Source organism: Haliotis rubra, unplaced genomic scaffold (assembly GCF_003918875.1).
Source record: "Haliotis rubra isolate DU_JTF1 unplaced genomic scaffold, ASM391887v1 Scf571, whole genome shotgun sequence".
NCBI lineage: Eukaryota > Metazoa > Mollusca > Gastropoda > Lepetellida > Haliotidae > Haliotis > Haliotis rubra.
In genome coordinates, this window is record NW_025767270.1 from 1 (window position 1) to 71,886 (window position 71,886).

The window sequence follows — 71,886 nt, forward strand, 5'->3', positions numbered from 1 at the left end:
CATAACTATCTATATGAAAGGTGCAGGCTCAATTTGATACGTTTCACTTGATTATTCATTTCGAAATTTCTCTTGTGACCAAATGAAGAATAACAAGGATGAAAAGCATTGCAATCTTACTTCAGATAAATATTAGGAAGATACCACTTACCTTTAGCAAAATTATTAAAGGAAACGTCAGTTATGTACAACATGTATTATGTGCTTTGCCTTTCACTTTCAGTGACATGTGTCAGAATTCGATTGACTATCAGCAAGGACCATGCATGTGAAGTAAACGTAAACGTTGCTGTGCTGTGCACCTCCTTGGCCAAATGGTAAGGCGTCGGTCTGGTAAACTGGAGATCCCAGAAAGTTAACAGACGCATACCCATCACACCCCATATGCAGTCGACTCATTTAAAGATACTGACACGTATCAAAGAAACTGAATGCTGCAGCTATGATATTGTTTCGTTTAACCGGTCAAGAATTTGTGTTGCAGGAAAACTAATTATTATAGGGCTAACGATAATGATGCAATACACTGAAAAATGTATGCTGAACGTATTTTACAAGTGTGCAAATTGTGTATAGATCCTGTCTCTAAGAGCTTAATTTCAGAGCAATTTGAACTGAGTTTGACATTAGAGTATACGTCATATATTTGGCGTACATTTCAGGGACGCTCATAACACTTAGTACATATTTGAATCACATGACCTTCGGGTATCATTTGTCACTTATCTATGGCTCAAATAGCGCGTTCTTCAAATGATTGTGTTTGCTCAGCCTTTGTCAGCCTCGGTGGCCAAGTGGTAAGGCGTCGGTCTCGTAAACCGAAGATCCTGGGTTCAAATCCCAGTCGGGGCTTTTTCTTTTGTAGAAATATTATCAATTAATTGGTATGGTGCATATTTGAATACAGCAGATGTTGTACTCTGATATCGATTGCAGTAATCCTTCATTTTGAAAGATGACAATTTATTCTCCAGAAATTATTGACAAGATACATACAGGAAGTTCTATGATTTATTGAAGAAGACGAACTAGAATTCATACTTAAATTGGAATATGCAATAGCTTGACCATTTAAATATAGACACGTGTACTTTATGCAAACACTAACTGACATACATTTGAAGAAACTATGAATGATAGTAGCTGTAACCAGTTTAGTCTAAGTCCTGATTTCTACTAGAGTTCTTTCATACTTGCAGTACTTTGACCACTCAGTATTCACAGTCGTATTTCACCTGGTTTGCACTGCTTAGTTGCACTAAGAAATGGACGAACATCTATTGGCATTTAGCAATGAACATGTAAGTCTTACAAGCTAACCATAGCCAATCCATCAGCCTCGGTGGCCAAGTGGTAAGGCGTCGGTCTCGTAAACCGAAGATCCTGGGTTCAATCCCCAGTCGGGGCTCATTCTTTTGGCTATCAACGAAACATACACGAGAGGTCGGATCCCACAGTATTGTACTAACAAGATAAATTCTCCCTTATCATCATGCAGATAGGCGTATGCGGTACATCCCTGGAAAAAAGGATGAGTGTGAACAAACGCATGTGGAAGGCATTTCACATATCACATATGTAAACTTCACAACAACAATTGAGAAAATTATACTGACGAATGGAGACGAATCCATAACTATCTATATGAAAGGTGCAGGCTCAATTTGATACGTTTCACTTGATTATTCATTTCGAAATTTCTCTTGTGACCAAATGAAGAATAACAAGGATGAAAAGCATTGCAATCTTACTTCAGATAAATATTAGGAAGATACCACTTACCTTTAGCAAAATTATTAAAGGAAACGTCAGTTATGTACAACATGTATTATGTGCTTTGCCTTTCACTTTCAGTGACATGTGTCAGAATTCGATTGACTATCAGCAAGGACCATGCATGTGAAGTAAACGTAAACGTTGCTGTGCTGTGCACCTCCTTGGCCAAATGGTAAGGCGTCGGTCTGGTAAACTGGAGATCCCAGAAAGTTAACAGACGCATACCCATCACACCCAATATGCAGTCGACTCATTTAAAGATACTGACACGTATCAAAGAAACTGAATGCTGCAGCTATGATATTGTTTCGTTTAACCGGTCAAGAATTTGTGTTGCAGGAAAACTAATTATTATAGGGCTAACGATAATGATGCAATACACTGAAAAATGTATGCTGAACGTATTTTACAAGTGTGCAAATTGTGTATAGATCCTGTCTCTAAGAGCTTAATTTCAGAGCAATTTGAACTGAGTTTGACATTAGAGTATACGTCATATATTTGGCGTACATTTCAGGGACGCTCATAACACTTAGTACATATTTGAATCACATGACCTTCGGGTATCATTTGTCACTTATCTATGGCTCAAATAGCGCGTTCTTCAAATGATTGTGTTTGCTCAGCCTTTGTCAGCCTCGGTGGCCAAGTGGTAAGGCGTCGGTCTCGTAAACCGAAGATCCTGGGTTCAAATCCCAGTCGGGGCTTTTCTTTTGTAGAAATATTATCAATTAATTGGTATGGTGCATATTTGAATACAGCAGATGTTGTACTCTGATATCGATTGCAGTAATCCTTCATTTTGAAAGATGACAATTTATTCTCCAGAAATTATTGACAAGATACATACAGGAAGTTCTATGATTTATTGAAGAAGACGAACTAGAATTCATACTTAAATTGGAATATGCAATAGCTTGACCATTTAAATATAGACACGTGTACTTTATGCAAACACTAACTGACATACATTTGAAGAAACTATGAATGATAGTAGCTGTAACCAGTTTAGTCTAAGTCCTGATTTCTACTAGAGTTCTTTCATACTTGCAGTACTTTGACCACTCAGTATTCACAGTCGTATTTCACCTGGTTTGCACTGCTTAGTTGCACTAAGAAATGGACGAACATCTATTGGCATTTAGCAATGAACATGTAAGTCTTACAAGCTAACCATAGCCAATCCATCAGCCTCGGTGGCCAAGTGGTAAGGCGTCGGTCTCGTAAACCGAAGATCCTGGGTTCAATCCCCAGTCGGGGCTCATTCTTTTGGCTATCAACGAAACATACACGAGAGGTCGGATCCCACAGTATTGTACTAACAAGATAAATTCTCCCTTATCATCATGCAGATAGGCGTATGCGGTACATCCCTGGAAAAAAGGATGAGTGTGAACAAACGCATGTGGAAGGCATTTCACATATCACATATGTAAACTTCACAACAACAATTGAGAAAATTATACTGACGAATGGAGACGAATCCATAACTATCTATATGAAAGGTGCAGGCTCAATTTGATACGTTTCACTTGATTATTCATTTCGAAATTTCTCTTGTGACCAAATGAAGAATAACAAGGATGAAAAGCATTGCAATCTTACTTCAGATAAATATTAGGAAGATACCACTTACCTTTAGCAAAATTATTAAAGGAAACGTCAGTTATGTACAACATGTATTATGTGCTTTGCCTTTCACTTTCAGTGACATGTGTCAGAATTCGATTGACTATCAGCAAGGACCATGCATGTGAAGTAAACGTAAACGTTGCTGTGCTGTGCACCTCCTTGGCCAAATGGTAAGGCGTCGGTCTGGTAAACTGGAGATCCCAGAAAGTTAACAGACGCATACCCATCACACCCCATATGCAGTCGACTCATTTAAAGATACTGACACGTATCAAAGAAACTGAATGCTGCAGCTATGATATTGTTTCGTTTAACCGGTCAAGAATTTGTGTTGCAGGAAAACTTATTATTATTATAGGGCTAACGATAATGATGCAATACACTGAAAAATGTATGCTGAACGTATTTTACAAGTGTGCAAATTGTGTATAGATCCTGTCTCTAAGAGCTTAATTTCAGAGCAATTTGAACTGAGTTTGACATTAGAGTATACGTCATATATTTGGCGTACATTTCAGGGACGCTCATAACACTTAGTACATATTTGAATCACATGACCTTCGGGTATCATTTGTCACTTATCTATGGCTCAAATGGCGCGTTCTTCAAATGATTGTGTTTGCTCAGCCTTTGTCAGCCTCGGTGGCCAAGTGGTAAGGCGTCGGTCTCGTAAACCGAAGATCCTGGGTTCAAATCCCAGTCGGGGCTTTTTCTTTTGTAGAAATATTATCAATTAATTGGTATGGTGCATATTTGAATACAGCAGATGTTGTACTCTGATATCGATTGCAGTAATCCTTCATTTTGAAAGATGACAATTTATTCTCCAGAAATTATTGACAAGATACATACAGGAAGTTCTATGATTTATTGAAGAAGACGAACTAGAATTCATACTTAAATTGGAATATGCAATAGCTTGACCATTTAAATATAGACACGTGTACTTTATGCAAACACTAACTGACATACATTTGAAGAAACTATGAATGATAGTAGCTGTAACCAGTTTAGTCTAAGTCCTGATTTCTACTAGAGTTCTTTCATACTTGCAGTACTTTGACCACTCAGTATTCACAGTCGTATTTCACCTGGTTTGCACTGCTTAGTTGCACTAAGAAATGGACGAACATCTATTGGCATTTAGCAATGAACATGTAAGTCTTACAAGCTAACCATAGCCAATCCATCAGCCTCGGTGGCCAAGTGGTAAGGCGTCGGTCTCGTAAACCGAAGATCCTGGGTTCAATCCCCAGTCGGGGCTCATTCTTTTGGCTATCAACGAAACATACACGAGAGGTCGGATCCCACAGTATTGTACTAACAAGATAAATTCTCCCTTATCATCATGCAGATAGGCGTATGCGGTACATCCCTGGAAAAAAGGATGAGTGTGAACAAACGCATGTGGAAGGCATTTCACATATCACATATGTAAACTTCACAACAACAATTGAGAAAATTATACTGACGAATGGAGACGAATCCATAACTATCTATATGAAAGGTGCAGGCTCAATTTGATACGTTTCACTTGATTATTCATTTCGAAATTTCTCTTGTGACCAAATGAAGAATAACAAGGATGAAAAGCATTGCAATCTTACTTCAGATAAATATTAGGAAGATACCACTTACCTTTAGCAAAATTATTAAAGGAAACGTCAGTTATGTACAACATGTATTATGTGCTTTGCCTTTCACTTTCAGTGACATGTGTCAGAATTCGATTGACTATCAGCAAGGACCATGCATGTGAAGTAAACGTAAACGTTGCTGTGCTGTGCACCTCCTTGGCCAAATGGTAAGGCGTCGGTCTGGTAAACTGGAGATCCCAGAAAGTTAACAGACGCATACCCATCACACCCAATATGCAGTCGACTCATTTAAAGATACTGACACGTATCAAAGAAACTGAATGCTGCAGCTATGATATTGTTTCGTTTAACCGGTCAAGAATTTGTGTTGCAGGAAAACTTATTATTATTATAGGGCTAACGATAATGATGCAATACACTGAAAAATGTATGCTGAACGTATTTTACAAGTGTGCAAATTGTGTATAGATCCTGTCTCTAAGAGCTTAATTTCAGAGCAATTTGAACTGAGTTTGACATTAGAGTATACGTCATATATTTGGCGTACATTTCAGGGACGCTCATAACACTTAGTACATATTTGAATCACATGACCTTCGGGTATCATTTGTCACTTATCTATGGCTCAAATAGCGCGTTCTTCAAATGATTGTGTTTGCTCAGCCTTTGTCAGCCTCGGTGGCCAAGTGGTAAGGCGTCGGTCTCGTAAACCGAAGATCCTGGGTTCAAATCCCAGTCGGGGCTTTTTCTTTTGTAGAAATATTATCAATTAATTGGTATGGTGCATATTTGAATACAGCAGATGTTGTACTCTGATATCGATTGCAGTAATCCTTCATTTTGAAAGATGACAATTTATTCTCCAGAAATTATTGACAAGATACATACAGGAAGTTCTATGATTTATTGAAGAAGACGAACTAGAATTCATACTTAAATTGGAATATGCAATAGCTTGACCATTTAAATATAGACACGTGTACTTTATGCAAACACTAACTGACATACATTTGAAGAAACTATGAATGATAGTAGCTGTAACCAGTTTAGTCTAAGTCCTGATTTCTACTAGAGTTCTTTCATACTTGCAGTACTTTGACCACTCAGTATTCACAGTCGTATTTCACCTGGTTTGCACTGCTTAGTTGCACTAAGAAATGGACGAACATCTATTGGCATTTAGCAATGAACATGTAAGTCTTACAAGCTAACCATAGCCAATCCATCAGCCTCGGTGGCCAAGTGGTAAGGCGTCGGTCTCGTAAACCGAAGATCCTGGGTTCAATCCCCAGTCGGGGCTCATTCTTTTGGCTATCAACGAAACATACACGAGAGGTCGGATCCCACAGTATTGTACTAACAAGATAAATTCTCCCTTATCATCATGCAGATAGGCGTATGCGGTACATCCCTGGAAAAAAGGATGAGTGTGAACAAACGCATGTGGAAGGCATTTCACATATCACATATGTAAACTTCACAACAACAATTGAGAAAATTATACTGACGAATGGAGACGAATCCATAACTATCTATATGAAAGGTGCAGGCTCAATTTGATACGTTTCACTTGATTATTCATTTCGAAATTTCTCTTGTGACCAAATGAAGAATAACAAGGATGAAAAGCATTGCAATCTTACTTCAGATAAATATTAGGAAGATACCACTTACCTTTAGCAAAATTATTAAAGGAAACGTCAGTTATGTACAACATGTATTATGTGCTTTGCCTTTCACTTTCAGTGACATGTGTCAGAATTCGATTGACTATCAGCAAGGACCATGCATGTGAAGTAAACGTAAACGTTGCTGTGCTGTGCACCTCCTTGGCCAAATGGTAAGGCGTCGGTCTGGTAAACTGGAGATCCCAGAAAGTTAACAGACGCATACCCATCACACCCAATATGCAGTCGACTCATTTAAAGATACTGACACGTATCAAAGAAACTGAATGCTGCAGCTATGATATTGTTTCGTTTAACCGGTCAAGAATTTGTGTTGCAGGAAAACTTATTATTATTATAGGGCTAACGATAATGATGCAATACACTGAAAAATGTATGCTGAACGTATTTTACAAGTGTGCAAATTGTGTATAGATCCTGTCTCTAAGAGCTTAATTTCAGAGCAATTTGAACTGAGTTTGACATTAGAGTATACGTCATATATTTGGCGTACATTTCAGGGACGCTCATAACACTTAGTACATATTTGAATCACATGACCTTCGGGTATCATTTGTCACTTATCTATGGCTCAAATAGCGCGTTCTTCAAATGATTGTGTTTGCTCAGCCTTTGTCAGCCTCGGTGGCCAAGTGGTAAGGCGTCGGTCTCGTAAACCGAAGATCCTGGGTTCAAATCCCAGTCGGGGCTTTTTCTTTGTAGAAATATTATCAATTAATTGGTATGGTGCATATTTGAATACAGCAGATGTTGTACTCTGATATCGATTGCAGTAATCCTTCATTTTGAAAGATGACAATTTATTCTCCAGAAATTATTGACAAGATACATACAGGAAGTTCTATGATTTATTGAAGAAGACGAACTAGAATTCATACTTAAATTGGAATATGCAATAGCTTGACCATTTAAATATAGACACGTGTACTTTATGCAAACACTAACTGACATACATTTGAAGAAACTATGAATGATAGTAGCTGTAACCAGTTTAGTCTAAGTCCTGATTTCTACTAGAGTTCTTTCATACTTGCAGTACTTTGACCACTCAGTATTCACAGTCGTATTTCACCTGGTTTGCACTGCTTAGTTGCACTAAGAAATGGACGAACATCTATTGGCATTTAGCAATGAACATGTAAGTCTTACAAGCTAACCATAGCCAATCCATCAGCCTCGGTGGCCAAGTGGTAAGGCGTCGGTCTCGTAAACCGAAGATCCTGGGTTCAATCCCCAGTCGGGGCTCATTCTTTTGGCTATCAACGAAACATACACGAGAGGTCGGATCCCACAGTATTGTACTAACAAGATAAATTCTCCCTTATCATCATGCAGATAGGCGTATGCGGTACATCCCTGGAAAAAAGGATGAGTGTGAACAAACGCATGTGGAAGGCATTTCACATATCACATATGTAAACTTCACAACAACAATTGAGAAAATTATACTGACGAATGGAGACGAATCCATAACTATCTATATGAAAGGTGCAGGCTCAATTTGATACGTTTCACTTGATTATTCATTTCGAAATTTCTCTTGTGACCAAATGAAGAATAACAAGGATGAAAAGCATTGCAATCTTACTTCAGATAAATATTAGGAAGATACCACTTACCTTTAGCAAAATTATTAAAGGAAACGTCAGTTATGTACAACATGTATTACGTGCTTTGCCTTTCACTTTCAGTGACATGTGTCAGAATTCGATTGACTATCAGCAAGGACCATGCATGTGAAGTAAACGTAAACGTTGCTGTGCTGTGCACCTCCTTGGCCAAATGGTAAGGCGTCGGTCTGGTAAACTGGAGATCCCAGAAAGTTAACAGACGCATACCCATCACACCCCATATGCAGTCGACTCATTTAAAGATACTGACACGTATCAAAGAAACTGAATGCTGCAGCTATGATATTGTTTCGTTTAACCGGTCAAGAATTTGTGTTGCAGGAAAACTAATTATTATAGGGCTAACGATAATGATGCAATACACTGAAAAATGTATGCTGAACGTATTTTACAAGTGTGCAAATTGTGTATAGATCCTGTCTCTAAGAGCTTAATTTCAGAGCAATTTGAACTGAGTTTGACATTAGAGTATACGTCATATATTTGGCGTACATTTCAGGGACGCTCATAACACTTAGTACATATTTGAATCACATGACCTTCGGGTATCATTTGTCACTTATCTATGGCTCAAATAGCGCGTTCTTCAAATGATTGTGTTTGCTCAGCCTTTGTCAGCCTCGGTGGCCAAGTGGTAAGGCGTCGGTCTCGTAAACCGAAGATCCTGGGTTCAAATCCCAGTCGGGGCTTTTTCTTTGTAGAAATATTATCAATTAATTGGTATGGTGCATATTTGAATACAGCAGATGTTGTACTCTGATATCGATTGCAGTAATCCTTCATTTTGAAAGATGACAATTTATTCTCCAGAAATTATTGACAAGATACATACAGGAAGTTCTATGATTTATTGAAGAAGACGAACTAGAATTCATACTTAAATTGGAATATGCAATAGCTTGACCATTTAAATATAGACACGTGTACTTTATGCAAACACTAACTGACATACATTTGAAGAAACTATGAATGATAGTAGCTGTAACCAGTTTAGTCTAAGTCCTGATTTCTACTAGAGTTCTTTCATACTTGCAGTACTTTGACCACTCAGTATTCACAGTCGTATTTCACCTGGTTTGCACTACTTAGTTGCACTAAGAAATGGACGAACATCTATTGGCATTTAGCAATGAACATGTAAGTCTTACAAGCTAACCATAGCCAATCCATCAGCCTCGGTGGCCAAGTGGTAAGGCGTCGGTCTCGTAAACCGAAGATCCTGGGTTCAATCCCCAGTCGGGGCTCATTCTTTTGGCTATCAACGAAACATACACGAGAGGTCGGATCCCACAGTATTGTACTAACAAGATAAATTCTCCTTATCATCATGCAGATAGGCGTATGCGGTACATCCCTGGAAAAAGGATGAGTGTGAACAAACGCATGTGGAAGGCATTTCACATATCACATATGTAAACTTCACAACAACAATTGAGAAAATTATACTGACGAATGGAGACGAATCCATAACTATCTATATGAAAGGTGCAGGCTCAATTTGATACGTTTCACTTGATTATTCATTTCGAAATTTCTCTTGTGACCAAATGAAGAATAACAAGGATGAAAAGCATTGCAATCTTACTTCAGATAAATATTAGGAAGATACCACTTACCTTTAGCAAAATTATTAAAGGAAACGTCAGTTATGTACAACATGTATTACGTGCTTTGCCTTTCACTTTCAGTGACATGTGTCAGAATTCGATTGACTATCAGCAAGGACCATGCATGTGAAGTAAACGTAAACGTTGCTGTGCTGTGCACCTCCTTGGCCAAATGGTAAGGCGTCGGTCTGGTAAACTGGAGATCCCAGAAAGTTAACAGACGCATACCCATCACACCCATATGCAGTCGACTCATTTAAAGATACTGACACGTATCAAAGAAACTGAATGCTGCAGCTATGATATTGTTTCGTTTAACCGGTCAAGAATTTGTGTTGCAGGAAAACTAATTATTATAGGGCTAACGATAATGATGCAATACACTGAAAAATGTATGCTGAACGTATTTTACAAGTGTGCAAATTGTGTATAGATCCTGTCTCTAAGAGCTTAATTTCAGAGCAATTTGAACTGAGTTTGACATTAGAGTATACGTCATATATTTGGCGTACATTTCAGGGACGCTCATAACACTTAGTACATATTTGAATCACATGACCTTCGGGTATCATTTGTCACTTATCTATGGCTCAAATAGCGCGTTCTTCAAATGATTGTGTTTGCTCAGCCTTTGTCAGCCTCGGTGGCCAAGTGGTAAGGCGTCGGTCTCGTAAACCGAAGATCCTGGGTTCAAATCCCAGTCGGGGCTTTTTCTTTGTAGAAATATTATCAATTAATTGGTATGGTGCATATTTGAATACAGCAGATGTTGTACTCTGATATCGATTGCAGTAATCCTTCATTTTGAAAGATGACAATTTATTCTCCAGAAATTATTGACAAGATACATACAGGAAGTTCTATGATTTATTGAAGAAGACGAACTAGAATTCATACTTAAATTGGAATATGCAATAGCTTGACCATTTAAATATAGACACGTGTACTTTATGCAAACACTAACTGACATACATTTGAAGAAACTATGAATGATAGTAGCTGTAACCAGTTTAGTCTAAGTCCTGATTTCTACTAGAGTTCTTTCATACTTGCAGTACTTTGACCACTCAGTATTCACAGTCGTATTTCACCTGGTTTGCACTGCTTAGTTGCACTAAGAAATGGACGAACATCTATTGGCATTTAGCAATGAACATGTAAGTCTTACAAGCTAACCATAGCCAATCCATCAGCCTCGGTGGCCAAGTGGTAAGGCGTCGGTCTCGTAAACCGAAGATCCTGGGTTCAATCCCCAGTCGGGGCTCATTCTTTTGGCTATCAACGAAACATACACGAGAGGTCGGATCCCACAGTATTGTACTAACAAGATAAATTCTCCCTTATCATCATGCAGATAGGCGTATGCGGTACATCCCTGGAAAAAAGGATGAGTGTGAACAAACGCATGTGGAAGGCATTTCACATATCACATATGTAAACTTCACAACAACAATTGAGAAAATTATACTGACGAATGGAGACGAATCCATAACTATCTATATGAAAGGTGCAGGCTCAATTTGATACGTTTCACTTGATTATTCATTTCGAAATTTCTCTTGTGACCAAATGAAGAATAACAAGGATGAAAAGCATTGCAATCTTACTTCAGATAAATATTAGGAAGATACCACTTACCTTTAGCAAAATTATTAAAGGAAACGTCAGTTATGTACAACATGTATTACGTGCTTTGCCTTTCACTTTCAGTGACATGTGTCAGAATTCGATTGACTATCAGCAAGGACCATGCATGTGAAGTAAACGTAAACGTTGCTGTGCTGTGCACCTCCTTGGCCAAATGGTAAGGCGTCGGTCTGGTAAACTGGAGATCCCAGAAAGTTAACAGACGCATACCCATCACACCCCATATGCAGTCGACTCATTTAAAGATACTGACACGTATCAAAGAAACTGAATGCTGCAGCTATGATATTGTTTCGTTTAACCGGTCAAGAATTTGTGTTGCAGGAAAACTAATTATTATAGGGCTAACGATAATGATGCAATACACTGAAAATGTATGCTGAACGTATTTTCAAGTGTGCAAATTGTGTATAGATCCTGTCTCTAAGAGCTTAATTTCAGAGCAATTTGAACTGAGTTTGACATTAGAGTATACGTCATATATTTGGCGTACATTTCAGGGACGCTCATAACACTTAGTACATATTTGAATCACATGACCTTCGGGTATCATTTGTCACTTATCTATGGCTCAAATAGCGCGTTCTTCAAATGATTGTGTTTGCTCAGCCTTTGTCAGCCTCGGTGGCCAAGTGGTAAGGCGTCGGTCTCGTAAACCGAAGATCCTGGGTTCAAATCCCAGTCGGGGCTTTTCTTTTGTAGAAATATTATCAATTAATTGGTATGGTGCATATTTGAATACAGCAGATGTTGTACTCTGATATCGATTGCAGTAATCCTTCATTTTGAAAGATGACAATTTATTCTCCAGAAATTATTGACAAGATACATACAGGAAGTTCTATGATTTATTGAAGAAGACGAACTAGAATTCATACTTAAAATGGAATATGCAATAGCTTGACCATTTAAATATAGACACGTGTACTTTATGCAAACACTAACTGACATACATTTGAAGAAACTATGAATGATAGTAGCTGTAACCAGTTTAGTCTAAGTCCTGATTTCTACTAGAGTTCTTTCATACTTGCAGTACTTTGACCACTCAGTATTCACAGTCGTATTTCACCTGGTTTGCACTACTTAGTTGCACTAAGAAATGGACGAACATCTATTGGCATTTAGCAATGAACATGTAAGTCTTACAAGCTAACCATAGCCAATCCATCAGCCTCGGTGGCCAAGTGGTAAGGCGTCGGTCTCGTAAACCGAAGATCCTGGGTTCAATCCCCAGTCGGGGCTCATTCTTTTGGCTATCAACGAAACATACACGAGAGGTCGGATCCCACAGTATTGTACTAACAAGATAAATTCTCCCTTATCATCATGCAGATAGGCGTATGCGGTACATCCCTGGAAAAAAGGATGAGTGTGAACAAACGCATGTGGAAGGCATTTCACATATCACATATGTAAACTTCACAACAACAATTGAGAAAATTATACTGACGAATGGAGACGAATCCATAACTATCTATATGAAAGGTGCAGGCTCAATTTGATACGTTTCACTTGATTATTCATTTCGAAATTTCTCTTGTGACCAAATGAAGAATAACAAGGATGAAAAGCATTGCAATCTTACTTCAGATAAATATTAGGAAGATACCACTTACCTTTAGCAAAATTATTAAAGGAAACGTCAGTTATGTACAACATGTATTACGTGCTTTGCCTTTCACTTTCAGTGACATGTGTCAGAATTCGATTGACTATCAGCAAGGACCATGCATGTGAAGTAAACGTAAACGTTGCTGTGCTGTGCACCTCCTTGGCCAAATGGTAAGGCGTCGGTCTGGTAAACTGGAGATCCCAGAAAGTTAACAGACGCATACCCATCACACCCAATATGCAGTCGACTCATTTAAAGATACTGACACGTATCAAAGAAACTGAATGCTGCAGCTATGATATTGTTTCGTTTAACCGGTCAAGAATTTGTGTTGCAGGAAAACTAATTATTATAGGGCTAACGATAATGATGCAATACACTGAAAAATGTATGCTGAACGTATTTTTCAAGTGTGCAAATTGTGTATAGATGCTGTCTCTAAGAGCTTAATTTCAGAGCAATTTGAACTGAGTTTGACATTAGAGTATACGTCATATATTTGGCGTACATTTCAGGGACGCTCATAACACTTAGTACATATTTGAATCACATGACCTTCGGGTATCATTTGTCACTTATCTATGGCTCAAATAGCGCGTTCTTCAAATGATTGTGTTTGCTCAGCCTTTGTCAGCCTCGGTGGCCAAGTGGTAAGGCGTCGGTCTCGTAAACCGAAGATCCTGGGTTCAAATCCCAGTCGGGGCTTTTCTTTGTAGAAATATTATCAATTAATTGGTATGGTGCATATTTGAATACAGCAGATGTTGTACTCTGATATCGATTGCAGTAATCCTTCATTTTGAAAGATGACAATTTATTCTCCAGAAATTATTGACAAGATACATACAGGAAGTTCTATGATTTATTGAAGAAGACGAACTAGAATTCATACTTAAATTGGAATATGCAATAGCTTGACCATTTAAATATAGACACGTGTACTTTATGCAAACACTAACTGACATACATTTGAAGAAACTATGAATGATAGTAGCTGTAACCAGTTTAGTCTAAGTCCTGATTTCTACTAGAGTTCTTTCATACTTGCAGTACTTTGACCACTCAGTATTCACAGTCGTATTTCACGTGGTTTGCACTACTTAGTTGCACTAAGAAATGGACGAACATCTATTGGCATTTAGCAATGAACATGTAAGTCTTACAAGCTAACCATAGCCAATCCATCAGCCTCGGTGGCCAAGTGGTAAGGCGTCGGTCTCGTAAACCGAAGATCCTGGGTTCAATCCCCAGTCGGGGCTCATTCTTTGGCTATCAACGAAACATACACGAGAGGTCGGATCCCACAGTATTGTACTAACAAGATAAATTCTCCCTTATCATCATGCAGATAGGCGTATGCGGTACATCCCTGGAAAAACGGATGAGTGTGAACAAACGCATGTGGAAGGCATTTCACATATCACATATATAAACTTCACAACAACAATTGAGAAAATTATACTGACGAATGGAGAGGAATCCATAACTATCTCTATGAAAGGTGCAGGCTCAATTTGATACGTTTCACTTGATTATTCATTTCGAAATTTCTCTTGTGACCAAATGAAGAATAACAAGTATGAAAAGCATTGCAATCTTACTTCAGATAAATATTAGGAAGATACCACTTACCTTTAGCAAAAGTATTAAAGGAAACATCAGTCATGTACAACATGTATTACGTGCTTTGCCTTTCACTTTCAGTGACATGTGTCAGAATTCGATTGACTATCAGCAAGGACCATGCATGTGAAGTAAACGTAAACGTTGCTGTGCTGTGCACCTCCTTGGCCAAATGGTAAGGCGTCGGTCTGGTAAAGTGGAGATCCCAGAAAGTTAACAGGCGCATACCCATCACATCCCATATGCAGTCGACTCATTTGAAGATACTGACACGTATCAAAGAAACTGAATGTTGCAGCTATGATATTGTTTCGTGAAACTGGTCAAGAATTTGTGTTGCAGGAAAACTAATTATTATAGGGCTAACGATAATGATGCAATACACAGAAAAATGTATGCTGAACGTATTTTTCAAGTGTGCAAATTGTGTATAGATCCTGTCTCTAAGAGCTTAATTTCAGAGCAATTTGAACTGAGTTTGACATTAGAGTATACGTCATATATTTGGCGTACTTGTCAGGGACGCTCATAACACTTAGTACATAGTTGAATCACATGACCTTCGGGTATCATTTGTCACTTATCTATGGCTCAAATAGCGCGTTCTTCAAATGATTGTGTTTGCTCAGCCTTTGTCAGCCTCGGTGGCCAAGTGGTAAGGCGTCGGTCTCGTAAACCGAAGATCCTGGGTTCAAATCCCAGTCGGGGCTTTTTCTTTTGTAGAAATATTATCAATTTATTGGTATGGTGCATATTTGAATACAGCAGATGTTGTACTCTGATATCGATTGCAGTAATCCTTCATTTTGAAAGACGACAATTTATTCTCCAGAAATTATTGACAAGATACATACAGGAAGTTCTATGACTTATTGAAGAAGACGAACTAGAATTCATACTTAAAATGGAATATGCAATAGCTTGACCATTTAAATATAGACACGTGTACTTTATGCAAACACTAACTGACATACATTGTAACAAACTATGAATGATAGTAGCTGTAACCAGTTTAGTGTAAGTCCTGATTTCTACTAGAGTTCTTTCATACTTGCAGTACTTTGACCACTCAGTATTCACAGTCGTATTTCACGTGGTTTGCACTACTTAGTTGCACTAAGAAATGGACGAACATCTATTGGCATTTAGCAATGAACATGTAAGTCTTACAAGCTAACCATAGCCAATCCATCAGCCTCGGTGGCCAAGTGGTAAGGCGTCGGTCTCGTAAACCGAAGATCCTGGGTTCAATCCCCAGTCGGGGCTCATTCTTTGGCTATCAACGAAACATACACGAGAGGTCGGATCCCACAGTATTGTACTAACAAGATAAATTCTCCCTTATCATCATGCAGATAGGCGTATGCGGTACATCCCTGGAAAACGGATGAGTGTGAACAAACGCATGTGGAAGGCATTTCACATATCACATATATAAACTTCACAACAACAATTGAGAAAATTATACTGACGAATGGAGAGGAATCCATAACTATCTATATGAAAGGTGCAGGCTCAATTTGATACGTTTCACTTGATTATTCATTTCGAAATTTCTCTTGTGACCAAATGAAGAATAACAAGTATGAAAAGCATTGCAATCTTACTTCAGATAAATATTAGGAAGATACCACTTACCTTTAGCAAAAGTATTAAAGGAAACATCAGTCATGTACAACATGTATTACGTGCTTTGCCTTTCACTTTCAGTGACATGTGTCAGAATTCGATTGACTATCAGGAAGGACCATGCATGTGAAGTAAACGTAAACGTTGCTGTGCTGTGCACCTCCTTGGCCAAATGGTAAGGCGTCGGTCTGGTAAAGTGGAGATCCCAGAAAGTTAACAGGCGCATACCCATCACATCCCATATGCAGTCGACTCATTTGAAGATACTGACACGTATCAAAGAAACTGAATGTTGCAGCTATGATATTGTTTCGTGAAACTGGTCAAGAATTTGTGTTGCAGGAAAACTAATTATTATAGGGCTAACGATAATGATGCAATACACAGAAAAATGTATGCTGAACGTATTTTTCAAGTGTGCAAATTGTGTATAGATCCTGTCTCTAAGAGCTTAATTTCAGAGCAATTTGAACTGAGTTTGACATTAGAGTATACGTCATATATTTGGCGTACTTTTCAGGGACGCTCATAACACTTAGTACATAGTTGAATCACATGACCTTCGGGTATCATTTGTCACTTATCTATGGCTCAAATAGCGTTCTTCAAATGATTGTGTTTGCTCAGCCTTTGTCAGCCTCGGTGGCCAAGTGGTAAGGCGTCGGTCTCGTAAACCGAAGATCCTGGGTTCAAATCCCAGTCGGGGCTTTTTCTTTTGTAGAAATATTATCAATTTATTGGTATGGTGCATATTTGAATACAGCAGATGTTGTACTCTGATATCGATTGCAGTAATCCTTCATTTTGAAAGACGACAATTTATTCTCCAGAAATTATTGACAAGATACATACAGGAAGTTCTATGATTTATTGAAGAAGACGAACTAGAATTCATACTTAAAATGGAATATGCAATAGCTTGACCATTTAAATATAGACACGTGTACTTTATGCAAACACTAACTGACATACATTGTAACAAACTATGAATGATAGTAGCTGTAACCAGTTTAGTGTAAGTCCTGATTTCTACTAGAGTTCTTTCATACTTGCAGTACTTTGACCACTCAGTATTCACAGTCGTATTTCACGTGGTTTGCACTACTTAGTTGCACTAAGAAATGGACGAACATCTATTGGCATTTAGCAATGAACATGTAAGTCTTACAAGCTAACCATAGCCAATCCATCAGCCTCGGTGGCCAAGTGGTAAGGCGTCGGTCTCGTAAACCGAAGATCCTGGGTTCAATCCCCAGTCGGGGCTCATTCTTTTGGCTATCAACGAAACATACACGAGAGGTCGGATCCCACAGTATTGTACTAACAAGATAAATTCTCCCTTATCATCATGCAGATAGGCGTATGCGGTACATCCCTGGAAAAACGGATGAGTGTGAACAAACGCATGTGGAAGGCATTTCACATATCACATATATAAACTTCACAACAACAATTGAGAAAATTATACTGACGAATGGAGAGGAATCCATAACTATCTCTATGAAAGGTGCAGGCTCAATTTGATACGTTTCACTTGATTATTCATTTCGAAATTTCTCTTGTGACCAAATGAAGAATAACAAGTATGAAAAGCATTGCAATCTTACTTCAGATAAATATTAGGAAGATACCACTTACCTTTAGCAAAAGTATTAAAGGAAACATCAGTCATGTACAACATGTATTACGTGCTTTGCCTTTCACTTTCAGTGACATGTGTCAGAATTCGATTGACTATCAGGAAGGACCATGCATGTGAAGTAAACGTAAACGTTGCTGTGCTGTGCACCTCCTTGGCCAAATGGTAAGGCGTCGGTCTGGTAAAGTGGAGATCCCAGAAAGTTAACAGGCGCATACCCATCACATCCCATATGCAGTCGACTCATTTGAAGATACTGACACGTATCAAAGAAACTGAATGTTGCAGCTATGATATTGTTTCGTGAAACTGGTCAAGAATTTGTGTTGCAGGAAAACTAATTATTATAGGGCTAACGATAATGATGCAATACACAGAAAAATGTATGCTGAACGTATTTTTCAAGTGTGCGAATTGTGTATAGATCCTGTCTCTAAGAGCTTAATTTCAGAGCAATTTGAACTGAGTTTGACATTAGAGTATACGTCATATATTTGGCGTACTTGTCAGGGACGCTCATAACACTTAGTACATAGTTGAATCACATGACCTTCGGGTATCATTTGTCACTTATCTATGGCTCAAATAGCGCGTTCTTCAAATGATTGTGTTTGCTCAGCCTTTGTCAGCCTCGGTGGCCAAGTGGTAAGGCGTCGGTCTCGTAAACCGAAGATCCTGGGTTCAAATCCCAGTCGGGCTTTTTCTTTTGTAGAAATATTATCAATTTATTGGTATGGTGCATATTTGAATACAGCAGATGTTGTACTCTGATATCGATTGCAGTAATCCTTCATTTTGAAAGACGACAATTTATTCTCCAGAAATTATTGACAAGATACATACAGGAAGTTCTATGACTTATTGAAGAAGACGAACTAGAATTCATACTTAAAATGGAATATGCAATAGCTTGACCATTTAAATATAGACACGTGTACTTTATGCAAACACTAACTGACATACATTTGTAACAAACTATGAATGATAGTAGCTGTAACCAGTTTAGTGTAAGTCCTGATTTCTACTAGAGTTCTTTCATACTTGCAGTACTTTGACCACTCAGTATTCACAGTCGTATTTCACGTGGTTTGCACTACTTAGTTGCACTAAGAAATGGACGAACATCTATTGGCATTTAGCAATGAACATGTAAGTCTTACAAGCTAACCATAGCCAATCCATCAGCCTCGGTGGCCAAGTGGTAAGGCGTCGGTCTCGTAAACCGAAGATCCTGGGTTCAATCCCCAGTCGGGGCTCATTCTTTGGCTATCAACGAAACATACACGAGAGGTCGGATCCCACAGTATTGTACTAACAAGATAAATTCTCCCTTATCATCATGCAGATAGGCGTATGCGGTACATCCCTGGAAAAACGGATGAGTGTGAACAAACGCATGTGGAAGGCATTTCACATATCACATATATAAACTTCACAACAACAATTGAGAAAATTATACTGACGAATGGAGAGGAATCCATAACTATCTCTATGAAAGGTGCAGGCTCAATTTGATACGTTTCACTTGATTATTCATTTCGAAATTTCTCTTGTGACCAAATGAAGAATAACAAGTATGAAAAGCATTGCAATCTTACTTCAGATAAATATTAGGAAGATACCACTTACCTTTAGCAAAAGTATTAAAGGAAACATCAGTCATGTACAACATGTATTACGTGCTTTGCCTTTCACTTTCAGTGACATGTGTCAGAATTCGATTGACTATCAGCAAGGACCATGCATGTGAAGTAAACGTAAACGTTGCTGTGCTGTGCACCTCCTTGGCCAAATGGTAAGGCGTCGGTCTGGTAAAGTGGAGATCCCAGAAAGTTAACAGGCGCATACCCATCACATCCCATATGCAGTCGACTCATTTGAAGATACTGACACGTATCAAAGAAACTGAATGTTGCAGCTATGATATTGTTTCGTGAAACTGGTCAAGAATTTGTGTTGCAGGAAAACTAATTATTATAGGGCTAACGATAATGATGCAATACACAGAAAAATGTATGCTGAACGTATTTTTCAAGTGTGCGAATTGTGTATAGATCCTGTCTCTAAGAGCTTAATTTCAGAGCAATTTGAACTGAGTTTGACATTAGAGTATACGTCATATATTTGGCGTACTTGTCAGGGACGCTCATAACACTTAGTACATAGTTGAATCACATGACCTTCGGGTATCATTTGTCACTTATCTATGGCTCAAATAGCGCGTTCTTCAAATGATTGTGTTTGCTCAGCCTTTGTCAGCCTCGGTGGCCAAGTGGTAAGGCGTCGGTCTCGTAAACCGAAGATCCTGGGTTCAAATCCCAGTCGGGGCTTTTCTTTGTAGAAATATTATCAATTTATTGGTATGGTGCATATTTGAATACAGCAGATGTTGTACTCTGATATCGATTGCAGTAATCCTTCATTTTGAAAGACGACAATTTATTCTCCAGAAATTATTGACAAGATACATACAGGAAGTTCTATGACTTATTGAAGAAGACGAACTAGAATTCATACTTAAAATGGAATATGCAATAGCTTGACCATTTAAATATAGACACGTGTACTTTATGCAAACACTAACTGACATACATTTGTAAGAAACTATGAATGATAGTAGCTGTAACCAGTTTAGTGTAAGTCCTGATTTCTACTAGAGTTCTTTCATACTTGCAGTACTTTGACCACTCAGTATTCACAGTCGTATTTCACCTGGTTTGCACTACTTAGTTGCACTAAGAAATGGACGAACATCTATTGGCATTTAGCAATGAACATGTAAGTCTTACAAGCTAACCATAGCCAATCCATCAGCCTCGGTGGCCAAGTGGTAAGGCGTCGGTCTCGTAAACCGAAGATCCTGGGTTCAATCCCCAGTCGGGGCTCATTCTTTTGGCTATCAACGAAACATACACGAGAGGTCGGATCCCACAGTATTGTACTAACAAGATAAATTCTCCTTATCATCATGCAGATAGGCGTATGCGGTACATCCCTGGAAAAACGGATGAGTGTGAACAAACGCATGTGGAAGGCATTTCACATATCACATATATAAACTTCACAACAACAATTGAGAAAATTATACTGACGAATGGAGAGGAATCCATAACTATCTATATGAAAGGTGCAGGCTCAATTTGATACGTTTCACTTGATTATTCATTTCGAAATTTCTCTTGTGACCAAATGAAGAATAACAAGTATGAAAAGCATTGCAATCTTACTTCAGATAAATATTAGGAAGATACCACTTACCTTTAGCAAAATTATTAAAGGAAACATCAGTCATGTACAACATGTATTAGGTGCTTTGCCTTTCACTTTCAGTGACATGTGTCAGAATTCGATTGACTATCAGGAAGGACCATGCATGTGAAGTAAACGTAAACGTTGCTGTGCTGTGCACCTCCTTGGCCAAATGGTAAGGCGTCGGTCTGGTAAACTGGAGATCCCAGAAAGTTAACAGGCGCATACCCATCACATCCCATATGCAGTCGACTCATTTGAAGATACTGACACGTATCAAAGAAACTGAATGTTGCAGCTATGATATTGTTTCGTGAAACTGGTCAAGAATTTGTGTTGCAGGAAAACTAATTATTATAGGGCTAACGATAATGATGCAATACACTGAAAAATGTATGCTGAACGTATTTTCAAGTGTGCAAATTGTGTATAGATCCTGTCTCTAAGAGCTTAATTTCAGAGCAATTTGAACTGAGTTTGACATTAGAGTATACGTCATATATTTGGCGTACATTTCAGGGACGCTCATAAACACTTAGTACATATTTGAATCACATGACCTTCGGGTATCATTTGTCACTTATCTATGACTCAAATAGTGCGTTCTTCAAATGATTGTGTTTGCTCAGCATTTGTCAGCCTCGGTGGCCAAGTGGTAAGGCGTCGGTCTCGTAAACCGAAGATCCTGGGTTCAAATCCCAGTCGGGGCTTTTTCTTTGTAGAAATATTATCAATTAATTGGTATGGTGCATATTTGAATACAGCAGATGTTGTACTCTGATATCGATTGCAGTAATCCTTCATTTTGAAAGACGACAATTTATTCTCCAGAAATTATTGACAAGATACATACAGGAAGTTCTATGATTTATTGAAGAAGACGAACTAGAATTCATACTTAAAATGGAATATGCAATAGCTTGACCATTTAAATATAGACACGTGTACTTTATGCAAACACTAACTGACATACATTTGAAGAAACTATGAATGATAGTAGCTGTAACCAGTTTAGTCTAAGTCCTGATTTCTACTAGAGTTCTTTCATACTTGCAGTACTTTGACCACTCAGTATTCACAGTCGTATTTCACCTGGTTTGCACTACTTAGTTGCACTAAGAAATGGACGAACATCTATTGGCATTTAGCAATGAACATGTAAGTCTTACAAGCTAACCATAGCCAATCCATCAGCCTCGGTGGCCAAGTGGTAAGGCGTCGGTCTCGTAAACCGAAGATCCTGGGTTCAATCCCCAGTCGGGGCTCATTCTTTTGGCTATCAACGAAACATACACGAGAGGTCGGATCCCACAGTATTGTACTAACAAGATAAATTCTCCCTTATCATCATGCAGATAGGCGTATGCGGTACATCCCTGGAAAAACGGATGGGTGTGAACAAACGCATGTGGAAGGCATTTCACATATCACATATGTAAACTTCACAACAACAATTGAGAAAATTATACTGACGAATGGAGAGGAATCCATAACTACCTGGGTCGATCAAAAAGTACGTGAACTAACTGTATTCTCGATGTCCAATGTTTGAAAAGCTTCCATTTTATTTTGAAGGAATGTTTAGCAAAGTCATATCCGAAATTTCACATATGTGGGTAATGTGGTTAACGAGATATTAGTCATCACAACAGATTGGGGTATAATATTGCTAACAAAACTGCAGAAAATGAAAAACGATCTGTCATTTGGTACCTCTTTGATAATGGTATGCCCTCTGAGTATATCATATAAAATATGTTCAGTATAGTATTGGATGACTTCCCGTCATTATCAACAGTTGAAGATTTGGATTACTTAATTTATATTTAGTTGCGGGCTGTTTTTTAAGGACACCCCAATTTCAATCTTCCTAAAACATTGTCCAGATATTCAAGCTGGTACTGTTTACAATATATTGTGAGCTGACACTTGTGTGACCATTCAGTGTTTAGTTTGAACCCTTGGAATCATGTATGAATAAGTGAAAACATTAGAATAAGTTATGTCCTTATGATTACGTCATCTGAAAAGGGATGGGTAGTGTCTCAAAGCTCTTTCAGTCAACATGAAGGGAGGAGTCACTTTAACAAGCGATTGTAATTTCAAATTGCTTGTTTATGAACTTTAATATCTAAGTGGTCATTCTAGGGGACTTCTATGATCACACAAAATAGTTCTTGCATATTTTGTTTCCTGAAGTTTTTGATGCATGTATTGTAGTTCTTTGAGGGTACCAAGATAAAATGTCAATCAAAATGGGGATCGTGAGACTGGAACATAGCAAAGCCAAACTTATAGGACTACCGATAATGATGCAAAACACTGAAAAATGCATGCTGAACGTATTTTTTCAGGTCTACAAATGGTGTATAGATCCTGTTTCTAAGAGTTTACTTTTAGAGCAGTTTGAACTTGGTTGGACATTACAGTAATCGTCGTTCATTTGACATAGTTTTCTGGGATGTTAAATATAAGTCAACATAGTTCGTTCACGTTTGGATAATACTAGTCACTTATCTATGGTTCAAATGACTGTTGACCGCCTCCGTGGTGTAGTGGTTAGAGCGTTCGCCCGGAGAGCGGAAGGTCGCGGGTTCGATCCCCGACCGCGTCATACCAAAAGACGTTAAAATATGGTACTTGTTGGTCCCTGCCTGGCGCTCGGCATTAATGTGTACAACAAGGACTGGTCGGCTCGGAGTCAGTATAATGTGTCTGAGTGGGGTATTCATGCTTCACTGCGGCATGGTATCTCAGTGGGCTAGCACTATAAAACCAGCTTAAGTCTGGGCTAGTACAAGCAGCCGCACATACACATACACACGCATGCACGTCGTCATATGGGCGAAATATTCTCAAGCACGACGTTAAACCCAATTTCAGCTCAGCTCAAATGACTGTTTGTTCAACCTTCTTGACCCTTGTCTTAGTTGTAAATCGTCGGTCTCGTAAACCGAAGACCCTGCTTTGAAATTCCAGGCGTTATTGTGTAGGAATACATGTACATAGCTTTTTTGTATTGTGCATTTGTTGCACCCAATTTGTGCAACTATCCATTGGGTGCACTGGGCAATGCTTGCAATGAGTAAATAGTTATCTGCTCATTGTATGTGAATGATATGGGCAACCAGTTTGCTTATTTAACGCAATGGACAGGTTATTGCTGTGCCCAATGCATGCAATTGAAATTGTTTTATATGTTTTGCCTTTAATAATAATGGTTGGTCGCATTTTGGTCAAAGTCTACATTTGGTCAATCGTATTATTTTAATGCCGTATACTGTTTGTGTTTTACAGTAGCAGTATCTTTGAGAAATAACTAGGTGAATAGATCTTTGTAAAATAACCATGCCATATTGTTTTCTTGAAAAAGATTTAAAAAACTCATACACATTAATGTCCATTGAATGAATCATATACATAAATAAGATAGATGCGATGGTTTCATGAGCCATTGTGAGTGTTAAATAATGACAAAATATGAATGATATTGGCTGAAAACAATACAGTATTTTTGCTAATTTCATTAGTCAGAATAGTACCAACAACTGTAGAAATTCGACCTGATCATTATGCAGATGCGCTTTTGCGGCACATCCCTGGGAAGAAGAGAAAGGTGTGTACAAACCCATGAGAGTGAGTGAGTGAGTTTAGTTTTACGCCGCACTCGGAAATATTCCAACTACATGGCGGCGGTCTGTAAATAATCGAGTCTGGACAAGGCAATCCAGTGACCAGCAGCATGACCATTGATCTTTACGGGCAAAGTAACTGAACGATTTTAGCGTTGTAGTGTATGTTTTTTAATGTCACCGCTGAAAAACCTCTTACAATACAATACTGTAATTGGCATCTTTATATATTGAAAAGGGGCGGTGGGGTAGCCTAGTGGTTAAAGCGTTGGCTCGTCACGCCGAAGACCCGGGTTCGAATCCCCACATGGGTACAATGTGTGAAGCCCATTTCTGGTGTCCCCCGTCGTGATGTTGCTGGAATATTGCTAAAAGCGGCGTAAAACCAAACTCAGTCAGTCAGTATATTGAAAAGTACTGGTTTTGTTAAAGAAAATACTGGAAAATACTAACGTTTTACTCTATAGTCCGTTTTATTGATTCTCCCAGAATAAAATGCGTTATGCGTTCCCCTATATTAACAACAAATCCAAAATACCTGGAGAAAAGTGGCCGAAGGTGCGGAAAAGATTTTTAAGTGTTGGTCGTGAAATTGAAGATGCCAGGTTCAATGTCAGGACGTGCCGAATGCTATTGCATTGGATTGACAATACGACAGATTTGTGCGTTAAATCAATAACGGGTATTTGATCCATGATGCATGAGGCTACCGGAGATTACCGGCTAAGAAGACAGACGCCTTACCACGTGGCTAACAGGATGGTGGACGGGAGATTAAGGACTGTATCATATGTTTAATGAAACATTTTTTCTCGAGATACACGTGACATTTTTTTCCATTCATCCAACCCCTAACTGGGGTTCTTTAAATAATAATAAAATGTATAAAAAATATGAAATACCATCATATTTACAAGCCGTCCACGCATTTGCGAGACATTTTGACGACCCAAAAAAAACCTTTTCGCTGCGCCGTTGTTTTCATGCACACCGTACTGTCAACGATACTGTGAACTGGACAAAATGACCTAGGTATGTGTATTTTTCCGAAAGGAGCCCCGACTGGGAATTTTGATCTTGGATATTCTGTATACGAGACCGACGCCTCACCGCTGTTACATTATAAACGGCCCATCTGTCAATGTTAGTGAGAGCAAAGCTGAGTTTAAAAGTACCGGGGCAATCTTCTAACGACATGTTCATGAATACAAACTGAGACCCGACTGGGAATTGAATCAAGGTCAGTATGTACCACGGCGACGCCTAACAATGCAAATTATTCAAATTAATTAACCCTGTTTATTTATCACGTGATTTGAATCGAAATCAGCCATCTGCTATACTTGTAAATTGTATCGCTTATCAGTGGATGGCTGGAATACGAGAGATACCCTATTGGTTTAAACAAGAACTTATTCTGAATTGCTCCTATTGACATGGGTGTGTGAAAGCGAGTATGTGAGTTTGCTTTTACGATAATTTGAACTCAATTCCAGCGACATCAAGGTGTATGAGCCCTCCAAAAACCTCAATCACGTAACACAAAGCAGTTTACTACCTTTGTAAACAAATGTGTTAGCGTTAACGCAGCTTTGTTGTAGAGTAAGGTTCAGGCCCACGTTTATCGGATCCTTGTTTATAGTGAAGTTAGTTTTACGCCGCACTCAGCAATATTCCAGCTATATGGCGGCGGTCTGTAAATTATCGAGTCTGGACCAAACAATCCAGTGATCAATAACATGAGCATCGACCTGCACAATTGGGAACCGATGCGAGTGTCAACCAAGCCAGCGAGCCTGACCACCCGATCCCGTTAGCCGCCTCTTACGACAAGCATGGGTTACTGAAGACCAATTCTAACCGGATCTTCTATCGGATCCTGGCCCAACTAAGGTCGAAAGTAGACAGCGTATTCCGGCACCGTAAAATCCGGACAACCTGTGCTCCAATAACGTAATAACTCCACATTACGAAATAACGTAACAATTTTATAACAGTTTTACTCTTGTCCACTGGCACCGTTTCACAAAGCGTTAGGCTGTCGTAAGTCTCAATTAAAATGTCGGCAAAAAAAACTTGATCTATGTACGTGGTCCGTATCACACAAGGGACAGTGGCGTTTATACGACCGCAACTAACACTTCAACATTAAGTTAAGACCCGAGCCCTGAGCTCGCCTTGTTGAATGATGCCCAGGATTTTAACCATGAAGTTCACTCCCCGTGTTTACGGGTGTCTTGAAGACAGTTACGAACACACATCTATTCCGCTGACAGGTCCGTGGTTAAGGCGGGATCCTTCCTACCGTTTGAATCCCAATACGGCTGCTAATTCAAAGTGGCATTGTTGGAACAAGCGGAGTAAGGTTTACTAATGGGGGAGTAAGTAAGCTTGGTTTAACGCCGCTTTGAGCATGTTTTATTTATCCAGTTTTATTTGTCCCGAAGAGATGCATGCTTTAGACGCCTTCCTCTTTGATGAAATCCCATGATCACTGAAACCTGACATGCTTAGAAGGTCGCATCAGAATTGCACGTCCTTGATGATTGTCTCACCCGTGCAGCCACTACTAAACAAGTGGAAGGGTAATCGAAGTTGTCAGCCGTGTACATGTCTCTCCGGCGGAAGTGAGCGGTACTTTGTCACAGACCACGTAAAGCAAGCACAGTACATGGGTGTTTCCGTGCAAGACACTGAAGATACTTGTATAAAATACAGACTTAAGTAAATACAGAACAACAAAAATCAAACCTCGCAAATATTTTATGTGACAATTTACTCGTCGTTCACATGGTAATTTCGACTGAATCAAGCTGATAGAAAGCAGAAAATAAATTTTCGCAAGTCTTTATTGCCTGTATACTGTTTTTCTTATCTTTCTAGGGCGGTGCGGGGACCTAGTGGTTAAAGCATTCGCTTGTCGCGCCGTTCTTCTCCCCACATGTGTGAAACCCATTTCTGGTGTCGCCCGCCGTGATATTGCTGGAATAGTGCTAAAAGCGGCGTAAAACCATATTCACTCACTGCTGGAATATTGCTAAGGGCAGCATAACAGCACACTCACTCACACGTGTATTGCGGGAGCATATTCTCCGCTTACAGGATCTTGAAACCTTTATATAACCTGTTGTTTAGATAAATTAAAGTCTTCACCGTCATCAATTCAAAATCAAGCGTTTGACTTAGAAAATGTTCACACGACTGACCGGAGACAGCTACCAGAAAGTGAATAAGAAATGTGCAGTGCGCATGTCAAAAATCAATGTGCTCAGTAAAGGCCCATCAAAACATTTATTTGGGCCTTTACGGCTTTCAAGCACTTGCCCGTCAGAGTGGTTTGTGAGGGTCCATCAAAACATTTGTTTGGACTATCATATGCGTTCCATGCTTTCAAGAGTGAGTGAGTGAATATAGTTTTACGCCGCTTTTAGCAATATTCCAGCAATATCATGGAGGGGGACACCAGAAACGTACCCACGTGGGGTATCGAACACTTTAACCACCAGGCTACCCCATCGCCCCTATGCTTTCAGGAACTTGTAAGCACATACAGACTTTCACATTTTGCACTTACTCCTGTTTGTCAACTCTACCGGAGTAGGGTATGAGACAGATACATCCACACTTTCTTCTGTGAATCGGTCAATATCTATACAGCTGTGGTCATAAGGCGACACATCCGCACCTGACATATCGACCGATACACCCCGGAAAGCGTGGGTGTTTACCTTACATGTCAGCTTGTTGGAAGAAGGTCCGAAGAGATGCAGGTCTCTGATTTGTGTCAGTATGATGTTACTACTGTGTGTGTAGACATGAGTCTTTTTCAAACATTTGGTTCGATAAACTTTAAATTTTGAGGCCAGTAACAAATATAAAATGTTTTTTGCATTATGATCCAAATGGCATCATGTAAATGACGAAAGCGTTAAAGCTGTTCCGATACTTGCATACACGTCAGTAAACATAATATGGACACGTATTCAAATAAACACCACAGGAAGTTCTTTACGTCTTTGTGAAAAGGTATGTTCTAGTTTTAGGGTGATCGCATCTTTGAGTGAAAGTTTAGTTACACGCCGCACTCAGCAATATTTCAGCTATATGGTTTGTAAATAATTGAGTCTGGACCAGGAATTCCAGTGATCAAAAGCATGAGCATCGATAAGCGCATTTGGGATACGATGACATGTGTCAACCATATCAGGAAGCCTGACTATCACTCACTCACTCAATCATACATCGTTGGTGTAGTAACTTCAATTCCCAACATACTGGTTGTACATGTTTAATCATTCAAAACGAGTATTGGACTTGCGCTTTCGGTTAATGACGCCTTACCACTTGTTCACCCAAACGAATAGAATATAACTGGTATTTTCATATGACTTGCTCGTTCATTGCAATGGCGGAAGTGACGCCAACTGTGACTATTAATGATAAACCTGTGCAAACTGACTGGGCAAATAGAAACAGAAGAATCGTCTTCAATTTTTAATCCGGCATAAAACTAAAATGATTTTCATTGCTAACATTGCACTGTATTTGGTAAAATGCGATTAAATGACCTAAGATAAATATGGAAAAATAACGTTGAAGATCTTATAAATATATATGTAAATCCTTTTGCATCAATAGTGTCATGGAATTCTCGTCATTTAAACAATTTCTCTTGAGCTGAGGAAAACGGTATACAATGAACTAAAACCAGCCGTTTAACACTCCATATCATATTAATTCAATACATTTCTCCAAAATGAGCCCCGATTAGTTGTTTGCTGTAAATAGTATTGTTCATTACATGTATTGAAATATATTGAAATGATGAACGATGCTCGTGGAATACTTTTCCAATCCTACTGACCTTCAAAAACTTAAACTGAATCGTCCTTAAAGGTTTTCGAAGCATACGAAATCTTAACCCGTTTATGTTCTTGTCTGACATGTGTTAACAAAAGTAGCCCCGACTGGGATTTGAACCCAGGATCTTCGGTTTACGAGACCGACGCCTTACCACTTGGCCACCGAGGCTGACGAGTAGCGGAGGTCACACATGTAAAGTGTTAGACGGTATAATTATGTGGTGGCCACGTGACATCGGTTACAAGCATGTCACGTGATTTTCACCAGCATTAATAACACATCAATATAGAGCACTCCACGTTTGGTTGGGACTAGTTATTTCGCCATGACACACAAACCTATTTTCATGTATGTATGTATGTATGTATGTATGTATGTATGTATGTATGTATGTATGTATGTATGTATGTATGTATGTATGTATGTATGTATGTATGTATGTATGTATGTATGTATGTATGTATGTATGTATGTATGTATGTATGTATGTATGTATGTATGCATGCATGCATGCATGTATGTATGTATGTATGTATGCAGGTAGGTAGTTATACCCCCTGTTCTTGGGTGGGTCCCTACAAATGCAGATACAATATGACAGATTGAAATGGCCTTCCATTACTTGTCCTAAGAGGCAACTAACGGGTTTACTTCAGTATTCTGCCCACAAAAAGATCCAGCCAATTCATGCTTTGGGATCCATAGGTGTTTGCTGTAAATAGTATTGTTCATTACATGTATTGAAATATATTGAAAGTATGAATAATGCCCGTGGAATACTTTTCAAATCCTACTGAATCGTCCTTAAAGGTTTTCGAAGCATACGAAATCTTAACCCGTTTATGTTCTTGTCTGACATGTGTTAACAAAAGTAGCCCCGACTGGGATTTGAACCCAGGATCTTCGGTTTACGAGACCGACGCCTTACCACTTGGCCACCGAGGCAGACAGAAACATATCCACCGTATAATCATTTGATGGGTGCTATATTCAAACCATCGACAGGTGACAGCTGTTACATACAGGTCACGTGAACTGAATATGCACGAAGAGCTTTAAAATCGCAAGAAAACGAGCCGATTATAATAGGGATGTCCTAATGTCAAACGTAATTAAACTTTCTCTTTTAATTCATGTAAATGACGAAAGCGTTAAAGCTGTACCGATACTTGCATACACGTCAGTAAACATAATATGGACACGTATTCAAATAAAAACCACAGGAAGTTCTTTACGTCTTTGTGAAAAGGTATGTTCTAGTTTTAGGGTGATCGCATCTTTGAGTGAAAGTTTAGTTACACGCCGCACTCACTGTAGTCAGACAGATTACGCAGAGTTACCTCCCTTCCCCTTGTAGGGAATCTCTAGTCAACGAAGGTTGACTAGTTGTTCTTGTCTGGTGCTACGTCCGCCGACATGGCCGAAAAGGCTGATGAAGAAAATTGCAAGTTAAATGATATACTTGAAGCTTTGAAGGAGGTGAAAGTGCAGAATAGTGAAACTAGACATAGGTTAGATCGTTTAGACCATGCTATTTGTTCTCTTAGACGCTTGTCTAATATCTTTGAGGGCGTTGATAGTCAGTCGGGACCGCATGGTTCAGTGAACTTTGACCCTACCGCATGTGTGCGAGATAGACATAGCAACAGTGCTAGCCAAACTGATGATATATCAAGTGATAATTTAAATCCCGAGGGGATTCAGCACGATAGTGCCCAGGGTGCCGCTTTTATACGAAGTGCAGCTTTGGATGTTCAGGGAGAGTATCAAACGATACGTGACACTGTAACCAATGTAAAACTCCCCCTGCAGACTTGAAAGTGCCTGAATCTAAGCAAGGTATTAAACGTGAGGATCAACAACATGCGGCAGTTGTAGCAAGGTGTGCTCGTTATAGTGAAACAACATTGAAACTTTTGTTTCAAGTGGCTGATGCAAGAAACATTACACAGGACGCATTGATTAAACTATATCAAGTTCAACTCGCACAGATACGTTATCTGCAGGAGGAACAGTCATCTCTAATAGTTCAAGGCCAGTTTGACCGCAATACTGCAAGGATATACAGGACACTGCAGAGAAATACATGTTCATTTAATGAAGAATCCTTGAATACCCTACGTAACGCTACCACCATTGCAGCTGCATTCAGGCCGCCACGGAACAGCGGGTTCAACCGAGGGCGTGGTTATGTCCGAGGTTACCACGGTTCAGGGGGTAGATTCTCCTACGGTCGCCGGGACGGACCACTTTTTCACAATAACAATCCTCGAGTGGATCAGGAACAGTAATGGCTCTACTTACGTGTTACCAGAAATGGCAAAATATTGGATGTCCAGAGTTTATATTATCCTGGATTCAGAATGGTGTTAACTTACCTTTCCATTGCTCTCCTTCTGTAAGTGTTCAAGACAATCATCGCTTGACAAGTTCTCAGATTAACTTTGTTAATGAAGAGATTTCAAGACTGACAATTTCTGGAGCTATACAAAGAGTGTCTGATAAACCATATTGTGTGCATCCTCTAGGTGTTGTTCCTAAACGCAATCACAAGTTGCGCTTAATTGTTGATCTGCGATATGTGAACTCTTTTTGTTCAGTACCAAAATTTAGATATGAAGATGTCTCTATGTTGTCACACATTATTGAGCCAAATGACTATTTGGTTACACTGGATCTAAAGGATGGATTTCACCATGTACCAATCCACAGTGATGATAGAAAATACTTAGGGTTTTATTGGCATGGATGGTATTATCAGTGGAATGTGCTCCCTTTTGGGTTATCAGTAAGCCCTTACTTCTTTTGTAAGACTCTCAGACCAGTTGCTCGACATCTTCGCGGGTTAGGAATAAGACTCCTGGTGTACATGGACGATATTATCATTGCAGCTAAGAAGGAGCTTATTTCAGACCATGCTAACAAGGTAATTTGTGTGTTAGAGTCTCTTGGATGGGTGATAAATTATGACAAATCTTCCCTCACTCCTAGTACTAAAAAAGGAATTTCTTGGATTCTTGGTGGATTCTGTCGGACCTAAAGGTGTGCCTGTTCTAAAGGTTCCGAATCACAAGGTGAGAAAGTTGAAGAAGGACATACGGAGAGCGATATCTGTCCCTTACATTAGAGCTAGACATTTAGCGCGCCTTGCAGGCCAGTGTATCTCTGTCTGTAGAGCAATATTTCCAGGAAAACTTAAGCTTAGGTCAGTGTATAGGCTTCTTGCGAGCAAACACACATGGGAATCAACATTAGTTTGGACTGATGATAGCCTTTCAGATCTGAAATGGTGGATAAGCGCCTTGGATTCTTGGAACGGTACCACTATGCTTGTGAGGACCTTCGACGGACAGCTCGAAACGGATGCCTCGAACACCGGCTGGGGAGCAGTTTTCAAAGGCCTTTCAGCGCAGGGTGTATGGACAGTGGACACTTCATTTCAGTCAATAAACTTTCGAGAAATGCTTGCTGTGTTAATGGCTCTAAAGTCATTTTCGATTCACCTGACAGGCCGAAAAATTCAATTGCTATCGGACAATGTGACAACAGTGGCTTACCTCAATCACATGGGAGGTCCCATCAAAGGAGTTAACAGAGCTGGCAACAAGAATATGGGAGCTCTGCTTAGACAGAGACATTATGCTAGTGGCTCGCCATCTACCCGGGGTGGAGAATGTAGAGGCGGACATGCTATCCCGCCGATTCGACCGGTACGAGTGGCGGTTACACCCACGTGTCTTCAATATGCTGGATTACATGTGGGGACCACACACGGTAGACAGATTTGCGTCGTATCAAACCACACAGCTGCAAGTATACAACAGTCGAACATGCGATCCGTACACTCAAGGAGTCGACGGGCTGGCTCAAAACGATTGGCATATACACAACAATTTTGTCAACGCTCCGTTCAGATTGATACCAGACATTCTGCAAAAAGTTGTGTCCACAAAGTCCTTTGCCACAGTGATAGCACCATGGTGGCCAGCCCAGACGTGGTTTCCTCGTCTTCAGAAACTATCAATCTGCTCACCTCTAAAAGCTTCCTCGTCAAAGACGTTGTTGCCTTCCACTATTAGCAAAACCGGAACCACTGGCAAATCAAAATGGAGACTGTTCGCTTGGAGGATCTATGGAGGGAACGGTTAATTCGTTCTGAGTGGACGAATCGAGCTGCTGATCAGATATCACATGCTTTGGCGCCAAGTACTTTACATTTGTACAATTCCTTTGTTAACAAGTTTAGAGATTTTTTGTGTTGAAGAGAAATGTGTCTTTCCACCTACTAGTACATCTGTGTTAGCAACCTTTCTGTGTAAGGTTGCGGATTCATCGCCTAAACCTAGATCTCAGCTGAAAAGTGCATGTGCGGCTATATCTTGTCTGTATGAAACTATGAATCTTCAGAACATTGTGCACCTCCTGATGTATCTAGATTAGTACAGGCTCTGGTGAAGTCTGGTACAGAGGTTCCTATGCAGCGTTCCACAGTGATGCCAGTATCTGCATTGAATGATTTGTTTCAGAGATGGCCAGATAACAAAATATTGTCAATAAAACAGCTCCGCCAAAGGCAGTGACTCTATTAGCTCTGGTGGCTATGTTGCGCCCATCAGATATCGCCCCGAAATCGGTACATTATGATGCCCAGACCCGCTTGACTAAGAGCAGCGAGTTTACCACAAATCAATTGTCTTTTCATGCAGATGGTTCTCTGACTATAAACTTCTTTGGCATAAAAATGACACTTCACGTACTGGTTTTGAGGTTTTGGTTCAGCCTGCAGATTGCAGCAAGTTGGACCCTGTAAGAGACCTTGAAGGATTACATAGAGCGGACAGACTCTCTCCGCACGGACACTAGTAGTGTTTTCTTGTCTCTGTATGCACCCACAGAGGCGTGCAAGCATCTACTGTTTCAGACATTCTAGAACAATCCATAAAGATGCCGGACTCTCTTCCAAGGGGTTTTCTGCAAAATCGTTCCGTCCAACAGGAGCAACACTGGCGATTCAGAATTGTCAGGATCCTAAGATTGTCATGAAGGTCGGGAGATGGAAAACAGAGTCTGTTTTCTACGGACATTATGTACACAGCAGAACACCAAAGACTTTTCAGAGTCGGTACTCAATGGTTGATATCAGTGTTTCTACCATAATTACATAATTTCAGCATTCTCTTGTTACCATGAGTAAGCCTAATATTTTCTTTAAGATTTTAAAGATACTGATGTACTATTGTGGTTTTGAGAGTTTAAAAATGTTTGACATGTTAATATGGCAGATTGCTTTATCATTTCTCTTACTCACTATAGAGGCATTTAGTTAAAACAATAAAGACATTGTTGTTTTAATTTTCAATTGTAATCTGTCAATGACGTAAGTTTACCAAAACTGTAGTCAGACAGATTACGCAGAAGTTACCTCCCTCCCTTGTAGGGAATCTCTAGTCAACGAAGGTTGACTAGTTGTTCTTGTCTGGTGCTAAATTTTAATGAGTTGAATTACATCTGGTTATCTCAGTTATTACTGTATGCAAATGGGCCTAATTATGTATGTTTATGTATGGCGGTACGTAGCATTGGATTGTGAACATATAGGCATTTAGTTAAAACAATAAAGACATTGTTGTTTTAATTTTCAATTGTAATCTGTCAATGACGTAAGTTTACCAAAAGCAATATTTCAGCTATATGGCGGCGGTTTGTAAATAATTGTGTCTGGACCAGACATTCCAGTGATCAAAAGCATGAGCATCGATAAGCGCATTTGGGATACGATGACATGTGTCAACCATATCAGGAAGCCTGACTATCACTCACTCACTCAATCATACATCGTTGGTGTAGTAACTTCAATTCCCAACATACTGGTTGTACATGTTTAATCATTCAAAACGAGTATTGGACTTGCGGCCTTCGGTTAATGACGCCTTACCACTTGTTCACCCAAACGAATAGAATATAACTGGTATTTTCATATGACTTGCTCGTTCATTGCAATGGCGGAAGTGACGCCAACTGTTACTATTAATGATGAACCTGTGCAAACTGACTGGGCAAATAGAAACAGAAGAATCGTCTTCAATTTTTAATCCGGCATAAAACTAAAATGATTTTCATTGCTAACTTTCTATACACTGTATTTGGTAAAATGCGATTGAGTGACCTGCCATTAATATGGAAATATAACGTTGGACATCTTAGAAATATTTATGTAAATCGTTTTGCATCAATAGTGTCATTGAATTCTCGTCATTTAAAAACATTCTCTTGAGCTAAGGAAAACGGTATACAATGAACTAAAACCAGCCGTTTAACACTCCATATCATATTAATTCAATACATTTCTACAAAATGAGCCCCGACTGGGGTTTCAACCCAGGATCTTCGGTTTACGAGAACGACGCCTTATCACTTGGCCACCGAGGCTGACGAGTAGCGGAGGTCACACATGTAAAGTGTTAGACGGTATAATTATGTGGTGGCCACGTGACATCGGTTACAGGCATGTCACGTGATTTTCACCAGCATTAATAACACATCAATATATAGCACTCCACGTTTGGTTGGGACTAGTTATTTCGCCATGACACACAAACCTATTTTCATGTATGTATGTATGTATGTGTGTGTGTGTGTGTGTGTGTGTGTGTGTGCGCGCGCGCGTGTGTGTGTGTGTGTGTGTGTGTGTGTGTGTGTGTGTGTGTGTGTGTGTGTGTGTGTGTGTGTGTCTGTCTGTCTGTCTGTCTGTCTGCATGCATGCATGCAGGTAGGTAGGTAGTTATTGCATTAAATACCCCCTGTTCTTGGGTGGGTCCCTACAAATGCACTTTTTGGCCCCTAAAGTTACTTTTACTTTGAATATATACGTACAATATGACAGATTGAAATGGCCTTCCATTACTTGTCCTAGGAGGCAACTAACGGGTTTCCTTCAGTATTCTGCCCACAAAAAGATCCAGCCAATTCATGCTTTGGGATCCATAGGTGTTTGCTGTAAATAGTATTGTTCATTACATGTATTGAAATATATTGAAAGGATGAACGATGCTTGTGGAATACTTTTCCAATCCTACTGACCTTCAAAAATTTAAACTGAATCGTCCTTAAAGGTTTTCGAAGCATACGAAATCTTAACCCGTTTATGTTCTTGTCTGACATGTGTTAACAAAAGTAGCCCCGACTGGGATTTGAACCCAGGATCTTCGGTTTACGAGACCGACGCCTTACCACTTGGCCACCGAGGCAGACAGAAACATATCCACCGTATAATCATTTGATGGGTGCTATATTCAAACCATCGACAGGTGACAGCTGTTACATACAGGTCACGTGAACTGAATATGCACGAAGAGCTTTAAAATCGCAAGAAAACGAGCCGATTATAATAGGGATGTTCTAATGTCAAACGTAATTAAACTTTCTCTTTTAATTCAGCTCTTAGAAACAACGTATTTATTGAATCATTATCGACGGTCTTATTGGTTTTCCTGTGACACCAAATCTGTATTCCTGTCATGGAACAATCTCAGCGCTGCAACTAGCACTTTCTTTGATAGGTGTAAATATCCATTAACACTATGGACATACCCTGTGAGGGGTACATTTGTAACGGACGGACGGACACACACACGCATGCACTTACAGACGCTCGCACGGACACTCGCGTTTAATCGGTATAGTAATTAGATAAATAATTAGTATAAATCTCGGATTGGTTGCAATGATTCACGTCGTTGTGTTTCCTCTTTTGGTTAAAAGTAAAAAGTTTTGAAAGAAAATTCAAGCTATAAGTAGCATAAAATCGTGCTTGTTTAAGTCACAGATAATGTTTCTTATTCTCATCCCTTCGCCTGTGTAACCAGGGAGAATAGAAGACGCTGTACATAGATTATTTTTGGTGCAACGGACGTATGTTATGAAGTATAAAATGAGACCTGTAAAACTACCAAAACTTCGGTTCGTACACAGCCTTTTGTCTTTTTCAGGGATGTACCTCAAGCGCTCATCTTAACTGTGGACAGCAAATTAATGATTTCGCTCATTAGACAAGCATGATATTTGCATAGTGTGTATCGAACTATGCCACCTGTCGCCTGAAGTCAAGTGCTTGTCATGCGATACACGAGGTTGAATATTGAGCGGGGATGGGGGTGTGAATGTGAATATTGAGCGGGGATGGGGTGTGAATGTGAATATTGAGCGGGGATGGGTGTGTGAATGTGAATATTGAGCGGGATGGGTGTGTGAATGTGAATACTGAGCAGGGATGGGGTGTGTGAATGTGCATATTGAGCGGGGATGTGGGTGTGAATGTGAATATTGAGCAGGGAAGTGGTGAATGTGAATATTAGGCAGGACAGGGGTGTGAATGTGAATATTGAGCAGGGATGGGGTGTGAATGTGAATACTGAGCGGGGATGGGGTGTGTGAATGTGCATATTGAGCAGGGATGTGGGTGTGAATGTGAATATTGAGCAGGGGAAGGGGTGTGAATGTGAATATTGGCAGGACGGGGGTGTGAATGTGAATATTGAACGGGGATGGGGTGTGTGAATGTGAATATTGAGCAGGGGTGGGGAAGTGTGAATGTGAATATTGTGAATGCATATTGAGCGGGGATGGGTTGTGAATGTGAATATTGAGCGTGGATGGGTGTGTGAATGTGAATATTGTAAATGAATATTGAGCGGGGATGGGGTGTAAATGTGAACATTGTGAATGAATATTGAGCGGGGATCGAGGTGTGAATGTGAATATTGTAAATGAATATTGAGCGGGGATCGAGGTGTGAATGTGAATATTGTTGAATGTATGACTCGCCTCTGTCAAGATAGGAATGATTTTATTTCAATTAGAATCATTCATTTTTCTTTAAAATTAATAGGATTTACTGATATATTTTTCAATAAATAAGAAAGTAAAAGCTTTAAACATGTTAATGCTAGATATGAATCCAATATTCAAACTGAGTCACCTGAGGAAACAAGGGTTGACTAGATTCAACCCGAGGGAAACCACGTCAGTTGAGTGTAGTATTGGTAAGTATCCTAAAGAACGTCTAAAATGCAAGCTTAGATACAATACATTGTGGTCACCAGGATACGGAGAAACATGACAACCATGGGTATTGCCATAACACACAACCAGGAGAGGATAACACGTGTTTCATTGCTTGACACATCTGCCGATGTACATTTCCTATTATAATGCATATACAACGATAGAGTTAAAAAAAACCCCGCTTACACATCAAATGGCATTAAAAACGAAACCAACACAAAACAACACCACCAAAGCTACTTTGTTAATCCTGAAGAGAAAATATGCATAAAAAAACAAATGTGAAATTTCCCTGACACATCAGAATACACATATACCCAAAACACCTAAATAATAATATTCAATTATCTGCTTATTCTCATTAATGGATAAAGAAATAGAACAAAGTTTCCTTTCCGACGACGTCTGAAAGTCTGCTAACCCGAAAACCGCATACCAAGGTATCTGTAGGGAATATGTAAATCAGTTAACATGAGATAGCATTGGTCAAACAAATAGCTAAACACGGATTCAACTGGATCGTCCCGGGTTTTAAAATCGAATGCAAGCGCCGATTCCCCGTATTTCATCTGCATTTCTAGTTTGAAATGATAACTTTTTCAAAAGCATGAAATTCTGGAATGATCTCGAACTCTGGATTAATAACTATCTACCACGAAAAATAAACATCACAAAATATTTGATTTGGTTTGGTTCATTGCATAATGATGTATTACTAAATCAAATCATGATCTCTGCCAAAAAACATATCAATTTATGTAATATAAAAAAATCAATTCCAAAATTCAGTAATTATAAAGAGGTATTAAAAGAGATATTTTCTGTAGAAAAATTGATTTCAAAGAGAAACAATGAAATTGAGAAATTCAATCTTAAATGGAATTCGCTTATCCCAGCATTCAGCAACTAATTACCATTATATCTCAACAGCAATGTATCTTCACCTTTTCTGTGCTTGTTGCTACCATATACCCTTGTTATTGACTTTGTAACCATGGGAACAAATAAAAAAAAAAAATTAAAAAAAAAGTCAGCGAGCCTGACCACCATTTAAGGCCTCCGGCCCACATACAAGGAGAATACATGATATACATAAAAGGAGGAAAGGAATAAAGCTAATCAATGAAAAAAAAAAAAAAAAAAAAACTTTCAAATTTTCAACCCAATATAAATGTACGGCATATATGTGTCACACTTGATATAGTATAGGAATTCGACTAGGCTACTTTTAATCAATGTCATTCATAACTTGTTGGAATGAATATATTATATTTTGAGGTATATTTTGCAATTAATATGAAATTGAAATATTGAAACTATATGGTTGATTGGTTGTTGTTTAAAGCCCCACTCAGCAATATTCCAGCTTTATGGCCTGTAAATAATCGAGTCTGGACCAGACCATCCACTGATGATCAACAGCATGTGCATCATTCCACGCAATTAGGATAATATGACATGTGTCAAGCAGGTCAGCGGCCCTTACCACCCGGTCCCGTTAGTCGCCTCTTACGACAGCATGGGTTACTGAAGACCGATTCTAACATGGAGCTTCACGGGTCTGAACCTATATGCATTGAAAAGTTACATTATAATGTTGAACAGATAAGCAAATTTTGAATTCCAGCGTCCTAGAATTGTCTATGCTTATAGAATTGAACTGACTTATTGTAAATATAACTCTGCCACATCTTAAATGTTATTCAAACCAACTGGTACACTAATATAATAATTAGTGCGCTCTCATAAAGAATATTTCTAATATTGTGTCGAGAACAGATAACATATAACAAATACATTATTCTTAAATTCATAATTATTGTTTGGAAAAGTTTGCAGAAACAACATTAACTGAAAAGTTACTCTGCCATTCCTGTTAATAATTCATTCGTGATTCAATTTAATTGCGCGAGATCCCTTTCATCTTAAAAATATCATTTTAATGTTAGTGTTTACGTCCGTTTCAACAAAAAACAACAAATGATAAACTATTTCTCTTGGCAATATGTTTGATTGGCATTCTATAGAATGGTGATTAATAAGAAAGCATGCAACTTTATGGATGGCAACTTCTGGTTTATTGCATATAGCAATGTTTATATGTAGTTCCTAAATCAATATCAAGCTAGCTAGGTCTACAGTAAAATTCGACAAGTTGTAACAAGGTAATCAGATACGAATTCACCACGTATATATCCACCACGTATATATCTGCTTACTGATTCATTACATGTATTTGTTAATGTTCGACAGCTTCCCGTCAATATATTTCATGTACACACATATTTCATGTTCAAAAGCAGTGCCATTTCCTGATGAAGCCTAAAACACAGATGAAGGATTGTAAATACCAAATAGCCTCCGAGTATGAGACATGTTGAACATAAATACAAATATATTTACGTTTTGTTTTAAACGCGTAGATTGTATTTCAAAACCATTCCTCGACTGAAGTTTAATTTTAGTCTCGAAAAGAGAGATTTTACAGTAAAATACTCAATAGTAAGTGCGGGAATGTGAGGAATCAAATAACTGCTTCCAACTCGTCCACACTAACACTAAGTTCAGTTTCTGTGGCGACGTTACCAACTTACATGTCATAAAGAAAGTCCCGTTGTTTCGATTCAGACTGAAAGTGTGATTTACAGCTAGGACTGACTGACTGACTGAGTTTGGTTTTACGCCGCTTTTAGCAATATTCCAGCAACATCCCGGCGGGGGACACCACAAATGGGCTTCACACATTGTACCCATGTGGGGATTCGAGCCCGGGTCTTCGGCGTGACGAGCCAACGCTTTAACCATTAGGCTACCCCACCGCCCCTTTACAGCTAGGGGATATATGAAGCAAATTAGTCAATATTGCTTATTTCCATGTGACAAATAGGGCTGTGTATTGGCAAAACATTTGTACTGCAATATATTGCGATTCAGGTACCTGTATTGCGATACGTATTGCGATATATTGAGAACTTAAGTGTTTGACAGTGAGTGACACTAACTGTGCATGTCAGTCCTCTTTTCTTCATTATAAGTCCCTAAACATATATGTTAATCAATAATGGTTCTGTTAACAGCAATCCCTAAGTCAGGTTGCATAGTCGGGGGTTCTATTTTCTCTTTTATACAGTTTATAGTATTACACTATGCCCTTTTGTCATTGAATCACGAAGGAAAACATTTATTGTGAATGAAAGTCTGTGTAGAGTTTAATTTTTACCATAAAGATCACCAAAACTTTATACATGTTCTTTACCCAATATACCGGTGCTCAGAAAAAATATTGCAATACGTATCGTTTGAAAATGCGTATTACGATATACCGGTAATACCGTGCAGTCCAAGTGACAAATACACCGACTTCACTCGTACCGAAATAGAAAACAAGAAATAACAAGAGAAAAGAAAACTAACGAAAACAAATAAGCCATCCACCTTACAAAATAAAATGATGAATGGAAATATGCAAGAGTTACCCATCTATCATGCCTTCTAATTCCTCGAAACCAAAATAGAACCCATGCCTAGACAGAAACATATAGACAAAGCGACAGATACCAACAGAAAGACGTACAGAGATAGACTAGACAGAGATATACAGACTCCCAGGCAGAGGCAGGATAAAACACTTACTGAGAGACAGAGACTGAGAAAGACACAGACTCATACAGATAAAGAGAGGCATACAGATAAAGAGAAGGATAAAGAAATATACAGATACAAACAGAGAGCAGAAAGACAGAGACATACAGAGATAAAGAAGGATAAACACATACATGTACAAACAGGCAGAGACATAGAAGGAAAGACTGAGAGAGACATACAGAGATAAATAAGGATAAACACATATACAAGAACAGGCAGATAAACAAAAACTGACAGCGATACACATAGAGACAAGATCGGTTAAAGACATACACAGATACAAACAGAGCGTCATACAAAGAAAGACTGACAGCGATACACATAGAGACAAGATCGGTTAAAGACATACACAGATACAAACAGAGCGTCATACAAAGAAAGACTGACAGCGATACACATAGAGACAAGATCGGTTAAAGACATACACAGATACAAACAGAGCGTCATACAAGGAAAGACTGACAGCGATACACATAGAGACAAGATCGGTTAAAGACATACACAGATACAAACAGAGCGTCATACAAAGAAAGACTGACAGCGATACACATAGAGACAAGATCGGTTAAAGACATACACAGATACAAACAGAGCGTCATACAAGGAAAGACTGACAGCGATACACATAGAGACAAGATCGGTTAAAGACATACACAGATACAAACAGAGCGTCATACAAAGAAAGACTGACAGCGATACACATAGAGACAAGATCGGTTAAAGACATACACAGATACAAACAGAGCGTCATACAAGGAAAGACTGACAGCGACACACATACACAAGATCGGTTAAAGACATACACAGATACAAACAGAGCGTCATACAAACAAAGACTGACAGCAATACACATAGAGACAACATCAGTTAAAGACATACACAGATACAAACAGAGCGTCATACAAACAAAGACTGACAGCGACACACATACACAAGATCGGTTAAAGACATACACAGATACAAACAGAGCGTCATACAAAGAAAGACTGACAGCGATACACATAGAGACAACATCAGTTAAAGACATACACAGATACAAACAGAGCGTCATACAAGGAAAGACTGACAGCGATACACATAGAGACAACATCAGTTAAAGACATACACAGATACAAACAGAGCGTCATACAAGGAAAGACTGACAGCGATACACATAGAGACAACATCAGTTAAAGACATACACAGATACAAACAGAGCGTCATACAAAGAAAAAGGCAAAGATGATCAGAAAGCGAAAGACACAACCCGAAACAGAGAAAGATAGATACAGATTCAGACAGACAGAAAGAAAGACATAAACAAACAGACAGACAGACAGAGACAGACACGGACAGATACAGACCTACAGATCAAGACATGCATGATAAGATTCCGAATAAGCGAAACAGACAGATAAAAGAAATGAATGAAAACGAACAAAATGAATTACAAACTAGAGAAATGACACATAAATTATTGTTAAAAATATTTTAATCAAATCACATGCAACACACAGTTTTCAATACTTGTACATCTGCTGCCACACCACCGTAAACACCATGTCAATCAGATCAATCTTTCACGTTTTACTCTAATGGGTCCAAGTAGGCGTGCTGGGCGTGAAACACGTCATTTACGCCGCCGATATGGTGACAGGTGGAGTGGTCCACTTTGCACGAGGGGCAAATCCGGGTCACACCCATAGAACAATGCGTTGCGTGTTCAGACGCAACGGGAGTGGGTGAGTGAGTCAAGTTTTGTGCCGCTTTTAGCACTATTCCAGCACTATCACGGCCGGGGACACCGGAAATGGGCTTCACACATTGCACCCAAGTGGGGAATCTTCCTCGTGACGAGCGAACGCTTTAACCATTAGGCTACCCCAACGCCCCTCAGACGCACAGGAAACACTGAAGACATGCAATATGTTTTCCTGACACAACTGTCTTCTTTCTGTTACTTAATATATACGAGATTATGAAATACGAAGCTTGATATGTACCCAATCCGCCACCACAACCACCACCACGACAACAACAACGGATAATGTGTATTTGAAAGCTTATATTGTTTAAAGCCGCAGTCAGCAAAATTCGTTTATGGCAATCTATGAGTCATCGAGTTTAAAACCGAAAACCAGTGATTGAAAGTATGAGCATCAATCTATAGATGCGTTGACGTGTTGAAACCACTGAATCCTCATTTACATTCAGCTCTTACCACCAATACCCGTGAAGGTCCGGGCTAGAATGTGTCTTCAGTAACCCATGCTTGTCGTAAGAGGCGACTAACGGGATTGGGTTGTCAGGCTCGCTGACTTGGTTAACATATGTCATCGGTTCCCAATTGCGCAGATCGATGCTCATGTTGTTGATCACTGGATTGTCTGGTCCAGACTCGATTATTTACAGACCACCGCCATATAGCTGGCATATTGCTGAGTGCGGCGTAAAACTAAACTCACTCACTCACTCACTCACTCTTACCACCAAGGGACGTCTAACCCGGAAGTTCCTTGTTTTTCTTTCAGGAATGAATTACAGCTTTAGTTACCAGCAGGAATGAGTTCTAGAAGTCAAAGCAAATTTACATCAATGTAATTCCGCGGGCCAAAGCCATATACTGCTTCTCGGAAATCATACCTTGAATAGGAGATCAAATTTTGATCAGAGCAAGGGGTGATCAGATCGATCGTTCCTTTTAACAAGAATGTTGATTTTGACTTGAACAGGCGTTATTGGCTTGAATCGAAACGACGCATGCACAAGAAATCAGTTGGATTGTAGAGAGAGAGTCACACGGATGTGTCTGGATAAAGTTGATTTAAACAATATTTATTCAATATAAATGAAAAGTGAGGCAAACCGCTCCATCGGATAAACATGCTCGTTCTTGAGAGAACAAATATTGTCAGTGAAAGTTAAATGGAAATTTCAAATTCTGCACACCTTGGCATTACTTCACTGCGCCAAAGTTTCAATTCCTGTAAAACTATGCAATTAGCTGTGTTCATATATGTACTTTGTATATGCACGTTAATTTGCTAAAGAAGTAATATATATATCTCTTTTGACTAGATCAATTATTAACGATATGGTAAGGTTCTCTTTATTTCTGTTTGACTTTTATTATGTCATACCATATCGTACACTACCGGACAAAAGAAGCCTACACTTGAAACTTGGATTTGAACAGGTTATTAAAACGTACTGAGCTGATAGTTTTTTGTCTACAAACTTTTTAAAAGTATTTGATTTATAGAACGCTTGACAACGGTACAAGTATTTTTATCGAAACGTTGCACTCACGAAAAAAGTTGTTATCCATAACATTTGTGTACATTGTGCATCCAAATTTATATTGTATATCCAACTTCTAAAATGCCACTCAGAGAAGGTATTTGATTGATATTTACTACATCTGACACTCATTGACATATATTTTACATATGTTGTTTACCGATACAAACTCCACATTACTATTATTCAACATTAATTATTACAATACTTTATGTATTGCATTATTTTAAACAGTGTATGACAGTATTCTTTGCTCAATAGACATGACCTGTCCCCTCGATGTTCAAATGTGAGCGAAGCATGGATTATGGAGCATGGGAGGTAACTCTGTAGGCGTAGTTGTATGCTGTGGTTTCATCTGCAGCTTGTCGAGAGAGGTTCGAGCATCGATTTTGAATTAACATTTTACAGTATTTGTAAAAAAATGTGCTGGATATGCAGCAGATATTCCATTTGCTACTTTTTAATTTTAAAAGGGAGAATTTGAATATATTACTGATTAGAGAAATGTAGCGAGGGAATGTTTACTGTATTTTCCAAGTGAACCATATTGAGATAAAATAATTAGTTATCGTGATTGAGGGAAGAACTTCTGTTTATTGTCTAGGCAGATACCCACATGTCAATTCAACCAAAAACGTATTTTTGATATGCGAAGTGATGTAAAACAGTAATGATTAATGTTTCATTACTGAGATGCTATCGATGTCAATATTTGTCTTTCATTCAAAGTGCCATCGATGTATTGGCGCATATTCACGCATAACTGCTATGCTCCGATAGTTTAATTAATTGCTCATACACTACTGAACAAAAAAATACTATTTACAAGTTACACGTGGAGACCCGGTTTAGAATTGGTCTTCGGTAACCCATGCTTGTCGTACGACCAACGGGATCGGGTGGTCAGGCTCGCTGACTTGGTTCACACATCTCATCGTATCCCCATGGCGTAGAACGATGCTCATGATGTTGATCACTGGATTGTCTTGTCTAGACACGAATTATTTATAAACCGACTCCGTATAGCTGGAATACTGCTGAGTGCGGGCGTTAAACAACAAACCAAACCAAAACCAAATCGTTACAAGTAACTCAGACCGGCCGGGTGACGGTCGGTTTGTTAGTAAAAAATGCAACATTGACGGAAATCAAATATATTATTAAATAAATATAAACTTTCGGTCCAGGGTAATTATAGATACGCTGATTGACTTCAAAAACATACGCCTGCTTACCTGAAATATAACATTGTTACATAGGCGGATGGTGGTGGTGGTGGTGAGTGTGAGTGTGTGTGTCCCCACCCACTAACACACACACACACACACACACACTGGATCCGCCAATGTTGTTATATGAGTTGTCACATCCTTTCATTCTTGACTTAATTACTGCATGAATGGTTGCAGTATTTATTTTTAAAATAAAGTGTAACATTATCGCTTTTTGCGATAAATACTAAAGTTTAAAACATCTATAAAAACGGCTACAAAACAACTGTGTTACTTCGTTTATCCATTTTCCATGTATGTGTCAACGAATGTTTGCGACATGTGCCATTATCCATCTTATTCATAATACATAACATTAAATAGTTTAAAGTGAAATACAACTAAGGTATAAGGCAAGATAATATCACATCTGTGGCACAGACACTTTATGTTTGTGAACTCAGCCACATTATTTTTACGACATGCCGCTTTCCGGCGCCGACAAGCATGGCGTCTATCGAGAAAGCATTGAACTTGATTAAACAGTTGCCGAGAGTCAGCCTGGGCAACATTCGCGATCTACCTGGATCAAGGAAACCGGTACTGACATTTGATAATCTCACTCTCCCTAATTGCTATACCGTATCCAACCATGTCTTTTTGGCGATTTGTATGACTTCGTATGTCCTTGAGTTCAATCCCTCCAAAGAAAAGGGACAATATTTATTATTTGGGTTAATAAAGTATAGGATGCACAGTCTAATTTGATCCATACATACTCGGGCTGTCTTCGGAAGGGGGCAAAGGGAGTCTTCTTGCTGGTTAGTTCGGCTTCATCCTCTGATTTCGGACATTGTCGGACCTAGTACAGGAGACATGATGTACTTGCCACGTAAGTGTAGCGGACATAAAATGTCTTGAGTCCTATGATGAGATTTGAACCACTAACCATCTCATCCGAAATTGGCCGCCTTCTCCAGATAATCAGGATAAACATGTAAACACAGGTTAAAACTGTCAGCAAACAGAAAAGGTAATGATGACATCTGGAGACTGACACCAATCCTCGTAAGCCTTAGGAGCTGCTTGGTACTGTGCATATTTATTTCTTATACATCCCTGTTGTAAGACATGAGAGAGATGTAACCCTGCACCATAGCCAAAGTAAGAACACATATAACTCTAATTTTATTTAGAAATGAAGCTTAGAGCTTTTTCCGTGCTAATAGACTAAAAAGGTTTTGTAGAAACTGTAAATAAAGAACACTTGACTATTTGTTATAGATGCAAGTAAGTGTAAATACCAAATGGTGGTAATAGGAATAGAGATTCATTATTGTCATGATCATTGGCTTATCAGGTTTTAGTCTGATTATTCATGCTAGCGAGTAGGTTTTAAAGATGAAGCTACCCATCAGTTCACAGATGCTCAATAGGTTTCCGTATCTGTTCAAAATAACACACTAAATTACTTGCTTCTCTTTCAATTAACCTCCAGCTTATTTGTCAGGTAAACATGGTAAATATTGAAAAATGTGCTGTAATTAACATTTTGAGTCTATCACTAAGAATAGCCTAAAAGGAAGGAAAACAATATATGGATGAATAACTTCTTTATTGCAATGGGAGTAAGTGATTCATGATATTGTTGTCCTTGCATTAGTGCTCCAACTTCTAAATGTCTCTCAAAAGAAGGTAGGGTTGGTGGGGTAGCCTAGTGGTTAAAGCGTGCACTTGTTATGCCAAAGACCCAGCTTCGATTCCTTACATGGGTACATTGTTTGAACCCTGCCATGATATTGCTGGAATATTGCTGAAAGCGGTTTGAAACTAAACTCACTCACTCAAGAAAGTTAAGAACAAACTTTTCATTTTGAACCTGCTCTGAATTATTCATGGTCATGAAGTTTCCGCTTGATTTGATGTAATTTGTAAATACTAAATCTGCATATTGCAATACATATCTTGACCTATGTATTGTGACCTTCCTGTATTGTTTCACACCTAGTAGGTATCATACTGTATTCGACATCACAAATGCTGGAAATGTTGACAAAATGGGAAAGAGAACTACACATTACTCATGATTCTGTAATGTGAACATTGCTAAATAGAGAATACTACACGAGGTCTCATTACATACGAATTATACGAAATGAGTGTCCTTCCCATGGTATCTGACCGAGCGAAAGTGAGGTCAGAAACCATAGGAAGGTCACGGCGTAAAACTCAACTCACTCACTCACTCACATGTGGGGAATCAACATGAGGAACAGGACCCGGTTGTATCAAACTTTAATAAAGCTTTAATCGTTAATTAAACTATGATTAGTTAATCACTGATTATCTTCAGTTGCATGAAATCCTTAATAAAGGAATCCCTTCATTAATCCATCATTAAGCTAATGAAGGCTTGGGGGTATCATTAACTCATCATTAGCTGTATCAACATGGCAGACAACATAATGTACCATCAACTTCGACGTCGGAGAAAAGAGAAACATTTTCGTGAACGGATTAATTAACCCCACCGGTGCCACAGGGGATATATATGTCCTTCCTCTTTAACACTCACTTTGAAGTTCAATAAAATTCTAAATATATCACATATTTATATACAAATATACTTCACAGTTTTGAATTCTGCATGGAAATTCCTGTTTCTTGATACCATCCACTATTAAATCAGACAAAACTAAAGTGCTTAAAATAACCTTTCAAAATAGACTTCTCCGGTGTCGCCATTTTGACACAATATGTAATCACGATTCACAGTTATTTGCTGTAAGTTTTGAAATGTGAAAATTTGACAATTACTGGGAATATAGAATTTCAAAAATAGCATAGTAATGATCACTGATATCAGTTTTCATAAAATCACTAATGATAATTCTGAAACGCGTTCGATGAACCTAGAATCGCTGTGATGTTTTCGAAAAAATACACTTACACAAACGCCGGAAGCGCGCTTTTCCGCCATATTGGATACTGTTTACAAAATCACGTTTCTCGAAGGCCGGTATTGAGACACCAATTACTATACATCACGTATATTTCATATTCAGCTGCGCAGAAATACATCACTGAATTCCCTATACATTTTGGAATCAAATTACAAATGGTCTTTGTCACCAATACCAACTGTCTAGATGAAATGAAACGAAAGATATTGGGGTGAAACGAACATTGTACTCGAAAGATTGCACTTGTAAACAAAGAAAAAATCCGATTTTACACTGCGTAGCATTTTCTGAATTGTCCGACACCCAGCCATCCATTCTTTGCTTGCAATAGCTCAATATCTTTAGAATATGCATGGAAAGAGTATCGTGCCAAGAAACAGGAAATTAAAACAGATACAATGCAATGATTTGATAATTCATAAGAATTTATCAAGGTTTCCGCAGCTGACGCCATGACTGATGCAAAATAACGCAGAACGACAACGGTAATTATCAGCATTTCTGGCTTCTTCTCTTATTTATCCAATGAAAACTATAAAACATATAACAATACACAGAGAGTCAGAATAATTCTGATTACTTACATCACATATTTATGTACAAATGATCCCTGAATCAAGGGAAGAGTCCTCGCCAAATCCTGTGTACCCTTGTCGCCATTTTGTAAGAAATCGGTCAGCGGTAGTGATGTCATACCTCAACCTTGTTTCACATATTAGACAATTTCTTTGAGGTGAAGGTCGGCTGAACAAGAGTAAACACAATCGCCCTATCCTTCCGATTACACTGTCAGTATTATGATGTGTATTTTGTGTATAGTTCAGATACTTTTTCATGAAACTGACATCAGTATCTACATTTAGTTTTGTTCAATATCATATCATACGTGGATATAGGGTATACATTCCATGTTTTTTGAAAGTTTTTGATTGTTTGAATAATATTTACATAAGAAATTAAAACATTTAGTGTAGTAGACCATATTCTGTCTGAAAACACTTTTTATTTGCATTTTGAAACATGTTCCATTTTGTATTGATTTCTTTGGACGTTCTATTGCTTACCCCGATGCTATTGAGCTCAGACATTATTTTGTCCCATATCTGCTTCTTTTTGTCATTAGTAATGGAGTTTGCTGTTTAACACACTGATATAATCTTCAACTAGGCCTGTATTTCACAACTTTCAAAGTTTTTACTGCGATTTCTGACGGCAGCCATTATGCAGACTATAGATGAGTGTTTACCTGCAATGCATCATGGATAATAATTAGGGGATTCCCCTAAGTTAATCATGGTTTAATGACTGGACCTTTATTAGGGGCATACTTAGTTAATGGGTGTTTAAATAAGGGTTTATACAACCGTATTTAAACACTTCATTAACTAATCAAACATTAAGAATTTAATCAATGATTAGTGTTTAATTGATGATTACATAATTACGCGTTGATACAACTGGGTCCAGATGATTTAAAAATTAGGTTACCCCACTGCCCCAACAATTTATGTCAGACTTTCTTTTTCAATTTCAAAATATGTTATTTTCTGAGTATGTTCTTCATTAATGTTTGCATCAAATTTGTGTCAATCATTTGTTGTATGTGCTCAGATCTCAAGAATGATAATAATCAATTATTTCTGCTTTACTGTGACCAGAAACAGAAACAGCGAAGTGGGACCACTAGACGGAAACATGGAAGAGGAAACAAAGGTCAAGGACAAAGGAACACTCTTCCAAGACTTGGTTTTGAAGGCTGCAACACACCATTTTACTTGATCATACCAAAGGAGCCGTATTATAAAGGCCATGCGTAAGTGCAGCACTGCCAGTAAATTCAGTTTGTGTTTAAGTTCGTTCCTAGTATCATACTGGTTTTACTTGCACAAAGCTCACGTCACTGCTGCGTACATATACTACCGATCAAAAGTTTAGACACACTTAAAGCACTCACTATATGTTATGTACATATACTCCTCACAAAAAATTAAGCAACAAGTGTATTTTTGGTCAGTACATATGCCTTTACTCATGATCATTACAACTGAATCAAACATAACAAAGATAAAGCATATCCACACACTTTTCCAACAAAGAAATCAAAATTCATTGAACAATAACTGACTTGCAAATCATCAAAAACAGTGTCACTGAAAAAGCCGTGCAAAATGTGTTGCATCAGGGTATGAAAATGTCTGAAAACACTTTTACTGTCAGTTTTGAGCACTGATCCAAAGTTTAATAACGTGTATGGCCACCATTGACCTGAATACACGCTTCAAGGCGTCTAGGCATTGACCAGATGAGTCTGTCTAGAGTCTGTTGTGGAATGTTCTGCCATTCTCTCCGCAATGCCTGTTCAAGCTGATCCAGAGTCTGAGGATCTAACGTGGAGGCCGTACACACGCCTTCGAGGATGTCCCAAGCATGTTCAATAGGATTCAGGTCAGGAGACCTTGCAGGCCAGTCCATATGGGTGATGTTGTTGGTCTGAAGAACATCAGTGACAACTCTTGCTCGATGTGGACGGGCATTGTCATCCATGAAGATGAAGTTAGGACCTGCTTGCTGAGCCCACGGAATGATCACAGGTGTGACAATTTCGCCTCGGTACCTCACACCTGTCATGGTACCTCGCCTGATGACCACAAAATCAGTTCGTCGTCCAACTTGGATTCCTGCCCAGATCATCAAACTCCCACCTCCATACTGATCATGTTCAGCAATCGTACAGTTGGCGATCGATCGTTCGATACGGTTTCTCCACACACGCAGCCCTACCATCATTGAAGTCCAGACAGAATCTTGACTCATCTGTGAAGAGAACATTACGCCAGCCGCATTGACTCTCCAGTTACGCCGCTGGTTAGCCCAATTCAGTCTCTGTTGACGATGGTGTGCAGGCAGTGGGATACGTTGCACTGGTCTTCGACCTGAGACCTTCAGCATGGAGTCTGTTCCTCACTGTCTGTGTGGAGATTCTGTTCCCAGCAACTCTCTGGAGGTCATTCTGGAGAGATCTGGCTGTGGTGAACCTGTTCCGCCGGGCTAGGGTGGCCAAGTATCGGTCCTCTCTGGGAGTTGTCACTTTGGATCGACCTGAGCGTGGTCTCTCTCAGTCATCAATCCGGGTCTGTTGGTGACGAAAGTGATCGCTCTGGAGATGACGCCGATGAACATTGAAATGGTTGGCAACAGCACTCTGGGTCTGACCCTGCACCATTCCAACAATTTGAGCAACTTCAATTGGTGTCAAGTGACGCCAGCCATTTCTCAAATGTTACTGTCAACAATTTGTCGTTGCTGGCAGTTTTAACGAATCAGAATGCATGTGCGACGGTATAGCACATGTTTTCCATGCATTTTGCATGTGAGTTTTGAGGGTGGTTATGCTCTCAGCGGTGCTAACAATGTTATCAGAAAAACAATATGGGAAATGCTTTAAGTTCATCAATCGTAAAGGGTTCTCCTGCATGGCTTATATGCCAAGTAATAACTTCATATACCCATGAAGAAAATATGTGGAAAAAAATACTTGTTGCTTAACTTTTTGTGAGGAGTATATATATAACTGCAAACCTTATGCAGATGAATTGCACGAGGATCATGCATGTTTTCTGAACAGTAGGTGCAAATATCGTGCATGTGAAAACCTGCGTTTTGGTGTAAAGTTTTGTTAAGAATTCGCCAATTTTCACTGAGTTTCATGATTTTTTGAACTCATGAAAATAATCTTTTCAACGTAACAAATTTGTTATGCAATACATCAGTTCATGTGTAAACTAGTGGTGGTCCGATTAATTGAACTAATCGAAGATTGGTCGCAGTGACTAAACGACCAAGCAATTGATCATGTTTTCTCATAATCGAACACAAACATTTTTGGAACACTTTTTGCATTAACAATATTTTTCACAAGGTTGGTTTTGTCTGTTACATTTTATGAGCACTACAAGCTCGTTCCAAGTCATGTTTGAATATATCTTAAAGACCCCAAGAAATCTGTTCCTAACATATTAGTCATCCTTTAAAGATGTGCAATTTGCAAAAAAACCACCCAAGCACTACACAATTTTTTCTTTGTTTTTGTGCAAACAAATATAACCTGGAATTTTTTAGAAATGACGCTGACCAAATATTTTTGATGATTGATTGGTTGTAATGAACCAATCATCAATTATGAGATTTTAACCAATTCCCAACACTACTGGGAACCCCATGTTTGTAAGTCGAGGTAAAACCCAGACTTGCACATGATGCCCTGTGAGATTTATGGTTTGTAAATGTCCTAAGCAACCAATGCATTTCCCAAGGGGCATTTAACATTTAATGGATCAGGAAATCAGTCTGTGGCTTGACTGGTTGTAATGGTACCTGACAGCATTGGACACTGCTCTTTACATCAATCATTAGTTTGTCTGGTTTGATTATTTTGTAGGCTGCCATGGCAACACTGCTTATAGCTAGATTATTATGATTAAAGAAATTTAAAGTGTATTTCAGTACATCTTTTGAGGCAACATGTCCTTCACTAAGGCTTCAGGTGGAGTTGCCTCCTTAATCAAATATTGTTGACACTACAACAATAATATGAAAGGGATTAACTCAACCAGTTGTAAGATCCTTATGTTTAACACATTTTTAGGAAGCCACCAACACACATCAATATTTCAGTTGGTGTATGGCAGTAAATATTCCACAGATGGATCATACAAAATATGTGGAGGAAACAGTTAAATTATATGTGACATACCATCAGTACATGATACACTCTCCGCTTCCAAGATCCTTGTGGTTTCAGATCAAATACCAGATTTATGCTGTTTGTTTGTTTGTTGTTTAACACCACTCTCGGCAATATTCCAGCTATATGGCAGCGGCCTGTAAATAATCAAGTCTGGACCAGGCAATCCAGTGATCAATAGCATGAGCATCGATCTGCTTATTGGGAACCAATGCAAGTGTCAACCAAGCCAGCGAGCCTGACCACTCGATCCCGTTAGCCGCCTCTTACGACAAGCATGGGTTACTGAAGACCAATTCTAACCGGATCTTCTATCAGATCCTGGCCCAACTAAGGTCGAAAGTGGACAGCGTATTCCGGCACTGTAAAATACCGGACAACCTGTGCTACAACAGTTTCTTTTACCTGGGTGCTGTTGTAACAAAGTGATCTTTGCACTAAAGTGACAAGAACTCCCATACCTTAACATAGACTTAAGGTAATTGTAGACCTAAGGTTGTTTTGTACAACGGCACCCAGACCTGGTCATGTATTTCCACTTATCATGCTGATGTGTTTCAGGGAGAGGAGACAGTATCCTCCATTATCCTTACTTCAGCTTCAGAGGATGATCGATGTGGGTCGAGTTGACCCAAAGCAGCCAGTTGATCTTGCTACTGTATGCAACACCAGGCTGTATCGTATCGATCCTGCCAAGAAACACTTTGGGATCAACTTGACAGAGGAGGTGAGGTTAAGGGGAAGGAAGTCAGTGTGAACCCTCTGATTTTGAATTGATTCTCAAGTGTTCTCAGGGGTTTTATAGCAGTTGAATTTTAAAATTTGTCTTGACCAAGATGATGTGCCATTTAATTTGCTGATCTCCTCTGGAGTAAATTAACTCAAAGAAATGTTTTTTCATATTGATGTTTTAGTTAAAAGCTTTGATGAAAACAGTTTATGTTTAACCAATGTTAAGCCAGTAACAATGGAGTTGTCTCCCTTCCATGGAGTGAGAAACTCCCTTAGAAAGCTATTGAAAAATATCCATGAATTGGTAACAAATTCGTGAGAGCTAATGTGAAGTGTATTACGTTTAATTTGCATATTTACGGAAATGTAATAAAATATTTCATTTGCTTGGTTTTGAATTTTGAGAAGCGAGCATTTAAAGATGTTGAAAATGCCTTGAAGTGAGTGACTGAAATTCTGTATGAACCCTGTAATTTCATAGAGGGCCTGGTGTAGTTTAGTGGTCAAAGTATTGGCACGTTGTGCTGAAGAGGACGGTTTGATCCCCTTCCTAGGTGAAATGTTAGAAAGCTGTGTCTGGTGTACGGTAGATTACTGCTAAAAACTATCACTAATAGAGTGTGGTCAAGTTCTACTCAGTTGTGTTAATTAGACATGAGTAACTAATCGAACACATCAAGACAGTTGCCACACACAACATCTTTGTTCATGGTGAATACATGAAGGCTGAAATGACCCATTGCACATTGTGTGTGCAAGTTTGTTCATACCATCTCCACTTACTAATATGTGAAATGTTGTTATATGATGGTTTTAAATGGTTCTTTGTGGAAGTAGTCTACTCTGCTCTAATAAGCCATAGCTGTTTGATTGGATAAATGTACGGTTATATTAAGGTATAGCTGAAAGACATCTCCTTTAAATCTCTGAGAATCCATTTTTTCACTGGAGGGAACTCATAAATATTAAGTCTCACTTTTGGCAAGAGCCCAGCGGTTGCATAAATTTGGAGGCGCATTAATTTCAAGACTTATAGTAGTATGCAGTTAAGGTTTTAGGGCCACAGTCTAAGAAAATGTTATCATCTATGTAGATGCTACTTTCATCTATGTAGATGATACTAACATTTACGTTGACTCGTGAAGATCTGGGTGAGAGGCAAGTAACGGGATCGGGTGGTCAGACTTGCTGACTTGGTTGACACATGTCATGGTATCCCAAGTGTGTAAACGGATGCTGATGCTGTTGATCACTGGATTGTCTGGTCCAGACTTGATTATTTACAGACCGCTGCCATATAGCTGTAATATATCGGACTGTGGTGTTAAACAACCAAACCAACATGAATATACTTTCCTCTACTTAGATGATACTAACATCATAGTTAGTAACTTTATGCTTCCTTCTTTGTAAACAGGGTGCAGATATCTTTGCTACCAGGATCAACATTGAAGTGCAATGGGCATCTGAGCTGGTTATTGCAGCCATTGAAAGGAACGGAGGTGCGATCACAACCCGCTACTTTGACCCACAATGTCTCCATGCTCTGGCCAACCCTTTGAAATTCTTCCAAAAAAGTGTTCCAATACCTCGATGCAAACTGCCTCCAGAAGATGCACTGGAGTACTATACAAGTGCCGAATCACGAGGATATCTTGCAGATCCTGAACTAGTTAAGCAGGCTAGACTTGAGCTGGCTCAGAAATACGGCTACGAACTCCCTGATGTGAGCTCAGATCCTTTGTTTGATATGCTGAGTCTGAGGAAGGATCCTCGGCAGATATTTCACGGCCTTGAACCAGGCTGGGTGGTGAACCTGAAACATAGACAGATTCTGAAACCCAAGGATGAGGAGTATGAAGCGTTTTATAAGTCGTAGCTGGACTTGTTGTGTGACTAGCATTCTTGTATGGATGGAGAAAGATAAATGAATAAATAAGTTGATGTGATTAATGCTATGCTCTGAAGTGTTTGTTCATTAATTTGATTGGATTAAGAAATCAGGCAACTTCTGTTGTTGTATGAATTAGTGGTGGTCCGATTAATTGAAATAATCGAAGATTGGTCGCAGTGACTAAACGACCAAGCAATCGATCATGTTTTCTCATAATCGAACACAAACAATTCTAGAACACTTGTTTTCATTAACAGTATTTTTCACAAGGTTGGTTTTGTCTGTTACATTTCATAAGAACTACAAGCTCGTTCCAAGTCATGATTGAATTTATCTTAAAGACTCTTAAGAAATTTATGTTCCTCCATACTAGTCATCCTTTAAAGATGTGAAAATTTGCCAAAAAACCCCCAAAGAATTACATGGTGTTTTTCCTTATTTTTGTGTGCATTAACACATTTCATATATGATGCTAACCAATTATTTTCGATGATTGATCGGTTGTAATGAACCAACCATCAATTATGAGATTTTCACCAATTCCCAACACTAGTATGAATGCCATGTTTTAGTTTTCAAATAATTTGTAGTTTAACAGTTTGGGTTTTCAAGCAGTGTTGTACTCTTTTAACAGTCCTTGAAGTTCAAGTTGATCAACAACTAAATATGAATGGATCTTGAGTATTTGGTAGTTGGATAAGACTCAGATCACACAGGCCAAATTTGTTAAGTGGCAATATTTTTCAATCATGTGCTGGTAGATATTTATAAAACAATGACTGTCAGTGACTGTCCTTTGGCAATGGCCAATACATTTATGCAAAATTGAGCCCAGATAGTGCTTAAGAAATCATAAAGCTTTAGAACCAATAACAATAAAGAAGACAGTGTTCATAAGTCTGGTTGCTGAAGGATTAGAAAGCCATGACTCTGTTAGCAGACCGCAGCCATATAGCTGGAATATTGTTGACTGTGGCGTAAAACAACCCATTCACCCACTTTGGTATTTGGACCGCCTCCGTGGTGTAGTGGTTAGAGTGTCCGCCCGGAGAGCGCAAGGTCGCGGGTTCGATCCCTGGCCGTGTCATACCAAAGGACATTAAAATATGGTACTTGTTGGCCTATGCCTGGCGTTCGGCATTAATGGGTACAACAAGGACTGGTCGGCTCGGAGTCAGGATAAAGTGTCTGAGTGGGGTATTCATGCTTCACTGCAGCATGGTATCTCAGTGGGCTAGCACTATAAAACCAGCTTAAGTCTGGGCTACTACAAGCAGCCACACCTTCACACACATTTGAGTGAAATATTCTCAAGTATGACGTTAAACCCCATTTCACCTCAGCTCACTAAGGTATTTGACATACGCCACCAGTCCAGAATGAACTGTGAACTATTGAGGTGTAATGATAGGATGACTGTGTTATGGTGCACATCCTGGCAATATGTGTGAAATAGAGTTTGTATCTTGATATAGTACCTTTGTTTCATACATTCATATTCTCTCCCTTTCTACAGTTGAATCACAGAATAATTTGTGTTTCATGCCAGACAACTATGATGGAATATTGCAGTGGAGAAGAATATAAGCTTTAAGGCATTGTGAAGATTCTGCTCTGTATAGCAATACAATGCTATATTGTTGCATCCTCCACCAGTGTACAAGTTGGGTTTCACCAGTGATGCCTAGCCATGGTTGCCCTTGTAAGGCAACTTGTTTATATGACCTGGCTTACATCAAGTTACCCAAAATTTCCCCACCGTGGAGTTAAATGCTTATTTGGAGGAGAGCCTTTTTTATCTTAGTACTCAATCTATTTACTAATCTTAGGTGAAACGTTTTTTTAATTATGAATTTTGAATCCTGATGCCCCTACAAAATTGAAATGTTCCCAAAATTTGAAAAGCGTTTATAATTTTGCCATTTGCCTACTCAGTTTATCACTAAAATGTCATGCAAATATTAGTTTTAACTTTGAATCATTAGATGGCATTAGATATGACATAATAGTCTGACCTTTGGAGATGTTTCCTCCTCCAGCCAGCCAGGATTGTCCAGAAAAATTCTCTTAACCCAGGATTAATTATAAGAATAATTTAACTCTGTAGGCCAGAGAGTAATACCTATTCCTTTCAATACTTTAAAATGATCAACTTAATCAATGTTTTCCAAAGTTTATTTTTATTTGACATGACTATAAAGATTGAACCGAATAATGAATAGGGTCATAACTATCATGCATATTGATAGACCTTGCCAAATTCAGAATGTTGACGTTTCAATATTATGTAACCATAGGTCTCTGTAATTAACAGTCATAGACCTGATACTGGTTTCTGAATGATCAGTGTGTTTCTTTACGAAGAAGAGGTCAGAAGTGACTTTTAAATGATCAAATTAAACTTAAGATTTGTTTTGGATGACAGACATTGTAGCTGTTCATGAGCAACTGCAAAATGTGAATGTTATGTCTGAAAACAGAAAGATCAGCAGTTAGTGTGGAGATAAAAGCTTAGATGATCAGTTTTAATCTGCAAGAAGGGTTCTGGGGGACAGGTTTTAGAAATATATGAACTTTGACCAACAGCAAATTTGTTACAAATGAAATAGCCAAAACTTGTTAACAACCCACTCCAGAGCATAATTAAAAATCAACAATTTTTAAAGATTTTTCTTAGACGCACTGCATTGTATAAGGATATTTAGGTAGTGCAGATATTCAGTTAAAATATTCTGTGTGTTAAAAGTCATAATTCTCTTAAAATTACGCATGCAAATTGCTTTTCCCAATCGTGGAATGGATCCACAAACATATTTAACCAATTTCTCTTGAAGGGTGAGCTGCTTAATAGAAGGTAAAGAAAGTTGATTTTGGTAAGATAACACCGATTATTTTTTGTCCAAATAAACGAAGCGTACGTAAAATATAGAATATGTTTACTCTGGGCCCTCTCAAATCACGGTCTATCATCACATGAAGCAGCGAATTGACGGATGTAACGAACACTTTTTTATTTATGACGAACCACTGTTATAGCGAACTAAAATGAGTGGTCCCTTTGAGTTGGTTATAACTACTAGAATAGATCTGTATCATAATCATAGGGTCGGTGGGATAGCCTAGTGGTTAATTCTCCACATGGGTACAATATGTGACGCCCATTTCTGGTGTCCCCCGCCGTGATATTTCTGGAATATTGCTAAAAGCGTCGTAAAACTAAATTCACTCTCATAATCATAATTATAAGCTCTCCGAGTCTGTTTGAGAACAAAATATGAATTATCGTGATAGGTCCAGAATACAGTAGATTTTCAGTTGTGAAAGAGTGAGTAAAGTTTTACGCCGCTTTTATCAATATTCGAGAAATATCGGGGTGTGAGTTGGAGCACATGATGTTAACGCATTCTATTCATACCGGGTCTTCGGCGAGACGAGCGAACACTTTAATCGCTTGGCTTCCCAGCGCAACTAGTAACAACAGCTGGATTGGCTGGTGCCAATGTAAGACCCAGCTTATTCAGTGTATAGCCGCTCATGCTGGCAGACACTTTAGCGTTCCCTTTTCATCTGTGAACTCAAACAGGTGTAACCGAAACACCTCATAACATTCAGCATATACTGTTTCTCGTTTAACGTCTTAATATGCGGTATTATGTGAAAGTATTCGACACGAAGACCCTACCAATGTTTTTGAACCAGATCCATTCTTTTGTTTATGGGGCGGTGGGGTAGCCTAGTGGTTAAGCGTTTTATCTTCACGCCGAAGACCCGAGTTCGATTCCCCACATGATGACAATGTGTGAAGCCCATTTCTGGTGCCCCCTGCCGTGATATTGGTGGAATATCGCTAAAAGCGGCGTAAAACTAAACTCACTCACTCATTCTTCTGTTTAAGTTATTTATCAATTCAAATTTGCGTGAACGGCAAATAAATAGCAAGGTATCGCTAATCAAAACAGCTTCAGCTATCTCTGTTTTTACTATTATACTTTATATGGAGTACAGAAGCAATAGTGTGATTTATTTCTGGTACCAGGCAGTGTTCTGTCGCGGCAGGCATCCTCACCATATCATCAGAATACCAGAGCCGCGTGAATCAAATGGTATTCGATAGTGAACAAATACAAACAAGTGTGAAAATCAAATTATGAAATCATTTATATAAAATACTAACGATAAACTTCATTTTCAAGCAAACCGGTTCAAGCAGTCCTGTACTGATGCCAAACCTCTGAACCACTAATTCAGTTTGTATCAAGTATTGTTTTTGCTGAGAATAAAATATTGGAACTGCCTTGGTATAATATAACGCTTTCTTACCGAGTATCTCTTATAAAGACTTGGAGATCAAGTGACATTGGGAGGAGGTCAGGTAAAAAGCGTACAGGGCACGGTGGCATATTTGACTTAATTCAAAAGAATGATTTACAATGATCCAAGAAAGAAATATCACCGAAAAGATACTATACTCCTCACAAAAAGTTAAGCAACAAGTATTTTTTTCCACATATTTTCTTCATGGGTATATGAAGTTATTACTTGGCATATAAGCCATGCAGGAGAACCCTTTACGATTGATGAACTTAAAGCATTTCCCATATTGTTTTTCTGATAACATTGTTAGCACCGCCTGAACGCAACCACCCTCAAAACTCACATGCAAAATGCATGGAAAACATGTGCTATACACGTCGCACATGCGTTCTGATTGCGTTAAAACTGCCAGCAACGACAAATTGTTGACAGTAACATTTGAGAAATGGCTAGGCGTCACTTGACACCAATTGAAGTTGCTCAAATTGTTGGAATGGTGCAGGGGGGGTCAGACCCAGAGTGCTGTTGCCAACCATTTCAATGTTCATCGAAGCGTCATCTCCAGAGCGATCACTCGTCACCAACAGACCGGATTGATGACTGAGAGACCACGCTCAGGTCGTCCAAGGGTGACAACTCCCAGAGAGGACCGATACTTGGCCACCCTAGCCCGGCGGAACAGGTTCACCACAGCCAGATCTCTCCAGAATGACCTCCAGAGAGTTGTTGGGAACAGAATCTCCACACAGACAGTGAGGAACAGACTCCATGCTGAAGGTCTCAGGTCCCGAAGACCAGTGCAACGTATCCCACTGCCTGCACACCATCGTCAACAGAGACTGAATTGGGCTAACCAACGACGTAACTGGAGAGTCAATCGCTGGCGTAATGTTCTTCACAGATGAGTCAAGATTCTGTCTGGACTTCAATGATGGTAGGGCTCGTGTGTGGAGAAACCGTAACGAACGATACGCCAACTGTACGATTGCTGAACATGATCAGTATGGAGGTGGGAGTTTGATGATCTGGGCAGGAATCAAAGTTGGACGACGAACTGATCTTGTGGTCATCAGACGAGGTACCATGACAGGTGTGAGGGGTACCGAGACGAAATTGTCACACCTGTGATCATTCCGTGGGCTCAGCAAGCAGGTCCTAACTTCATCTTCATGGATGACAATGCCCGTCCACATCGAGCAAGAGTTGTCACTGATGTTCTTCAGACCAACAACATCACCCATATGGACTGGCCTGCAAGGTCTCCTGACCTGAATCCTATTGAACATGCTTGGGACATCCTCGGAAGGCGTGTGTACGGCCTCCACGTTCGTCCTCAGACTCTGGATCAGCTTGAACAGGCATTGCGGAGAGAATGGCAGAACATTCCACAACAGACTCTAGACAGACTCATCTGGTCAATGCCTAGACGTCTTGAAGCGTGTATTCAGGTCAATGGTGGCCATACACGTTATTAAACTTTGGATCAGTGCTCAAAACTGACAGTAAAAGTGTTTTCAGACATTTTCATACCCTGATGCAACACATTTTGCACGGCTTTTTCAGTGACACTGTTTTTGATGATTTGCAAGTCAGTTATTGTTCAATGAATTTTGATATCTTTGTTGGAAAAGTGTGTGGATATGCTTTATCTTTGTTATGTTTGATTCAGTTGTAATGATCATGAGTAAAAGCATATGTACTGACCAAAAATACACTTGTTGCTTAATTTTTTGTGAGGAGTATAATTAGGCTAAAACAAACAGCAATTCCAATGCTGGAAATAGTATGATAGTCTTAAATATTCGTAAATATTTGTATTCTGCATCTGGAAAGGAGGATTCCCTTTCATTCGAAATATATATTTCGATATGATCGTAAAAAACATTTCTAAATATTTTGGCTGCACACAGCGGCGATGTTATGACGTTGATTAGCAAGAACCACCTGGCACCAAGTTTCAGAGTTATCTTTCTTCTTGACCTTGGCCTTTATTCTGACTCAGCACGTTGACGGGCAGCCATGTTTGAGAACAAGGGATTATACTTGCATTATTTCTGGATATTCTCAGTCATCGATCGAGTGAGTATAGTGGTTTTTTTTTACATTTTTATATACTCAAGGGCACAGTTCGGAAGTATTTGGTGAGCAATTCTTGAAAAAGGCGGTCGAAATTTTTATCTACATTCGAATATACTTGCCGTATTTCCCATTTCCAGTGAAATCTCAGGCCTTTGGCCTAATCCTAAACACTATCCGATAATATTCTGTTACAAGTGAGTCGTACCAATTTTACTTGGGAAAAAAGAGTCAGAGTTCAAACATTTGGGAAGGTATTAAATTCCCAACACACCAGACATAACTTTGCTTAGATACAGTTGAAAATTTGTAGCAGTTGTGATGTTTTCGCAATTTCTAGTATCATTGTTAGGTAAAGATGTATGGAGCATAAAACACCGGCTTCAAATACAGGAACGTTTCGAAGGCAAGGTATAAAAATTTGCATTTATTTTACAAATGGGAAGAGGTGCAAACCGGGCGTCCCTATCCTGTTGTGTCGTTTGGCAAAAGGGGCATACGATGTCTTTTTTTTCTCTCATAATCAATCCTCAACCAACACCAGAGGGCCACAGGAAAAGTTATACGAATGAAGGATTGGTTGAATATAAACGGGAAACGCCGGAATAGATTTCCTGTTCATGTTTTCCATCTGACTGAAATGTCACGTGGTTCCATGAAACGGTTACATGGCAACAGTGATCTGAATCAGCCATCTTTGTTCTTTGTGAAAAGACAGCTCTGATATCACCCTTTGTTTGCGTTGCAAAGTATTGCGGCTTCTGATTTCAAGCACCTTTGTTGTTCATCTGTTGCTTTATGTTCTCGTCTGTCCCAGGTATTTCCTTCTTTTCTTTCTTCCGTCTACTTTTCTTTTCCGATGTTTCGCGCTTTATTTATCCCCGGCCTATATTATGTTTTGGGTTGTCATACGTTTTTGGCCGGCTGTTTACCTTCGTTATGACGAGGCAGTTTGCACCACACACATATTTGAATTTCGAATACTAGAATGTTGGCTTTAATTTAAGATAATTGTTTTTAACAAGTTAGTGACGTATTACGATTGTTTAGGCGATAATCGAGAAAACAAGGGAATGTATTAAGCTTATCCGAAAACCCCATAACACTAGGATATGTAACCCAACTGAGTACAGACTTGAAGAAATATCCTTAAGACATCTTTTGTGTACAGGCCTGGGTTTATTGGTCGTCCAGACCTGCTCATAGACAAACATTCACACCTGCAGCAAATCTCAGGACAAATTCAAATTTGAATTAAAAACGTATAACCTATGTTATGGCTTTGTAGAGATGAAATGGTTTCACCCATTACTGAACCAATAAACATGATAAAGAACAAGAGGTCTTTTAGTGTAACGTTCTAAACCCATAACTGTAGGATGTATCCAGACATATTTCGGTTAATTTGAGCATGCCTTGTTAGTAGAACTGATGCACATTCATAAGCCAAACAACCCTTCGACTTAGTTTGACCTTCAATATACATTTGTCTGGTTCTTGTCACATGCATGAATATGGTGTCTCAAGGTATCAACCGTACCCATAGCAACAAGCTAAACATCGTGGCCTCTGAAGCCTTACCCAAACCATGGTTTGGAATATTGTTTTGTTTGAATCTTGTTTTTGGACGACATTGTTTACTCGCCTTCGCCTATCACAGGTGTGTTACCTCACACAGACATTGTGAAAACTTGGATGATAATATGTGTTTGAGATAAGGTTGTCTTTTATATTTTAGTGAGATGGTTTACAGATGTTCACCGGTATTGAGAAAACAACGAATGTTTTTGAAGCATCCGAAAACGTATAATACAAGCTTAGTTTTAATAACTGAAAGATGTACACGATTTTACATCACATGCCTGTAGGTCACAGTATTTTGCCTTTGGTTAAAGCTGCTTTTCAGATGTTTTCTTTTCAAGGTGGAAAGCAATGACCTAAATAGTGATAACATGATTTTTTAATATCACATTTCAGTAACTTACAAAGCCTATAATTGTACTGTCCCTATCAGATGTCATCCCTGACAAGATAATGCATATTTTGTGAAGTTTGTGGAACGGTTTAGATATTTATTGATAGAGCTGCAACGAACCACTATGAGTCGAATATGATTGCTATCACGGAATTTTGGGTAACAAATACGAATATTGGGAAACAAATAAACACTATAACAAAATATTTTCGTTACCATTAGTGCTGGTATTGGCATACAACCTGCGAAACGATACATCACGATAATAAAATTTTAGTCACGACGATATATTGCCAAAGTGTATTGCACCGTAGCTGCGATACGATACGAATCCCGATGCTAAAATCTCTAATTCTAACACCAACATTACACCGTATGATCAAAACAAAACCGTTTTAAAGTATTTCGTCAAATTCCGCCAGCGTTTTTCAATGTTCATTCGGAAATGAGATAATTAAGTTTGTACACGGACTTTGTGAATGTTAATAAAATGCAAGCGCTATCTTTGACACAGTTCCTGAAGCAAGACTTTCCGAGAAACTTATGAAGGGACAATAAGTATGCATATATTTTAATCATCAAACAAAAGTAAGTCTTTCTTGACTGATATCGCGATTAGGCAATATTCAAAGTAAAACGTCGATGTATCGTGGCCCATTTGAAGTATCTATCCGGATAATCCGATATATGACAATGTAAAAACTTTGTATCGATTCATATCGGCGGTCCATGGTTCGATGCATCGATGCGTATCGATGAATCGTCACACCACTAGTTACCATGTTTTGCCTATGTTAACAGTGGTAGTTTATCATGGCAAGGACAATCACTATAAAATGAAATATAGAAGACTGTTTACTGTTATCCTGCCTGGCTTGGATATATTCCATGTTGCATTCAGTTTCATAAATAGGACCCAAGTTGAAGTGAAAAACACTCCTTTAAAAAAAATCGTGAATAATTTGATTGTTGTGATCACGAGTAATGAATGGCATTCATGATGGTTTACCGTTGGATTAACCGAATATAGGAGTGAATTGTAAGTTCTTATATTTAATGTGTTGAATGATTAAAGGGGATGAATACCAGGAGACAAAAGTATGCCTCATGGACAGATTTTTTTCCGTCATGAAAATATGTAAGGACATTCAAAACCTACGCACCCTGATGCAATATTACTTGTACCTACCTCAAAAAGGAAAATGCACAAAGTCTTATCCTATAAAAAGTTTATTAAATGTGCGTTGGGACTGTTTCTGCAGGAACCATTAGCTGAAACAAACTCATGATGACTTCTGAAACTGGCAAATCAAAATATTTGTCTTCTAGTTTGATTTCCTAGTTACCCAGATAGCATTCAGACGTTGGCCCAATGTTGGCAATGGTTTTGCCCACATTGCCAACGTTGGGCCAACGTCGAATGCTATCTGGGTACAGGGACAAGGCAATTATTAAATGTTAAAAATCCTGTTCTCAAATTTTGGGTTCTATGAGTATGAAGACTACCAGCATACCTTATTAACCAGTACACATGGATAAGTTTGTGCTCGAAAATGAAGACTATGGCATGCACCTTTAAACCCCACGTTATAATACCATACGGTAGCTCCTAGATTACAACACTTTATACTCATTTGTGTTCATAATACCTCAATTGCTGGCATTTCAGCATTGTGTCAAGTTTTCAAAATCCGGACCCTTGAGATATAAGTGATGTGTTTGATATTGATTGAAATATATACCTAGGTCTAAACCGTAATGAAAACATGCTAAATTCAATCAAGAATTTTAATTCTTACTTCTTTCGAAGCTGTAGAAACCAACTTAAACATATTTCATATACGAACCAACAGTGATTTCCCTGGAGAGAAGTGGAAGCAGTGACATTCCTATGAATGTATTTATTTTTTATATAACATTCGTCTAGAACATTACCAGATTGAATAAATATCTTTAGGACATTTTGAATGGCAGTAAGTCAAGAAACTGTGAAAACAAAAACCCAAACACCCACAGCAGCTGGTTTGAAACCCTGACCAGGGCCACACTTTGTATAGCATAGCTGAATACTGGTGAATAGCCTTCGTCAGTTTCTAATAGCAGAATAACTTTTGCTAATATACTAATAGCTGAATAGCCTTGGCAAATGTACTGAATGCAGTAGTGCTGGGATGGCGCTTGGCTAAAGATTAGGGCGTTTGTGACAACATTGTCACAACAGACCAAACAAATATCTCCAATGGATATAAAAGACATCCATGACATATTTGACTGACTTCTACAGGAGACGGAACAGAGAAAGTAATATCACATTCACTCTTATACAAACAGTGTGTGCATGTGTGGGATAGTTAGTTGGTCATTGACCATGTGGCTGTTATCCTTGAGTTTGACAAACAGATTTGTCAGCTGGGGGTGTCATTAATGTCATCACTTGTCTTGTTAGAGAAGCAAATGTCAGAGTTAAGCAGGAGACAGTATCAGGTCACAAATGTTTTGTTACTGAGTAATAATAATAAGTAATCTAGCTGCTATGCAGAATATCTGAACAAAGAGAGCCATGAAGTCAACAGCAATGCCTTTCCCTGAAGTAGTCAAATGACATACCTTTCAGCATCGTTATATGGATGTGGATTGATAATTTTGTTTTGAAACAATTGTATTTTTAATTATCAGTAAGGCTTGTGTATGATTATACTGGTATCGGAACAATGGGAAGAATAATGATTCCACAGGATTTTGATAAGGACTATAATGGCTTTTACCTGACGACAAAATATCAGATCAAACTTTTTTTTGGTCGAATAAGTGTAGTAGGAGAAGTGTATGCTTATAATGTATTTAAATAATGAAATATAATCTCGGTCTCAGTTCTGCAGAACAGATGTTTTCTGATTTCTATATGGCTATATTACATCTCTGCATTTGTAGTGTGTATAAGTCTCCATTTAATCTGCTATTATAGAGAGCCTTGAACATGTGGCTTTAATCTTGCGATGTTCCAAACGAACTACAGAATGATCTCTCACATACAAGTGTTGGAAAATAATGCCATGAATTTTATTAATATATACCCGTCAGCGTTGATTAGGTACAGTTTGATATATCTCTTTACCTTGCCTTGCCGAATAGAAGACCAATTTGTACAGGATCATACGATATTTTTTGAAAGATATAAAATGGAAATAAGTCACCATAAATTTTCCAGCACTTGTGGCAGCATGATTAGGCATTATTTACAAGTTCTCCCCATCTACGCTGTACATTGTACAAAGTAAACTAGACACGAGGCGCTGGGGAAAAAATGGCGACCCGGAAGCGTCGGAATAGATTTCCCGTTCTTGTTTTCTATCTAACCTAATCTCACGTGATATGATTTGGGAAGTGGTTACATGGCAACGGTTGTTTCAGTCAGCCATCTTTGTGTGTTCATTGTGAACGGATAACTGACAACACACTTCATTTGCGTAAAGAAAATCTGTGGTTTTACTGATTTCAAGCACTTCTATAGCTGTCCCTCCTCTTCTATTCTCTATGTTTTCGTCTGTCTCAGGTATTTCTTTGCTTCCTTTTCTTTTCGGTTTTTGTTATGTCCATGTTTTGTCTTTGTGTGTTAGCGGAATTTGGAATAAACATTATACAACTATGTCCAAAACTTACAGCACCTCACATTTTGCCGCTTGTCTATTATGTGCCAATACATTGTATGGATCAAATTAAAATTAGACTAACCGACTGAAATGTATACTGCAGTACACCACAAAGTCGACCCCCAAAACCCAAACAAAACAAAACAAACAAACCACCCCCCCAAAAAAAACCACAACATGAGTGAACTCGTAGTCGCCTGTTGCGATGGCAGCTATTGTAATCACGTTAATTCAAAAACGTTTATGTAGTGGATATTCAGGTTTATGAAATCGTTACCTTTAGATGAGATTCACGGTACCGACATGACACCTTGATGTTCTTATCCTTTCAACACCGTCAGTGTGCATAAGGAGGCTAAAACCCATTTAATATAACCGTGAAAGTATCGTCTTTCCAAACCGTTCTTGAACAAAGCCCCTAGGGGTGATTATTTTGTAAAAGTTCTATTAAATATACTCGTTTTCCCTCGAAGGAAGGTTTTGGCAGATCAATAGCTTGTTACGAAATACCAGGTATTTTCACAGATCTTATAGTATACCGAAGCCACAGCTTTGAATAATTAGGAAATATAAAACACTGTTTATAGTTTTGGATGTATGATCAGCTAGAGCTGGTACTAACACATTTGCAATAAAACAGTAAAGGTTCAAATTATAAATGATACATAACAGAAGAAATCTTTTTGTGTTATATAGTTACCAAGTCCAAAGCTGCTTATTGAAATCTGTGATATTTCTCTATAGGAATTTAGTTGATATTACTGTTACATATTATCCTATTTATAACCTGAACAAAATGTTCCCTTTCCCCAAAACGAGATAAGTTTCATACAGAAAAAGTGTGCAAAATGTACCGGACTTTTTGTGCACACAAAACTTTAAAACAATGTATCCACAGAGTGGCTTTCCCACAGTGGACCCTGAATTTTGGATATTACGTAATAGACAGAGATGCCACTCTGGGAACACACCCTTGAAACACTGCTTCTTAAAGTTTTCTATGCGCTTATGGAGCCGCATGCCAACATTTCGGATTCGATTGTTTACTAGTTTAGGGGTTAGGGTTAGGGTTATTTTCAACTCAGTTTTATAATTTTCACCTTTCCGCGCTCGCATCACGTGACCTAATTAAATATTGCAGGCAGGTATCCGGTATAATGCATGTGTACCCTAATTTTACTTTGTCTAATTTTTAAGCAATCTGCTTTTAGCGGTAAGTGGTATTTACTGAAGAGGACATTCCATATGACTTCCTGAAATACTTCAAACACGAAGTAGTACAAAGGGACCGTTCATAATTTATGGATAGGGGGTGGGGTGTGATGATGATTTTATGGAGAAGCATGTACAATGTGAATGCCCCCTAAAATATATGTACAAAATCAATGACCCCCTCCCCTTCCCATAATTTCTAAGCAAAATTGTGAAAACATATTCTTACGTACAAAATTGATGACCCCTAGTATATGTGTACAAAATTGATGACCCCCTAGCTCCCCAGAACAAAATGGGGTCCCCCCATTAAAATCAATATCACCCCCCTAGCCATAAATTATGAACGGTCCCTATGCAAAAGACTCTGGGTGTTGTGGACTGTCGAAGCTCATCTGTCACGCCATTAAAAGAAAGAAGAGAAAAGATGCAAAATCCACTGTCTTTATCTATACAAAGTTTATTATGTATGTCAGTCTATATATGGGTTATAATTTTTGCCCTGATTAATCTGCCCTTAACAGCAAGAGTTACCCAATCATGTTAAGTTACATAATGTACAACAACACAGTCATTTTTCGTTCAAAGGTGACAGGTATAGTGTGTATTGCCAACATTGAATATAGGACCACAGTGTTGTGGTAATTTCAAATTCGATCGTAGTACGGTTTTACACACCAAGTGCATTTGTATGAAACAGTCATACATAAAACATAATTTGTGTAAGCATTTATTAAAATAAAGAGATTTGATGAGATGATCTATTCTGCAGAATAATATGGAAGCAACAACCCGCCAGTAGGAACTCGTTATCCAATTTCTTAAAAAATAGTCAATACAGTTACCAGACAAAAGCACAATACACAAGTATGGTTTGAAGGTCATTCTCAGTTATTTCAACTTTAGTGTTCTGAGATTTAATTCCTTTTTCTTCGATATCATTTACTCATGTCATTATATTATAGTCATACCGCCCCAAGTTTTACAGATTTATCACACCCCTCCCGTCTACTCTAGAGAATACCGAACGTCATTGAAAATCGTGGAGAAAAATGGTAGACTAACCAGTTCTATAGTCTTCTTCAACCATCGTTAGCTTATTGTGTATTAGGAAACGTTTATTAGTCAGCTGGTCACAAGGACAATAATAGACCACTTAGCATGACAACAAACATCTTTTAAAACCACAACATCCTTAGTCTGATGTTTCATGAATTTCATGAGGTGTCCACGAAAACGGAAATAAACATTATGAACATAAATATTTTATGTTGCCACAACATGTCTAAGAAATCG

The 71,886-nt window shown here is 38.8% G+C and overlaps 1 protein-coding gene and 31 non-coding genes across 32 annotated transcripts; 29 read left to right on the forward strand and 3 right to left on the reverse strand.

Moving 5' to 3' along the window:
- The first annotated feature begins 780 nt into the window (after window positions 1-780).
- On the forward strand, window positions 781-852 carry Trnat-cgu. Its single transcript has one exon. It is a non-coding gene; the product is annotated as a tRNA-Thr (tRNA).
- Window positions 853-1,336: 484 nt separating this feature from the next.
- Window positions 1,337-1,408, forward strand: Trnat-cgu. The gene has a single exon. It is a non-coding gene; the product is annotated as a tRNA-Thr (tRNA).
- Window positions 1,409-2,411: 1,003 nt separating this feature from the next.
- On the forward strand, window positions 2,412-2,483 carry Trnat-cgu. Its single transcript has one exon. It is a non-coding gene; the product is annotated as a tRNA-Thr (tRNA).
- A 483-nt stretch (window positions 2,484-2,966) lies between these two features.
- On the forward strand, window positions 2,967-3,038 carry Trnat-cgu. Its single transcript has one exon. It is a non-coding gene; the product is annotated as a tRNA-Thr (tRNA).
- Window positions 3,039-4,044: 1,006 nt separating this feature from the next.
- Trnat-cgu lies at window positions 4,045-4,116 on the forward strand. Its single transcript has one exon. It is a non-coding gene; the product is annotated as a tRNA-Thr (tRNA).
- A 484-nt stretch (window positions 4,117-4,600) lies between these two features.
- Window positions 4,601-4,672, forward strand: Trnat-cgu. Its single transcript has one exon. It is a non-coding gene; the product is annotated as a tRNA-Thr (tRNA).
- A 1,006-nt stretch (window positions 4,673-5,678) lies between these two features.
- Window positions 5,679-5,750, forward strand: Trnat-cgu. The gene has a single exon. It is a non-coding gene; the product is annotated as a tRNA-Thr (tRNA).
- Window positions 5,751-6,234: 484 nt separating this feature from the next.
- Window positions 6,235-6,306, forward strand: Trnat-cgu. The gene has a single exon. It is a non-coding gene; the product is annotated as a tRNA-Thr (tRNA).
- Window positions 6,307-7,312: 1,006 nt separating this feature from the next.
- On the forward strand, window positions 7,313-7,384 carry Trnat-cgu. The gene has a single exon. It is a non-coding gene; the product is annotated as a tRNA-Thr (tRNA).
- A 483-nt stretch (window positions 7,385-7,867) lies between these two features.
- On the forward strand, window positions 7,868-7,939 carry Trnat-cgu. Its single transcript has one exon. It is a non-coding gene; the product is annotated as a tRNA-Thr (tRNA).
- Window positions 7,940-8,942: 1,003 nt separating this feature from the next.
- Window positions 8,943-9,014, forward strand: Trnat-cgu. Its single transcript has one exon. It is a non-coding gene; the product is annotated as a tRNA-Thr (tRNA).
- Window positions 9,015-9,497: 483 nt separating this feature from the next.
- Window positions 9,498-9,569, forward strand: Trnat-cgu. The gene has a single exon. It is a non-coding gene; the product is annotated as a tRNA-Thr (tRNA).
- Window positions 9,570-10,569: 1,000 nt separating this feature from the next.
- Window positions 10,570-10,641, forward strand: Trnat-cgu. The gene has a single exon. It is a non-coding gene; the product is annotated as a tRNA-Thr (tRNA).
- A 483-nt stretch (window positions 10,642-11,124) lies between these two features.
- Trnat-cgu lies at window positions 11,125-11,196 on the forward strand. Its single transcript has one exon. It is a non-coding gene; the product is annotated as a tRNA-Thr (tRNA).
- Window positions 11,197-12,197: 1,001 nt separating this feature from the next.
- Trnat-cgu lies at window positions 12,198-12,269 on the forward strand. The gene has a single exon. It is a non-coding gene; the product is annotated as a tRNA-Thr (tRNA).
- A 483-nt stretch (window positions 12,270-12,752) lies between these two features.
- On the forward strand, window positions 12,753-12,824 carry Trnat-cgu. The gene has a single exon. It is a non-coding gene; the product is annotated as a tRNA-Thr (tRNA).
- A 1,003-nt stretch (window positions 12,825-13,827) lies between these two features.
- Trnat-cgu lies at window positions 13,828-13,899 on the forward strand. The gene has a single exon. It is a non-coding gene; the product is annotated as a tRNA-Thr (tRNA).
- A 482-nt stretch (window positions 13,900-14,381) lies between these two features.
- On the forward strand, window positions 14,382-14,453 carry Trnat-cgu. Its single transcript has one exon. It is a non-coding gene; the product is annotated as a tRNA-Thr (tRNA).
- Window positions 14,454-15,455: 1,002 nt separating this feature from the next.
- Trnat-cgu lies at window positions 15,456-15,527 on the forward strand. Its single transcript has one exon. It is a non-coding gene; the product is annotated as a tRNA-Thr (tRNA).
- A 484-nt stretch (window positions 15,528-16,011) lies between these two features.
- Trnat-cgu lies at window positions 16,012-16,083 on the forward strand. Its single transcript has one exon. It is a non-coding gene; the product is annotated as a tRNA-Thr (tRNA).
- Window positions 16,084-17,082: 999 nt separating this feature from the next.
- Trnat-cgu lies at window positions 17,083-17,154 on the forward strand. Its single transcript has one exon. It is a non-coding gene; the product is annotated as a tRNA-Thr (tRNA).
- Window positions 17,155-17,638: 484 nt separating this feature from the next.
- Window positions 17,639-17,710, forward strand: Trnat-cgu. Its single transcript has one exon. It is a non-coding gene; the product is annotated as a tRNA-Thr (tRNA).
- Window positions 17,711-18,712: 1,002 nt separating this feature from the next.
- Trnat-cgu lies at window positions 18,713-18,785 on the forward strand. Its single transcript has one exon. It is a non-coding gene; the product is annotated as a tRNA-Thr (tRNA).
- A 484-nt stretch (window positions 18,786-19,269) lies between these two features.
- On the forward strand, window positions 19,270-19,341 carry Trnat-cgu. The gene has a single exon. It is a non-coding gene; the product is annotated as a tRNA-Thr (tRNA).
- A 1,002-nt stretch (window positions 19,342-20,343) lies between these two features.
- Window positions 20,344-20,415, forward strand: Trnat-cgu. The gene has a single exon. It is a non-coding gene; the product is annotated as a tRNA-Thr (tRNA).
- Window positions 20,416-20,898: 483 nt separating this feature from the next.
- Trnat-cgu lies at window positions 20,899-20,970 on the forward strand. The gene has a single exon. It is a non-coding gene; the product is annotated as a tRNA-Thr (tRNA).
- A 1,002-nt stretch (window positions 20,971-21,972) lies between these two features.
- On the forward strand, window positions 21,973-22,044 carry Trnat-cgu. The gene has a single exon. It is a non-coding gene; the product is annotated as a tRNA-Thr (tRNA).
- A 483-nt stretch (window positions 22,045-22,527) lies between these two features.
- Window positions 22,528-22,599, forward strand: Trnat-cgu. The gene has a single exon. It is a non-coding gene; the product is annotated as a tRNA-Thr (tRNA).
- A 7,326-nt stretch (window positions 22,600-29,925) lies between these two features.
- Trnat-cgu lies at window positions 29,926-29,997 on the reverse strand. The gene has a single exon. It is a non-coding gene; the product is annotated as a tRNA-Thr (tRNA).
- A 705-nt stretch (window positions 29,998-30,702) lies between these two features.
- Trnat-cgu lies at window positions 30,703-30,774 on the reverse strand. The gene has a single exon. It is a non-coding gene; the product is annotated as a tRNA-Thr (tRNA).
- A 6,230-nt stretch (window positions 30,775-37,004) lies between these two features.
- Window positions 37,005-37,076, reverse strand: Trnat-cgu. Its single transcript has one exon. It is a non-coding gene; the product is annotated as a tRNA-Thr (tRNA).
- Window positions 37,077-47,519: 10,443 nt separating this feature from the next.
- Window positions 47,520-57,427, forward strand: LOC124254354 (39S ribosomal protein L15, mitochondrial-like). Its single transcript, XM_046688275.1, has 4 exons — window positions 47,520-47,630; window positions 51,652-51,806; window positions 55,299-55,464; window positions 56,887-57,427. Exons 1-4 carry the CDS (start codon window positions 47,538-47,540, stop codon window positions 57,346-57,348), a joined length of 876 nt encoding a protein of 291 aa, XP_046544231.1. The 5' UTR covers window positions 47,520-47,537; the 3' UTR covers window positions 57,349-57,427.
- The last annotated feature ends 14,459 nt before the right edge of the window (window positions 57,428-71,886 follow it).

Excerpts from the sequence above, each read along its gene's own strand:
- LOC124254354 (XM_046688275.1), top strand. The coding sequence starts at position 47,538 with ATGGCGTCTATCGAGAAAGCATTGAACTTGATTAAACAGTTGCCGAGA. Across the intron at positions 47,631-51,651 it reads TACCTGGATCAAGGAAACCG|AAACAGAAACAGCGAAGTGG; the intron begins GTACTGACATTT and ends TACTGTGACCAG. Across the intron at positions 51,807-55,298 it reads CCGTATTATAAAGGCCATGC|GGAGAGGAGACAGTATCCTC; the intron begins GTAAGTGCAGCA and ends GATGTGTTTCAG.